The 72,089-nt window shown below is 36.2% G+C and overlaps 2 protein-coding genes across 2 annotated transcripts; both read left to right on the top strand.

Moving 5' to 3' along the window:
- Positions 1-41,674: 41,674 nt before the first annotated feature.
- LOC141724596 (pseudo histidine-containing phosphotransfer protein 2-like) lies at positions 41,675-43,482 on the top strand. Its single transcript, XM_074526802.1, has 6 exons — positions 41,675-41,933; positions 42,111-42,244; positions 42,342-42,410; positions 42,677-42,748; positions 43,004-43,076; positions 43,172-43,482. The coding sequence occupies exons 1-6, from the start codon at positions 41,874-41,876 to the stop codon at positions 43,247-43,249; spliced, it is 486 nt and encodes a 161-aa protein (XP_074382903.1). The 5' UTR covers positions 41,675-41,873; the 3' UTR covers positions 43,250-43,482.
- A 5,576-nt stretch (positions 43,483-49,058) lies between these two features.
- Positions 49,059-54,835, top strand: LOC141724595 (putative sulfate transporter 3.5). The gene is made up of 14 exons (XM_074526801.1): positions 49,059-49,303; positions 49,442-49,515; positions 50,252-50,572; positions 50,719-50,926; positions 51,029-51,200; positions 51,674-51,739; positions 51,898-52,011; positions 52,193-52,309; positions 52,414-52,540; positions 52,635-52,921; positions 53,008-53,201; positions 53,288-53,370; positions 53,470-53,546; positions 54,509-54,835. Exons 2-14 carry the CDS (start codon positions 49,449-49,451, stop codon positions 54,671-54,673), a joined length of 1,998 nt encoding a protein of 665 aa, XP_074382902.1. The 5' UTR covers positions 49,059-49,303; positions 49,442-49,448; the 3' UTR covers positions 54,674-54,835.
- Positions 54,836-72,089: the final 17,254 nt, after the last annotated feature.

The raw sequence follows: 72,089 nt of genomic DNA, 5'->3' as shown, positions 1-72,089 counted from the left end.
GAAAGCAGTGAAAAATATCCTTAAGTACTTGCGAAGGACTCAGGACATTTTTCTTGTTTTTGGTGGTGAATCTGAGTTGAAAATAGAGGGTTATACTGACTCTAGTTTTCAATCAGAAAGTGATAGCAAATCCATGCCAGGGTACGTGTTTACTCTGAATGGTGGTGCGATTATTTGGAAGAGTTCCAAATAGTCTACAACGGTTGACTCCACAGCGGAACCAGAATATATAGCTGCAAGTGAGGCTGCAATAGAAGCCGTTTGGATGAGGAAATTTGTTTCTGAGTTGGGAGTTGTTCCTAGCGTTGAAGAGCCTATTGTGTTGTATTGTGATAACAACGCAACAATAGCACAAGCCAAGGAACCTAGGTCTCATAAAAATTCCAAACAAGTCCTGCAGCGCTTTCATCTGATTAGGGAGATTGTTGAAAGAGGAGATGTCAACGTCGAGAGAGTTGACACACATAACAACATAGCAGACCCTTTAACAAAGCCACTTTCTCAAAGTCACTTTGATCGTCATAAAGACAAGATCGTTATTAGATACCAGAGTGATTGGCTTTAGTACAAGTGGGAGATTGAAAGAGATATGTCCTAAGTCGAATCATGTATGAGGATTTAGGAATAACTTTTGTGTAATCTGTTTTGATTTCATTGATATTAATAAAAGACTTGTTTGTTTTTTTATTGCGGGCTCTATCTATTTTAAGTGTTTAAATAAGATATACCACAGTTTAGAGTAAAACTTTTTATGGATTGTGATGAGATCATAATAATGAGACCTAAAATATGATAACTCTAAACTTAAATAGTTCCTGGTCGTAGGATTACTATCTACTAATTAATAATCCACAAAGATCGGTACATACTATGTTTGCTTCATTATGAAGGATGTCTGTTCTCATAGACATTTGTGTGGTGACACTATAGCTAGTATGTAGGTGCTTATTATAGAATAAGTTCACTGAACATGACTCACACAGCTGAACAACTGATGGAGTTCACTCACGTGTCAGCAGTTGTTCATATAGTGATAGTTGTACAAGAATCCTTAGACTTGAGGTCATCATAGTCATCTTGTGTACACTGAACTATGCTTTGGTTTAGTTCTTAGTCTCCAGGGACAATTATAAGGGCTCTACTGGGTATAGTAATTTGTACACGAAAATAATGTATGATCAATAAAGGATCTACCCCTTCTAGTGAAGGAAGAGAATGTTCAATGCTGATCCACTTATGCTAGTTCAGGAATCTCTGGCCAGAGTGAATGAAATTAGAAAGGAGTTTCTAATTTACATTAAATAGAACTACGTATAGTGAATGGGAAAGCAAGTGATTAAATAAGATAGGCTTGACACAAGTTCCATGCCTTGTATTTAATCGTGACATTGCAGGGTAGAAGGAATTGATTGTACGGTAACTACTCACTGAATATGTTCTTGGTATTCTAAGCAGTGAATTCGTATTATCCGGATAGTCGCGATATGCTGAGAAGTATCCCTCACGATGTAGAATAAATATGATTAATTATTTAATCATATTTAATGAATTAGAGAATTTATATAAATAATGATAAAATAGTTTTATTATTATTTATTTCTACTACCGGCTTAATATTGAACCTACAGGGTCACACCATAAAAGAGAATGATTTAATGGTGGAGGAATTAATTAATAATGGCTGATAATTATTTATTTATGAAATAAATAATTAATTGGAAAATTTAATAATTGATTAAATGAGATTTAATTGATTATAAATTAATTAAGAAAAAGTTCTTAATATTATTAATTAAGAATTTAATTTTTGGAAATTAAATCAAGTGAGAGAATTATTTCTAAAGTGTTTAGAAAAATGATTAATAATTAAAATGTGTTTTAATTATTAGTGAGAATAATAAAGGGTTAATAATAATAATATTTTATGGGAAAACTTTCAGCTGAAAATTTTGCCTATAAATATACTATTATTAACCCTATTTTTGCCTCAACCTAAAAATTTACAAAACCCTAATTCTCTCCACCTCCTCCTCCTTCATTATATCGATTTCTTGGTGGATACTGGTGGAGTGCTTCACACTTGAGGAGCAACTGCTAGGGATCTCTGCTCGTTGTTCTTGGATCGCTTTTAAAGGTTAGAAATCGATCCCATATGTTTTAATCAAGATTTATATGCTTTTATTTGGATTTTATATGTGTAAAATTGTTTTACCATGCTTCCGTGATAGATAAAATCCTACATTTAGCATGCCCTACTGGAATAACATGTTTGCAAATAGCATGCCATTTCCTGTTAATCAAAATGTGCATGAGAATTCTGTAATAACCCCAAAATTTTGAACTTTTTGTAACCCTTATGAATAGTGTTTTTGCTGATATTGCTGAATAAGAAAACTTTTCATGCCACACTATGTAGGGGTTCTTTTATGGATATTCTAAGATTTTATGGGTACTCTATATGATATATAAGTGTATGTAAAGATCGTCAGAATCCAAATTTGAACCTTTTGATTTTTCCCGAAAATCCACCAGATATCGAAAGAATTGAGTATAAGGTAACAGGATAAAAAGGATTTAAATTCAAGGATTTTAATAGAGGATCATAAAAGGAATATAATGTATTGAGAAAGGTTAAGGGAACCTAAGTAATAAGATCTCGGGTATGATCCCTCAAACGATAAACGAAAACGAAAGTTAAGCGAACCGTATAACAGATCAGCGGTCATTAGCCAAATAATTAAAAGCTAATCAAAGAGATTAGTGGGGATGATGTCATCAAACCAATAAGAAGAGGACAAATGAGGGAGGGTGACATCACATGGTCACATAAGCATGACCAAGCAAAGTGTGTTGTTGGTTGAATTAGAACCACACAAAAGTTACCATGGTAAAAAGGTAACAAAACAAAACAAATCAAAATGTCAACCAACCAAGCCAAAACATTTCATTTTCACCAAAAACACAAAATTTTTCATCTCCTTCATCAAAGCTCTCGGCTTTTCTTCTTTTCCAAAGAAAGAAAAATCAAAATCCTAGTTCCAAGCTTTGTTAAATTGCAAGGTAATTATCTAAGACTCCTTATGCATAGTTATGGATATCCTATAATTTTGAGCTCCTAAATCATTCACAATCTCTTCCTAAAAATCATGGAAGAAGATGGTGAATAGTATTTTTCAACAACTAAAATTTTTGTTCTTGAAGTTTTGTTTAAATTAAGCTTGGATAAGGACTTTAAGGGTGATTCCAAGCTATTCACTTGATTCTCCACTCTCCAAGAAAGGTATAACCCCTCCAAACCCTAACTTTATTTGAGTAATTAGGTTTAGTTTTGTTGTTATAATTCATGAGAGGCTTGCTTGTTGTGAATGTAGAGATTAGTTGGTTTTGTGAAGTTTTTGGAGTGGTAGTTCTTGGATTGTTGATTAATGAACTTAAGAGTAGTTTAAATTCATGTTTAAGAATAGTATAAATTGATAATGTGGAGTTGTTGGGGCTCTTATGATTAAGTATGGATGGAGTTTTGGTTGGGATGTTGATTGTGAGTTGATTGTGAGATGATTTGGAGTGGTTTAAATTTGGGTAATCGCGTAAACATAGCCGTCGTAATGTCCGATTTACTTTAGGCTGTTTTTGTTCTTAACATTAGGACCCGTGAAGTCACAGCTATGTTTTGACCATTGCCATGATTACATAGTTCATGTTACGAGCTTCGTTTTGATATGTAGTTCGTTTGATTCCGATGTACGGTTTAGGAGAAACGACCGTTTTAAGTAACGACGTTTCACGAACGAATAATTACCCCTCGCCTTACTTTGAAACATAGGTTAAAGACCTAAAGGACTAATTGGAGTATGAAACATTTATGTAAAGTGTGTTAGGCAGTTGGTAAGACACTCGCGAAAGAATCTCCTTAAAACTCGTAATGGTTAATTTATTAAAAATGGTGGAGCCGAGGGTACTCGAGCGACTTAAGAGAATCATTAAGCGCAAAGCGAGCGTTAGAGTCTAAATTGGTTAAAGTATAGATTTATAAGTGACTTTGGTTTAATTCCAACTTATATGTTGTTTATAGGTTACCAGACTCGTCCCAAGCCAGTTATAACCCCCAGTCGCTCAGGCAAGTTTTCTACCCGTTATACTGTTGTTGTGATGTATACATTTGTATATGCATTATCTTGCGATAGATACATGATGGTTAATTAGCAAATTCTTGCGATATATTGTAGCATGTGATATGGTATATATGCATGCCTATTTCGTATTCTTGATACATATATCTTTTGATTCAGTTGATAATACCTATGCTAAAGTTAAGCGGTAATTTGCATATACCCTTAGTATAGGGGACCCAAAGGTGAAATTTTCTAAAACCGGGAGTCGAGGCTCCCGAGTACAATATATATATATATATATATATATATATATATATATATATATATATATATGAATAGTTTTCAAAACTATGAATCGAATAAGGTTTATTCGATAACTTTATTTTATTATTGAATATTATCTTGAATATTCATTCGAGGGCTTATGACCCCGTTTAATTATTATTGAATATTATTTTCAATATTTATTCGAGGGTTATGACTCCGTTTATTTTATTAATGAATATTATTTTGAATATTCCTTCGAGAACTTATGACTCCGATTATTTACTAAATAATATTCTTTATTTTATTAAAAAATAATGTGTCGATAATCAAACTTACTTTTGATTATTCAAATAAAGATATTACTTTCGTATAAGTACATCTTTGATTATTTAAGATTCATTTCAAGTATAAGTTTTACAACTTCTACTTCAATTATTTTTATAAAGATTATTCTTTATGGGAATATTATTTAAATAATAATATTCAGATATTTTCTAATATATCGGGACTGATTTATTTTATTAAATCAGCATTACTCTAAACATTCTTAAAAATGTTTTGCGAGTCTTCAAAATGATTTTGAAAGTTAGAGCGGATCTCAAAACTCATTTTATATTTAAGATCCTCCTTTCGAAGGGAATTTAAATACTCGCTCAAAACCTGAGGGATCCGGCTCTGTGTTGTGTTTTATATTCGCAACAAGGTTGCTGTCTTGATAAAAGAATTTTTGATTACTTACCCAATACTCGGGAAGTAAAATTCTTGGAACAAGTTAATCCATTAACAGGCATCGCCTGGGAAATATCGGTGAGTTTTCCTTTCCAACTAGATACGACTTCTTGGTGGAGCCGTATCAACAAGTTTCTACTTGGGGAAAGTGGGGACGAGCTTTACGTTTCAGAGTCATGGATTTCATCTGAACTAGGGGTGGCGTAAGTGGTCGAGTGGTGCCGGCCCAGCCTAATTATATTGGCCCAAATGGCCTGGAAGTTCTGCTAAGACGGTCCATTCCTTAGGAGTCCAGTGTTCGGTTGACAAGTAAATCCGACAGGTTCTCCTCTACATGTAGAAAATGGTGGGGTTGTACTACTGCCATTGATCATCGTAAGTAGCCTTCCTGGCGCGACAAACTCCCGTAATGAGTTCATCATCCAGTTGGTCAATTCTGCAACACTACCCAGAGCATTTCGATCGAAAGGCTACGAATGGGTGGTTGCCGAAGCTTTGACAAAGTCAAACAGTTATAATGGTGTTTCCATTGAATGAAGTATCTCGTAACTTCATTTCCTTTAAAAATATTTCAAAGATTGAATTTATTCAAGTTTTAACTTGTGGTCTCATCTATGGGATGACCTTTTGAAACTTATTATACTTTGAACAGTAATAGTTCAAGTAGATTTCTAAAAATGGTATAAGTATAGTGAAGTAATTGGTAAACTCATCTTCCTTTAAACTTATATCCAGTAAGTAATTACCTTACACTTGATAAAGGATTCTAGTAAGTTATCCATTTAGATACTTACATTATTGTTTACACTATATATTATCTTGCGAGCTGTAATGCTCACTCTTGCTTCATTTCTTCATCACACAACAACAGTTAGGAAAGATGGCCAGACTCAAACAGCCCCAGCGCAAGCGCGTGGGAAGCGTCCCGCGTCTTCCCGTTGATGTTGTAGCTGCTATAGCTGCAGAGGTAGATCTATTGGTAGATCAGGCATTCTACTTTTGGGAACCAAATATTGTATAATTATAACTTGTGACAGATAATGGCAATTAACTGTAAATTTATCAAGTAATCATTTTGGGTTGTAATAACTTTTAAATTGTGGATTCAAGGACTTGTACTTATTTCAATTTCATCTCTGAGACTATAACGGGTTGTGGTGTGTGTTAGTGTGGGGTCATAGCATAAGGTTATTTATTATTAATTAAGTAAAGTGATATTGTGGAAAGAAAGACCGTGACGACCCGGATTCCCGACCCCGGATCTGGGGGTGTTACAGAAATGGTATCCGAGCTAAGCGTTATAAACCTCAGAGATGATGCGACGATGTAATAATAAACTCACAAAGATAATAAGAACTCTTGCCAAGTTCATGGTCAGACTACTTAAAGTAGCACTGACAGTTAAAACCCTTACGGGAACCCTTATAAGTATCATGATAGTAACTTAGCTCGTTTAATATGTAGGCACATGAGATAGAGGACCCTGAGATGTTCGAGCGTGAGCATGATGAGGCACTACTATATGCCGAGGATCAGGAGGAGCCTGAGATGGAGGAGGATGAGGAGGACCCCTCAGAGGAGTCAGAGACAGAGGTTGTTGCTATTTCAGATGAGGAGGACCCGGATGAGGTCCCAGTGGCTGAGGAGCGTGTCGGAGCTATGGTAGTGTACACTGGTACCCCTTTACCCTCACTCCCGGTGGTCAGAGCTCCTACCCCTCCACCACTATCCTGGAGCCCATATGATGATAGCTCAGAGACCCATACTCCCGAGCTTAGGAAGACCGAGGAGGCACCCCCAGCGGCTCCGGATTCACCACCTCTCGACCCTGCCCATAGGCAGTCTTTGTTAGCCCACGGCTATGTTCAGGATTTACTGAGGACCCGAGTGGCTGTTGCTGAGGCCCGGCTGGATGAGGCCAGGAGGGAGTTGGATGCGGAGAGGGCGGGTAGGCATACCCGAGCTTATGAGACTAGGGCTGCTATACCCCGATCCTTGAGGAGGGAGCTGACGGGGATAGAGCTCACGTCCCGAGCGAGACTCAGATCGCTCCAGGGGGACAGGCATGGTAGGATCTCCAGGCGGCAGGCCGACTATATCTTTCGTCGTGCGATGGAAAGGGTATGGGAGCTGACCCGCTCCGATGTGTGATTTAGGACTGACGATGGGATAGTCTAGTTATCTAGTTAGTCGAGGCCTTAGTAGGAGCCAATTTTCCGGGATAGTTGACTTGTATATAGCATCCCTTTTTCTGACTAGACAGATAGACTCTTGTGTATCACTTTTGAGGCAGATGGCTATAGCACTGTTGTACTTTTGACCAGATCAAACTATGTATTTCTCGCATTCTGTATATATTTGTTTCCTTTCAGTTCAGTTCCTTAGTGACGAGATCACTGTTTTTATCATTATTATTACTGCACTTCTTATTAGAACTGTCATAAAATAATAGAATTGCGAGATACATTCTCCCCATTATAGAGCTGTGCAAGGCACAATGTTGTGTATGATTGTGACCTAACGTTGAATTTCCCAATAATTTTTTTTATTATCAGTATCATGCCGCCAAGAAAGATTGGAATTAGGGTGAACCCTGGATCTGAGGACCAGGGAAGCCATAACCAGGACGATAGGAACCAGGAACACAGTGAAGAGGAAGACGAGGATTATGTTGAACAAGATGACTCCCTGTATGAAGAGGAGGAGGAAACATATGATGTTGAGGGATTTGAGATAGAGGCCGAGGAAGGAGAAACTGAGGTTGAGCAACCAATACCAAACCTAGGCATGGATCCCATAGGCCAGTTCATGCAACTACTAAGGCAGAACTTGGAATGTCAACCCAACCCACCCCCTCAAGGAAATAACAATGTTGTGGCAAACTCTTTCAGGGCTTTTAAGTCCCTTAAGCCCCCTGAGTTCCACGGATCAGCCGACCCAGTTGAGGCAAGGGCATGGTTAAAGGAAATGGAAAAATCCTTTGAGATTCTGAGTATCGATGAGGCACAAAAGACTGTATATGCTACCTACCTTCTGAAAGGAGAGGCTAACTACTAGTGGGAGGCCAAGAAAAACATGGAGACAGATGCTATTATAACCTGGGAGAGATTCAGTCAGTTGTTTCTGGGAAAATATTTCCTGAGGTTTATGGAAAACCAGATAGAGCTCAAGTTCTTGGAGCTAAAGCAGAATAACTTATCTGTAGCAGAGTACAAAGCGAAATTTACCGAGTTATCAAGGTTTGTGCCGGAATTTGTGAGCACTGAGGAAAAGAAAGCTAGGAGGTTTCAGCAGGGACTGAAACCGTGGATTCAGAATAGGGTGGCAATCCTTGAGCTTACTGATTATGCCACTCTGGTGCAAAAGGCAACAATTGTAGAAGCCGGAAGTGAACAGATGCAGAAGAAAAGAGAGAAAAAGGGAATAAAGAGGAAAAACATGAGCATGGGTGGAGGTTCCGCAGGAAGGAGCTTCCCAACTAGATTTAATCGAGGAGCAGTATCCCTACCGGGAAAGAACACTAGGTTTAAGCGGCCAATGAGTGTGAATGTGAGCCAGAGCGGCCAGAAGTCAAGAATGTCCTATTCCAACCAGTCTCGACCCCCATTGCCAGCCTGTAACACTTGTGGAAGGATGCATTCTGGGGAATGTAAGGGAAAGCCAGTAACCTGCTTTAAGTGTGGGCAAGTGGGCCACTATTCCCACAAATGCCCTTCGTCAGCCCCTGCCGTCATTCCAACCTCCACTTGTCATCAGTGTGGAGGCCCGGGTCATTGGAAGAAGGAATGCCCAATGAACAAACCAGCAGCTTCAGGCACCAGCAGGGCTGCCTCCAATAAGCCACCTATTGCGAGGACTTTCAACATGACAGTCCAGTATGCTATGAAAGACTCAGATGTGATAGCAGGTACCTTTTCTCTAAATTCAGTCAGTGCAAACGTTTTATTTGATTCGGGAGCAACTAAATCTTTTATATCAAAGGACCTTGCGCGTAAATTAAGATTTAAGGCTGAACCCTTGATAGAACCCTTACAAGTAGAAATAACCAATCATGAAATTATTCCTGTTAACCAGATTCACCCCGCCTGTGAGTTAGGCATAGGGGAACAATCTTTTAGTGTTGATCTGATTCCTTTTAAATTAGGGGAGTTTGATGTAATTTTGGGAATGGACTGGCTATCTAGCAATGATGCTCAGATAGACTGTAAGGGGAAGAAAGTTAAGTTAAATATCCCAGCAAAGAAAGAAGTCATATTTAGAGGAAAGAGGCAGACGCAGAAATTTTTGACTATGGCCCAGGCCAGAAGGATATTGCGAAAAGGAAATGAGGCTTACCTAGCCTATGTGGTGGACACGCAGAAGGAGGTGCCCAACTTACAAGATATTCCGGTAGTCAACGAATTTGAAGACGTATTCCCACAAGACCTTCCGGGATTACCACCCGATAGAGTGATTGAATTTGCTATTGAGTTGGCCCCCGGGACGGCGCCAGTTTCAAAAGCACCTTACCGGTTAGCCCCATTAGAAATGAAGGAATTAGCTACCCAATTGCAGGAACTTTTGGATAAGGGTATGATAAGACCCAGTGTGTCTCCGTGGGGAGCACCAGTGTTATTTGTTAAGAAGAAGGATGGGAGCATGAGGCTGTGCATCGACTATCGAGAGTTGAACAAGCTAACCATAAAGAACAGGTACCCGTTACCTAGAATAGACGATCTGTTCGACCAGCTAAAGGATGTTGTTTATTTTTCCAAGATTGACCTGAAAACTGGATATCACCAACTAAAGATTAAACCCGAAGATATTCCCAAGACAGCGTTCCGTACCAGGTATGGGCACTATAAGTTCTTGGTAATGTCCTTTGGATTAACCAACGCCCCAGCGGCTTTCATGGACTTAATGAACAGAGTATTCAAGAAGTAGTTGGACAAGTGTGTGATAGTTTTTATCGATGATATTTTAATCTACTCAAGGACTGAGGCAGAGCATGCAGAGTATTTGATGATAGCTCTAGGAATACTCAGAGAGGAACAGTTATATGCCAAATTCTCGAAGTGTGAATTCTGGCGGAATGAAGTACAATTTTTAGGACATGTGATCAATAAAGAAGGAGTATTGGTCGACCCCTCCAAGATAGAGGCGGTCTCAAATTGGGAAAGGCCAACCACACCCACAGAGGTAAGGAGTTTCATAGGATTGGCCGGCTACTATCGTAGATTTGTACAGGACTTTGCGAAGATCGTAGCCCCTTTGACACGACTTACTCGTAAGACAGAGAAGTTTGAATGGACGGAGAAATGTGAGAACAGTTTTCAGGAATTAAAGAAAAGGTTGGTAACGGCCCCGGTGTTGGCATTGCCAGACGGAAAAGGAGATTTTGTGATATATAGTGACGCGTCGCACAAAGGATTAGGGTGTGTGCTTATGCAGCACGGTAAAGTGATTGCGTATGCATCGAGACAACTGAAGGAATACGAGATTAGATATCCTACTCATGACCTTGAGCTCGCAACAATAGTTTTTGCCCTAAAAATTTGGAGGCACTACTTGTATGGAGAGAAGTGCGAGATTTTCACAGACCATAAGAGCCTCAAGTACATATTTACGCAGAAAGAGCTCAACATGCGCCAGAGGAGATGGTTAGAGCTAATCAAGGACTATGATTGTGAGATTCTCTATCATCCGGGGAAAGCCAATGTGGTGGCTGATGCCCTTAGTAGAAAGGAAAGACTCAGAATGATAATGACTTCGGAAGAATTGATAAAGGATTTCGAGATGATGGAAATAGAAGTAAAGATAACCAGAACCGGAACTGAAAAGCTGTTTGAGATCTCAATGTAGCCAGAGTTATTGGAAAAGATCAGATTATGCCAAGAGAAAATAATGAATGAAGGCAGAGAGTCAATGACTGGAGAAGAGATCCATACTGAGAAAGATGATAAAGGGATAATGAGGTACTTCTACCGGATTTGGGTTCCGAACGTTCAATAGCTTAAAGATGAGATTTTGGATGAAAGCCATAGTTCAAGATATTCCATCCACCCGGGAAGCACCAAGATGTATAGGGACTTGAAGGAATATTACTGGTGGCCCAACATGAAGAGGGGCGTAGCAGAATGGGTAAGCAAATATTTGACTTGCCAAAGAGTGAAGGCAGAGCACCAGAGACCCAGTGGACTCTTACAACCCCTGGAGATTCCTGAATGGAAATGGGAACAGATAGCCATGGATTTTGTTGTCGGTTTACCAAGGATGAAAGCCAACCATGATGCCATATGGGTGATTATAGACCGACTGACAAAGTCAGCTCATTTTATTCCTATCAATGAGAGATACACAGTCGATAGACTGGTGGACATTTACCCTAAAGAAATAGTGACGCGACATGGAGTCCCAGCGTCCATTGTCTCAGACCGAGACCCCAGGTTGAACTCCAGATTTTGGAGGAGCTTTCAAGAATGTGCGGGGACCAAGTTAAATATGAGTACCGCTTACCATCCCCAGACGGATGGGCAGAGTGAAAGGACCATCCAGACACTAGAGGATATGTTGAGAGTCTGTGCAATAGACTTTAAAGGAAGTTGGGATGATCACTTGCCGTTGATCGAATTTTCTTATAACAATAGCTTTCATGCTAGCATCGGAATGCCGCCTTATGAGGCCCTGTACGGAAGGAGGTGTCGATCTCCCTAGCCCGAAAGGACAAGGAGTATGGAGTAGGGGACTTAGTACTACTAAAAGTATCCCCTTGGAAGGGGTTAATGAGATTTAGAAAGAAAGAAAAACTAAGCCCAAGATACATTGGACCTTTTGAGATACTAAGATGGATTGGGAAGTTGGCTTACGAGCTAGCCTTACCCCCGAACCTACAACAAGTTCATAATGTGTTCCATGTGTCAATGCTAAGGAAGTATCATCGGGATGACAGACACATAGTGGAGTACGAGCATGTGGATATGCAACCAGATCTGACTTACGTGGAGAAACCAGTAAAGATTATGGATAAGAAGGAGCAGGTGCTTCGGAACAAAGTGATCAAGCTAGTCAGAGTGCTATGGCAGAATCATAATATGGAAGAATCAACATGGGAACTAGAGAGCGCAATGCTAGAAAAGTACCCCCATTTATTTTCTATTTGATTCCGGGACGGAATCCTTTTAAGGAGGGGAGACTGTAATAACCCCAAAATTACCTTACAAGGAGGGGAGACTGTAATAATCTATTTGTTTACCAGTGACCTTTGTAGTTGGACAGTCTTGGTTATTGCAAGGAAATAAAAGTTGACTTTAAGGGGAAATAGAAGTTTTATGTCTGGTTGCTACTTTACAAATAAAGATAACAGAGGAAATTCATGATTCGATATTGAAGGTTACGGTTGTAGAAAGGTTAACCCTATGGAAGATAGGTTAGTGGTAGGAGATAAGAAGTCCCTTGGGAAGAAAAGGTAATTTAGTGATTGATGAATCACTTGAGGGTGATAAGAAATCATCCCTGGAGAAAAGGTTGATTGAAATTGGACTGGGATGCCTGGAAGAGTTTAGCGTTCCTTAAGTTGACCTGATTTACCAGCTTCTTCTATGTAATTGGTGGTTGATATAGCTAGATAAGTCTCGTAGTATATCAGATTGGTGTTAATGTGGTATAGAGTAGTGACGGGAAGTGGTCAGTTGCTGTTGTATTAAGGATTTATGCTATGGTGTTTAGTATTCTAGTTTTCCTGAACTGTTGTTGATTATGCTACTGTCATTGTTGCTGTGATTGCTAGTGTTGTTAATCTAGATTTCTTTTATAAGTGGACCCCGATATTAAGGACTTGGGTACTGTGATTGGGCAGCATTTTCCTGATATAGGTGCACCGTTTAAACGGTGATACCTTCTGTCAAACATTTTATTATATTTGAATAAAATTCATTTATATATTCCAGGAATATGCCACCCAAGAAAGCTACCCAATCTAAAGAAAATAGTAGTAGTTTTGCAGAGGGTCCAACTATAAATGAAATTTCAGATTTATTGCGCCAGCAGTAGCGACAATAGTTGCGGTTAATCTAACAGGTTCAGCAGCGGTAACTGCTGTTGCAGCAGCAACAGCAAGGAGTGAACCCAAGTGTTTATTTCAAATCCTTCCAGAATGTTTAACTTTCTAAGTTTAAAGGTGAACCTAATCCAGTAGCTGCTGGAGCATGGTTAAAAGAAATGGAGGAAGTTTTCAATCTCGTGCAGATAAGTGGAAATCTTAAGATCGATTATGTAAACTATTAGAATGAAGTAAATTATTGGTGGGCATCCACTTGAGCATGGGAAGGAGAATACCCTATTTCTTGGACAAGATTTACAGAATTGTTTTGGAGGAGTATTTCCCGATGATTTGAGGAATCAGTTGGAAGTCGAGTTTCTAGAACTGAAACAAGATGAAAGAAGAAGTGGGTGGGAGTATAAGGCCAAGTTTACAGAATTGGCCCAATTAGTTCTTGAGTATGTGAGTGTGGAGATTCAGAAAGTAAGAAGGTTCCAACAAAGGTGAAGCCTGAAATTCGCGGAGGAGTTGTGGCATTTCAACCCAAGATATACTCCTCTATGGATCAGGCCGCCCTGGTAATGGAAAATGAGCAGAAGTTGACTGTTACGGACGAAAGTGATAAGAAAAGGAAGTCGGAAGGTGTTAAGGATAGAGCAAACCAAGGAGAATCCACTTAGGGATTTGAGAATTGGTTTGGCCAGAATAGGAGTAAGAGATTCCGGAGATAGAGTTTATTTCAGGATAGATTTGGTGCTACTTCAGTTGCTTCCGCTCCATCCCAGTCAAACAAGTGAGCAGTGGATTGCAAGTCCGGTGACAGGAGACGCAGTGGTGCGTGCAAAAAGAATGTGCAATGTTTCAAGCGTGGACATAAGGGTTATTATGCATCGAAATATAATCCAGAAAGTCCAGGAGTTATGTATCACAATTATGGAAAGAGTGGGCATATTACAAGGAGTTGTAGAACGGTTATTCAAGATATTACATCCCAAAGACCAACATCCAGCACAGTTAGATATAGAATTTTCAAAAGAACCAAGAAATCAAGCGTTTAGAAGTTGGACGTAGTTGTAGTTGATTTGACACCCTTCGAGCTAGAAGAGTTTGATGCAATTTTAGGATCGAGTTGGTTGTCCTGTTGTAAGGTAAGGAGCGGGTTTTAGAAGAAGCGAAGTGTAAAGTGTACAGAAGCCAATAGTAAGGTAAGTTTCTGAATGCAGAAGCAACATAAGAAGTTCTTCTAATCATGCTGGGAAAGGAGTAATAAGCTAAGAATATAAGGTAGATCCACCATGTGTAAGGATATGAAGAAGAGAAAGTTGGAGTAATAAGTAAATGCCCTGGAGTCTCTAGAGGTCAGTGGAACGAAATAACTAGTGTGATGATTGTGAAAGTGATTGGAAGGGAAGTGAGTATACTAGATAGAGACCCCTGAGATGCACCAGTGAAGTTGCTGGAATGAGGAATGAAAGTAGGAGATTGTGTACTGATTATTGGGAGTTTAACAAAATGATAAATAAGAATAGGTAACCTCTATAAAGAATCGGTTACTTATGTGACCTAATTCAAGGAGTGTGTGATTTCTACGGGATTGACTTAAGATACAGCCTGAGGGCATGTCAAAAATTGCGATCAGAATGAGTTATGAGCATTGTACTCTCTGGTGGTATTATGTGGAGTAATAAGTGCATTAGTTATCTATAAGTAATCAAGGAAGATAGTGTATAAGGAGTAGTTGGATAAGTAAATTGTATTTATTGATAACATCCTCAGCTATCTAAGGATTAAGAAGGTCTATGTAGAACGCTCAAGGATTTCCCTACGAAGATTAGAAGGGAAACCATTATACGCTAAGTTTTAAAATATGAATTTTTGGTTGAAGATAACAAAAGATTTGGAGTATTTCTCTAACCACTATCTAAGTAAAGTCAGTGTAGTAGTTTATGCCTCGTGCAAAGGAAAATAATTAAATGTGGTTAAGATTGCCAAGAAATCAGTAAAGGAATTGGGAACTGTGGAAATTGAAGTTGAGTACCTGAAGGTAATGAGAAGTTAGTATAAAGATTATTTTCCCAGCCTTAACTGATGGAAATGGGTAAGAAGTGATCGGATGTTGGAAATTAAATTGAAAATTAGTATTACCTATCACCTTTAGACAGAGGGTCAACGTGAGAAGATGATTCAGACAATATAAGATATGTGAAGATTATATATATGATGGGTTTAAAAAGTTAACTGCCATAATCACCTACCATGGATTGAGTTTCTATAATAATAATTATCCTGCTAGTAAGGGAATGCTATTTTGCGAAGTGTTGTATGGACAAAGGTGTGGGTCCTCACCCTAGTAAGAGAAAGTGGAAGTAGAGATATTGTTAGATCCTAAGCTAGTTCAGTACCTTAAAAGTGTAGTGGTGTTGATTCGAAAGAGAGTTGAAGCAGCTCGGGATAGACAAAGAAAGACGGCGGATGTGCATCAAAAGAGTGTGGATGTAAAAGTAAGATCATTGGTGTTGACAAGAGTTGCACCTTGAGAAATATTGACTAGGTTGGAATAAAAGGGACAAGTTGAGACCTAACTATAGTGGACCGTTCGAGGTAATTGATAGATATAGGTAAAGTTGCCCATAGGTTGATATTACCACCGCAGTTGTAACAAATTTATAGTGTGCTCCGTGTGTCAATGTTAAAACGATATGTTTCTGATTTGAATCAAGCCATTGATTAGGAGTCAATGGGCTCTCATCCAAATTTGTTCTGCATGGAATAATTTATCCAGACCCTAGATCATTGAGAGCGAGTCCTTAGTAATGAATTTATGTTTATAGTGAGTATGCAATGAATAAATCCCCGAGTCGAAGAGTCTACCTGAAAGTTAGAGTCAGATATGCTTGACAAATATCCTCGTTTATTTAGCAAGATCAAATTCTGAGGACACAATCTTTTTAAAGGGGGAAGGATATAACGACTCGCATATTTTATTATTTAAATGTGTAATTGTTAAGTAATTAATAAATAAAATATGTGTATTGGTAGTGTCAGCAGTGTATTGTGTGTTACTATTTTTATGTGTGACTGTGGATGTATAGGGATTATTTGTGTAAAAAATATTGAGTGGTAGTGTTCTGTTCCACTTTAAAAAGTGGATTTAATTGCAGATTTATTTCCATAAATATTTGGATGATCTCTAAAGTTGGTTTTATAATTTTATAATTTCAATAATTATTTTCAGGACTTTATAAAATTGAGAAATTAATATTTCATTAATTGTTTATTTTTAAATGATTTTCTGAGTGTGTTTAATGGTAAAATCCATATTTAATTATGGAAATCTTTAAAAATTATGAAACTTATATTTTATTAAGTTCGTATTATTCTGAGAATTTTGAAATTATTTTGGGAATTTTCGGAGTTAGTTTCACCCGCGCGTCGATTGGTTTAATTGATAAAAGCGGGTATGAATTGTATTTCAGAAATTATTTTAAAATTTCGAAATTCATGTTTTTATTAACTTCGGGATATTTGTAACATTTTAAGACTATTTTTGTGATTTTCTAAATTTGTTTGAAGTGCAGTTCGGTTCTTTAATTGTGAAATGCGGGTATCAGTCGCGTTTTAAAATTTATTCAAAAACTACGAAATTTATGTTTCATTAGTTTCGTGATATTTATAAAATTTTAAAACTAATTGGGTAATTTTCGAGTTAATTCTTACCCGTAAGTTGTTCGTTGTTTTGTAAAGCACGGTAAATTAAGGCTTTTATTCGGAACTAGGACACGTGTTTAATCTCTGTGAACCAAAACAAAACGTGGCAATCCCAGATCGGCGCCGCCGCCGCGTCCTCCGGTGAGATGCAGCGTGTTGCTTCAGTATAGTTTCTGCTGATCTTGTATATATATATACAAGCGTATATATGTTGTGTGTGTAGCAGGAGTGTGTGTCGTTATGCTTTGTGTCGCCTGTCCTTTTTCTTTCCGGCCGTCGCCGTGTGTTTTCCGGCGTGGTAGCCGGCACGCGTATGTACGTATTACTGCTGTATCTGTGTTGTGGTTTCTGATAATTTAATTCGGTTTTAATTGTTTTCTACCGGAATAAATTTGATTAGTATTCGTGATGTAATCTTCGTGCAGAAAATATTTTAATTATGTATCGGTGGAATTTATTTGGAAACCCGGGAATTATCGGGTACCAATAAATTTTGCCGCCGTTGGCGATGAGCCGACGGTGGACTGTGATGAATTATTCTGAGTTCTAATATTTTAAAATAAATGAAAATAAATTATGAATAATAATAATAATAATTAGTTAATTTAAATCGGTGGTTGGGAAATTGTTAAATGTGGATTGTGTGATTGGTTTGGACTGAATGGATTGGTTGTGATTTGACGTCGAGTTGTTCGACGGGTAGGCCGATAAATAGAGGAGGTGCTGCCCGAATTTTTGGAAATTAAATTCGGAAAGTCGGAACATACCCTGTAATTATCGGAACGTCGAACGAGTATAAATAAGTATATACATATATCTTGTGCGAAACCTAATTGTATGTTGTGGTGAATGTTCGGTCAAAATCCAGTAACCCTAATTTCGTAAAATGACGAGTATACGTATTTTCTGAAAACGAACACCAAACCGATTTCTCGAGAACGTGAACCCTGATTGTTGGATGTGTTATTGTATTGTAATAATGTATATAATTATGAGTCGGGTTTGAATATCGTTGGGTAAAATTGGTGTCGAGGATATGTCAAGCATACCTAGACGTCTAACGTAGGTTATTTCGGCTCTGTAGGTTCTAGTCGAAGGACTCAAGAATTGATATCAAACTAAGATAACCTAGTGATCAGTCGACGAGCACAGCGAGGTTCCCAATCGAAGGACCTGAGCGTTGAAGTCGGATCTAGGATAGTCAAATAGTAAAGCAGTAAAGCCGAGTGTCCCGAATCGGTTCAAGGTCAATCAGAGATAGTTGTAATGCTCTGCAAGGCAAGTTCCCCTGACCATTCTTTTATGGTACAGTACATATGAATAACTGAATGCTTTATTTTCGTAATGGAATAGAAACGTTTTAAGTTACGTATCCCGTAGTTATAAATCACTATTTTCAAATTATTTTGGGGAAAAGTAACTTCGAAAGGTACCTATCTCGAATAAAATGATTTGCGAACTGGATTTTATATGTGTGCTGGTTAAATAAATAATTTTGAAAATGAGATAGGTACAAGTGTTTTGAAAACTGGATAAAACGGTCAGATATGGGATACATTGGGGCCAGAGTAGGCCTATTGAGGTGGCGTAAGACGCTAATTCAGTTGTGCGCACTATAAAACCGATTAGTCCAGCAGGTCAGAGACCTAGCTAGTCTCTGAGTTCTGGAACAGGTATACAGGATGGCAGTAGGAGCTATCCGGTGTTGATAGCCTGATCAACTATCTTCACATATCCACTACGTATCTGATTTGGGTTTTGTGGTCTCCATAACGGAGCAAGTGGTTTATCTAGTGGATTTGGAAATGAAGATAGCATGCTAAAATTTGACTCTGGTATTTATACACAGCACACTACGGATGTTATTGTTTTACAGAGCATGCTAGTTTTGGTATCTAGTTTATGAATTGTCTTACATATTTTGCAAGCGAGCTATAATCTCTGTTCCTATCATTGTTTTATCATAAACTGTTTTACTTGTTATTCATATAGTTGTGCTGCTGAGAAAATAATTGCTCACCCTTGCAGAATATCTTATATGTATTGCAGATGCCTATGAGATTCTTGCACGGTAGTCAGGGCAGAGTTCCAGATCCTTTCGTGTCAGGCTCCTCTGAGGTAGTTGTGTTAAGACCAGATGAGGTCTGGTGAGTTGCTGCATTAAATTAGTGGTCAGGATTGTGTAAGGTAATTTGAGTTATGTTAGTTGAGTAACCTAAATCATACTTAAACCTGGAAAAGGTCTTGGTAAAGAGGGGTCGTTGATATATATTATTAATGATTTGGATTGAATTTTGATGGTTATTACTGTTATTGATGACGTCAACTCCTGACCCCGGGGTTGAGGCCGTCACACTAACAAGGCAGGACCCAAGGAAACTTGGGTACCAAAATCAACTTGATTTGATTTTAATGTGTGCAGGGAAATAGAAAGAATCTGTGGTACTTGGATAGTGGTTGTTCAAGACACATGACTGGAGATTCTACCCTGCTCACAGAGCTCAAGGAAAGAGCTAGCCCAAGTATTACTTTTGGAGATGACAGCAAGGGTTATACTGTGGGATATGACTTGATTTCAAAAGACAATGTCATCTTTGAGGAGGTTGCCTTAGTGGATGGTCTCAAGCACAATTTGTTGAGTATCAGCCAGCTTTGTGATAAAGGCAATTCAGTAACCTTCACTAAAGAAGCCTGTGTTGTGACAAACAAGAGGAGCAACAAAAGTGGTTCTCACTGAAGTGAGAAAAGGAAATCTGTACCTAGCTGACTTTAACTCATCAAATGCAGAACATGTTACTTGTCTTCTCAGTAAAGCAAGTCAAGATGAAAGTTGGATATGGTACAAGAAGCTATCCCATCTAAACTTCAAGACCATGAATGAGCTTGTAAAGAAAGAACTGGTGAGAGGTATTCCTCAAGTAGAGTTTTCTAAGGATGAACTGTGTGATGCTTGCCAAAAGGGAAAACAAATCAAAGCATCATTCAGAAAGAAGCTTGATTCAACAATTGAAGAACCTTTGCAACTGCTACACATGGATTTATTTGGACCAGTCAATGTGTTGTCTATCTCAAGGAAAAGATTTTGCCTAGTAATTGTAGATGATTTCTCAAAGTTCTCTTAGACATATTTCCTAAAGTCTAAAGATAAGGCAAGTCAACAATCACCCTGATTTCAAAGTTAGAAGAATCAGGAGTGACAATGAAACTGAGTTCAAGAATTTTGTTATGAGAGTATTTTGTGAAGAGAATGGAATTATTCATGAGTTTTGAGCAGCAAGAATCCACAACAAAATGGAGTAGTAGAAAGGAAGAACAGATCACTTACTGAAGCTGCAAGGACAATGCTTGAAGAATCAAAGTTACCTACATATTTCTGGGCTGGAGCTGTAAATACTGCATGCTACACTCAGAATATTTCTTTGGTTAATCAGGCAAAATGCATGACTCCCTACCAATTGTTCAAGAACAAGAAGCCAACTCTAAACTTTCTTCATGTCTTTGGCTACAAATGTTATATCTTGAGAAATCAAACTGATCAGAATGGGAAGTTTGATGCTAAAGAAAATAAAGGAATTTTTGTTGGATATGCTATTAGTAAAGCATACATAGTCTACAATCTGAGAACCAACATTGTTATGGAATCAATACATGTTGTGTTTGATGATAAAAAGATTGAAGGATTGCAAGATGGAGTTTACCATGAGAGCCTCAATTTTGACAATATGGAGATGGTTTGTGATGACAGTGATGATGAAAGTGATCAAGAAACTATTAATAAGGATAGTACAGAAAAATCTACAACCAATGAAGCTAATAACTCACCATCCATCGAGTTACAAAATGCCTCATCCGTCGGTAGACAACCTGCATCATCCATCGAGACACAATCAGCTTCATCCGTCGGAACTGAAAATTCACTATCCGTCGGGTCATCAAAAGAAGCTGAAAGTCAAAATAGATCACTTGCAGAAAATTCCCCTCTCTAAAATCATAGATTCATAAACTCAGGGGGAGTTTCCAATAATCAAAACTCAATCATAAATCAAGGCAACAATGAGGCCTCTTTATCTAGAGCTAATCTGCCTCAACAAAGGAAATGGACAAAGGATCACCCCTTTGAGCTCATCATTGGTGATGTATCTTCTAGAGTTGAAATAAGGAGAGCAACTCAAGAAGAATGTCTATATAGCAGCTTCATTTTTAAGGAAGAACAAAAGAACGTAGAAGAAGCGTTGTTGGATCCTGATTAGATTTTAGCTATACAGGATGAGCTAAACCAATTTGAAAGGAACAATGTTTAGAAGCCGGTACCCAAGCCTAAAGGGAAGAATCCTATAGACACCAAATGGGTATGCAGAAACAAGATGGATGAAAATGGCATAGTGGTCAGGAACAAAGCTAGATTTTAATGAAACATTTGCTCCTGTTGCAAGACTTGAAGCCATCAGAATCTTTTTAGCCTATGCAGCCCATGCCAATTTTAAGGTCTATCAATTGGATGTCAAGAGTGCCTTTCTAAATGGAGATTTGGAGGAGGAAGTCTATGTCAGTCAGCCTCCTGGTTTTGAAGATCCAAATCTACCTGATCATGTATACTATCTTTTGAAAGCACTCTATGGATTGAAGCAAGCACCTAGAGCCTGGTATGACACTTTGTCAAAGTTTCTTTTAGAGAATCACTTCACTATAGTTACTGTAGACAAAACTTTATTCTTTATAAATGTTAATGGCTCTAGCATACTTGTTCAAATTTATGTAGATGACATTTTTTTTGGCTCTACAAATGAAAAACTTTGCCAAATTGATGCAAAGTAAGTATGAAATGAGCATGATGGGAGAACTGACTTACTTTCTTGGTTTAAAGGTTAAGCAAGTTAGTGATGGAATATTCATTAGTCAAAGTAAATACATTCATGATCTTTTAAAGAAGTTTGATCTAATGGATTGCACATCTACAAAAACTCCCATGGCCACTACAACTAAGCCTGAATTAAACACTACTGAAAAGTCTGTGGATATTTAAAGTTATAGGGGCATGGTTGGCTCACTTCTGTACTTAACAACTAGTAGGCCAGATATAATGTTTGCCACCTGTTTTTGTGCTAGATTTCAGGCTGATCCTAGAGAATCTCACTTAGTAGCTATTAAGAGAATTTTCAGATATCTCAAGGGAACACCAAAACTAGGCATTTGGGACCCTAGAGATTCTGGTTTTGATCTAACTTGTTATTCAGATGCAGATTATGCAGGTTGCATAATTGATAGAAAAAGTATAACAGGAACCTGTCAATTTCTAGGAAACAAGCTTGTGTCCTCGTTCAGTAAAAAGCAAAATTCAGTTTCTACTTCTACAGCTGAAGCTGAATATATTGCTGCTGGCAGTTGCTGTGCACAGATTTTGTGGATGAAAAACCAGTTGCTAGACTATGGTCTGCAAGTGGAAAGAATTCCTATTTTATGTGATAACACAAGTGCAATTGCCATCACTGGAAATCCAGTACAGCATTCAAGAATAAAGCACATAGACATCAAGTACCACTTCATCAGGGAACATGTGATGAATGGTACTGTGGAACTACATTTTGTTCCAAGTGAAAAACAGCTTGTAGATATATTTACCAAGCCATTGGATGAATCCACCTTTTCAAGGTTGGTAAGTGCGTTAGGTATGCTTAATTACTCTTGAATCTTTTCAGATATTTTGCAAGTTGTAATGCAGCCAAAAATTTAATTGATTTTTCAGTCTTGGATGAAACTTTGGCTAAGTCAAAATTTACATCCCGACGGATGATCATTATCCATCAAGTTCGATCATCCGTTGATATACAATTTGTCAATAAAATCAATTATTTTTTCTGGAATATTTTATATCTTGACGGATAACTGATTTATCCTCATCTGTCGAATTGTCTCATTCTTAGCCGTTGATTTTTAGAACATTATCCACCGAGTATACTTACAGTTTGTAAGCATAACATGATGGATAAGTGATGGAATTTTTACAGTTAATTTTTAAACGGCTATTTTGGGCAATTTTTATTGGTCACTTTATTTTACTTTATTATTTTTTACAGTTATTTTTGAGAGAGTATAAAAGCAAAATTCATTTTCATTTTTTTTCTTTTATCACTCGCAATTCATCTGCTCTAACTTCTCTCTTTCTCAAAAGCAATTACTCTCTCTCTCTCTGCAAGTTCTTACTCTCTAACAATGGCAGCAGTCGTCAAAATCATGTCTCAAACTGGTTTTATCTATGAGAAGAATAATTTCACGGCTCTAGTGAACAAGGGGATTCAAAAATATGGCGACTACCATAAAATGATGGATTTTGTGAAGAACTGCAAACTCAACTATGTCATGCTGGAATCACCCACCATTTACCGTGAGGTTGTTGAAGAAATGTGGACAACTGCAGTGTACAACTCAACCGACAAGACCATCAATTTCACGATTAAAGGTAAGGAATTATGTGTTAATAGTGATATTGTTAAAGCATGCTTCAAGTTTCCTGATAATACTGTAACTTCTCCACACACAGACACTGACATTGTTAATATGCTTAATTCCATGGGCTATGCACTCTCTACTTCTAAATTAAGTGAAATTAGGAGGTTGGGTCTTAGGAAGGAATGGAGCTATCTGTGTGATGTAGTTACTAAAGTATTTTCTGGTAAAATTATCAATTTTGATTCAGTTAATATCTCCATGCTCAACATGCTTTACATGCTAGTAACTGATAAATTCTTCAACTTTAGTGATCTAGTCTTATTTGAGTTGGGGTTTAAGTTAGGGGAGCTTAATAAGAGGGGTAAGAATGTTTATTATGATAGATTTTTCATGATGCTTGCTAACCACCTCTCTGAGGACATTATGCTTGAGAACCCAACCAACAAGTTAGATTGTTGGGTTCAAGAAAGAAGAATTATTGTAGATTTAAACAGAGCAAACCACCACAAAGAGGTGCCACTCTTCTACTTTCCAGTAATGGAGGCACCTCAGGTAAGTGAGGTAATCTCAACTGTCTCTACTCTTCCAACCTCAACCATTTTTTTGCCTTCTAGTGTAGCAGTGGCATCTGTGTCAATGACCAGATAGATGCCTACCCAAGCTACCAAATGCAAAGTTTCAAAATCAAAGACAAAGAAAGCCCCCTCTGGTGTCCCTCAAAAGATGTCAGTTGTAAAATCCACTAAACACAAAGAGGGGAGTGTAAAGGTGGAAAGACTGGTGAGGGACAGGGTGAAAATCAAAGAAGTCCTAAGGATAAGGTTGGAGAGGTGAGTGTTTCCCAACATAGCCACACTGCAGTTTCTCAACAAACTGCAGTGCTTAATAAGGACATTAGCTCATTACTGGTTTCATCCTCCCAAAAGGATGTTACCATTGAAAAAAGCTCTCAGCCAAGAGCACATGCCAAGAGGGGTAGGGACACAAGTTCACCATAAACCTACACAAAAAAGAAGAAATCCAAAACCCTTGGGGATGCACAGGGTACACACACAGTGCAAACTGGAGCTAAAGACCCAGTCACTGCACCATCTCAAAGTTAAATTGATGTGGCTCCAATAAATGAGGAGTCACAGCTAAAATCTGTACAAATTGAAACACCTCAAACACCAATTCTCCCACACAATCTTTGGATGTTGACATGATTCAAACATCACAACCATATTCTCCATCTTTAACTCTGTTGGAGAAGCCAAAAATCCATGCAAGTGAGCATCATCTTCTAGATGATTTGTTGGCTCACTTGCCATTTCTTTCTGAATTTGTTGAGACATCTGTGCCAAAATTTTTATCAATCTGCACAGAGTCCACAATAGTTTCCACTCTAAACTCATTCATTTCTACTCAATTGATGGATATTGTTCATCCGTTGAGTAGTGATTGTATCCCGACAGATGTGCCTAAAAGCAATCATCCGTCGGATAGTCAAATTACTACCCCGATGGATATTTTTCATCCGTCGGGTGTCTCTGCACAACTCCAAAGTTCATCTATAGTCACAAGTGCAGATGACTTAGTAATTCTGCAATCACTATTAGGATTGAGAGAAGGTAGTGACTTGAATGAGAGTCTGGGTTGCTCCCAGGAAAAAGGAGAGAAAAAGAGTGACCCAATGCAGTCCATTTCTTCAGGACTGAAAAAGTGAGTGTGAGGAGTCCCACCTTAGATGGTGAAGATGAGGGTGTGAGGGTGGGGAGCCAAGGTGAGACCTTGAAGCAAGAAAAGAGAGATCATGAGAGAAAGGAATGGTAAGGATGGAAACCATTGTAAGTGAGTCAATGAATGTCAATGATGCAGAAAGGAAAAGGCTATTTTAACAAGAATATCAAGCTGTTATAGATTCCATTTCCCTAGATGCTGAGACATTTACTCACCCTGTTACAGCTTACCAAACTCTAGCTGTACAGGGCAATGAGGAGGCTGAAGGAATACTAAACATGGTGCATACTACACAATCTTTACAGAGAGCAAAGGATGCAATCACTGCTATGCCTTCTACCATTGGCAGTGATTTTGAACTGGATGAAAATTCTTTTGGGGATGCTGGTGGGGATGATGAGGAAGATAGCATGAGCATAGGGGGAGATACAGATGTTCCTGCCTGGATGCTAACAAAAGAATATTCCTACTCACATCTCCAATCAACACTATTCAAGCTAATTCATGACACCCAAACAACCATTCAGGCATCTTCTAATGCTAGCACAAAGAAGCTACTTACAACACACCTTGAAGCACTCCAGCTGCATAAAATTCAAGCTCTCCAATACAGTCAGAGTGTGGATGAAATCAAGCAAGAAATTTCTGAAGTAAACCAAGATGTCAAAGCAAGGTTGGATGCTAGACTTCCTGCAACCACCATGACTGAAATAGTTCAAAAGCTAAGGAAGGAGGCTGATCTCAATAGGAAAGTTGAAGCCCTAGACTTCCTGCAACCACCATGACTGAAATAGTTTAAAAGCTAAGGAAGGAGACTGATCTCAATAGGAAAGTTGAATCCATGGACTCAAGATTATCTGTTGTAGAGAAGTCAATGGCCAAGATACTTTCCAATCAAGAAACTCAGACTGCTCTACTCCAACAGTTGGTGGCTGCTCAACTCCCTCCCATACAACTTGATGATAACAAAAAGGGGGAGAATGGCTCAAGTGAAGGGGAGAAACAACTCAATATTCAAGTTAGCAAAGTAATTTTGCCTACAATTGCTTTCACAAAGCCACCAGCTAAGAATAGCATTGATTTGAATAATGAAGCAGCAGCTACTTTGAGAGAAGCTGAGAAGAAGCAGTTTAGTCCAATAAACTGGGAGAAAATTGATGAGGATATTCAAAAGAAGTTTGGTCTAGCAAAGGAGCCAGAAAAATCAGCCATTCATCATTCTCAAGTAAGGCAAATTTCTGTGAATGATATGAGCATGAACAATCTGAAAAGAGGCTAGACATCCTGCATCAAATCTCCAAAGGCAGATCTAATTATGAAGCCAAAGGTGAACTATCCAAATCTTCACTAAAAAATCCTTTGGACACAGTGTATGAGACACCAAAGCCATATGAGAAGAAACTGTCATCAAGATCTATTGCATTCTACAAGGATCCAGCTGATTCATCATTGAAAAAGAGAATTGCCAAGGTTTTCAGAAATGGTAAGGAAATTTGTGTGGTGGCTGGACACCCTCAATTTGCTGAAGCAAAAAGGGAAGAAAAGGCAAGACTGAAGCAAGAAAAGAAGCAAGCTGCTCTAGATGCTAAAAAGCTCAAACAACAGAAGGAGCAAGCTGTTATCTTGGCCAAACTGCAAGCTGTGAAACCTAAACAACAAATTCCTGAACAATCATCTGAAACCACTGGATCTAAGGATCTGAAAGTGAAGCCCTCAACACTCAGATCCAAACCTAACCAAAGCTCAAACCAAGGTCAACAAGGGAGATATCATGTACATCTATGACATCAAGGAGTTCTCTGAACTAAACCTTTATCTAGATGAATTGTAAGAAGTTAGAGGGATTGATGCTTACAGGAATCTACCTGAAAGGTTAGTATTCAAGTACAAGAGAGGAAAAGAGATATCATGGCCACTTCACAGGATTCTTCAAGAGAGCCAATCTGTACTGATAAAAGTTTATTCATCCTTCAAGAAGAACTTTGGATTCAATGTGATAGCTAGAAGACTAGTTCTAAAGAAGATTGAAGAAATGAGGAGTATTAGAGCCAAAGATGCACTCCCAAAGACCTTAACTATTCCTTACACAGGGAGTAGAGTGCATCTAAGTCCCTACTGGCTGATGGAATTCATGGATGATAAGGGAGTTAGAAGATTCTTCAGATTAGAGGACCAGTTGAGCATCTCTAGCAATGAGACTCTTCTGGAAATGCAAGGAATGCTAGATCTTTCAGAATCTGATGAACTTGAATTCTACAGACAGCTCCAAAATTAGATAGAAGAAAACAACAGGAAGCTTGGGAAGAAATCCAGACAATCAAGGAAATAGATCAATCTACTCAAACTAGAGGAGCACCTTGAAAATGATTGTGAGAAAATCTTTGTACACTTTATCTTGTAAATTTTTCAGGTAAATTATGCAGCACTTTTCAGTTTTATCTAATACTTTTTAAATCTGTATTTTTAGAGTGTTTTGTTATCATCAAGTTTCTCTTAATTTATGGCTACAATTCTAGTAGACATAAATTGGGGGAGATTGTTGGGAATATGTTGTGAACTTGATGATTACATTAACAAAACACCTTAGTAGATTCAACTTAGTGAAATATATAGCACTCGACGGATGATCAGATATAGTCCCGATGGATGACTCAATATAGTCCCGACGGATGATGATTTGACATCCATCGAGTGAGTATCTTATGTAACAATAAGTCATGAAGCACATTTCTGTAAACACCTTTGTATAGATTCTGTAGTAGCATATAAGGCATGTTGACTTTAATTAGATATGCAGAATAGGTTAAATAATTATAAATATAAGATGTCTTGTAATTCTGCATAAGTGAAATGAAGTCAAGTGTCAAATAGCTACCCGACGGATGATCAACAAAGCCACCTATGGATGATCAACTAAGCTCCCGACGGATGATCAACAAGGCAACCCGACGGATGATAATCATGTACCCGACGGATGATCAATTCAAACATCTGTTGACAGTGACAACATAGTCACATGCGTCGAGTGTTTGTAAAAGGAATGTGGCAGCCTAATTAACTGGGTTTTTGAGAACAAAAAAGCATTACCATTTCCATGCTATCATGAAGATATTCAAAGATGCTAGAATAGAGTAGTGAAGCAACATGGTATTAGACTTGATACGTTTTGTTTTATTATCTTGTCTTATTACTATGTAATCATGGTGATATATAAACCAAGAGTAGCAAATAGAACAAAAAAAAGAAGACTAAGCAAATACATTCTCAGAGAAACAATTGTAAGATGTATACTGTAGCATTTCTATGTAAGTTTAGTTGTTCATATTTGTAAGCAACTGTGAGCTATTCAAGCTTCACAGGGTTCTCTTGATATATATATATATATATATATATATATATATATATCTGGTGGATACATTCAAATCCACCAGAAAGTTTTTAAAGACTTGTGTTTTTAATTACTTGTGTTTTGATTTATCTAACTATTCATTCCGCACTTTGCAAATCAAACACTTATATATTATTAAGTTAGAACCATTTTTCTTTAATCTTAAGAAGTAGCCAGAATTACATTCAACCCCCCTCTGTAATTCTTGTTGTATTGTTAAGGACTAACATTTGTCTACGTACTTTGTTTATAATCTAGCACTTTTGTCATAGTTGTAATATATACTCGGTTGTGATAGCTGATGTTTGGGGTAGTTTGGATGTTATATAGTAGTATGGTTTGGACTTCATACTTTTGCCTAGTAGTATGGTTTGGTGACTGTAATGGGATTGGTATTTTTAATTAGATCATATATTTTAAAATATTTAAAATTGAATGTTACATTTACATATGCTAGTGTTGTTTAATTACAAAAAACTAGTGTTAAAATAGATAAAACAGACTGTTACATTAGGCTATGTGGCCCCATAGGAGGTCACATGCCCTGTGGGACCCACATTTGGGTCCCACTTATGCAATTTTGATCAAGCTAATGTATCACTCATTTCACGTTACATTAGGGAATTTTAGCGTTACATTAGTTGCCTATTGTAACATTTTTGTCTCTGTTACAATAGATCACTGAAGTGTTACATTAGGGTGTCTATTGTAATGCTCGTATATGTAACGCCCCCTGGTGTTACAATAGATCTAATGTAACGGTTTTGGGGCCTATTGTAACACCATTTAGGCGTTACAATAGCCCACTTATGTAGGCTAAGAAAATTTTGATGGTTTCAAGTCTTGCAACAGGAGCAAAAGTTTCATCAAAATCTATTCCTTCTTATTGACATTAGCCTTTAGCAACCAATCTAGCTTTATTCCTGACCACTATGCCATTTTCATCCATCTTATTTCTGAATACCCATTTGGTGTCAATTGGATTTTTTCCTTTAGTATTGGGTACCAGCTTTCATACCTTGTTCCTTTCAAATTGGTTTAGCTCCTCCTGCATAGCTAAAACCCAATCAGTATCCAACAAAGTTTCTTCTACCTTCTTTGGTTCTTCCTTAGAAAGAAAGCTGATATATAGACATTCTTCTTGAGTTGCTTTCCTTGTTTAAACTCTAAAAGATGCATCACCAATGATGAGCTTAAAAGGGTGATCTCTAGTCCATTTTCTTTGTTGAGGTAGATTAGCTCTAGATGAAGAGGCCTCATTGTTGTCTTGATGTGTGAATGAGTTTTGATTATGAGAAACTCCCCCCAAGTTTATGAATCTTTGATTTGAGAAAAGGATATTTTCTGTAGATGATCTATTTTGACTTTTAACTTCTCTCATTGTTCCGACGGATGATGCACTTTGTATCTCGATGGATGAAGCTGATTGTCTCCCGACAAATCAGGCAGATTATCTACTGACGGATGAAGCATTTTATAACTCAACAGATGTTGAATTATGTGCTTCATTAGTTGTAGATTTTTCTGCATTATCCTTAGCCAATGTCTCTTGATCACTTTCATCATCACTGTCATCACTAACCATCTCCACATTATCAAACTTGAGGCTTCATGGAAATCTCCATCTTGTAGTCCTTCAACATTTTTATCATCAAACACAACATATATGGATTCCATAACAATGTTGGTTCTTAAATTGTAGACTCTATATGCTTTTCCAACAACATATCCAACAAAGATTCATTTATCTGCTTTAGCATCAAACTTTCCATGTTGATCAGTTTGATTCCTTAAGATATAACATTTGCAGCCAAAGACATGAAGAAAATTTAGAGTTGGCTTCCTATTCTTGAACAATTGGTAGGGTGTCATGCACTTTTCTTGATTAACCAAAGAGATATTCTGAGTGTAACAGGCAGTATTCACAGCTTCATCCCAAAAATATGTTGGTAACTTTGATTCTTCAAGCATTGTCCTTGCAGCTTCAATAAGAGATCTGTTCTTCCTTTCCACTACTCCATTTTGTCGTGGAGTTCTTGCTGCAGCAAATTCATGCATAATCCCTTCTCTTCACAAAATGATCTCATCACAGAATTCTTGAACTCAGTTCCATTAACACTCCTGATTCTTCTTACTTTAAAGTCAGGATGATTATTGACTTGCCTTATATGACTAATGATGATTTTACTAGCTTCATCTTTGGACTTTAGAAAATATGTCCAAGAGAACTTTTAAAAATCATCTACAATTACTAGGCAATATCTTTTTCTTGATATGGACAACACATTGACTGGTCCAAATAAATCCATGTGCAACAGTTGTAAAGGTTCTTCAATTGTTAAATCAAGCTTCTTTCTGAATGATACTTTAATCTACTTTCTTTTCTGGCAGGCATCACACAATCCATCCTTAGTAAACTCCATTTGAGGAATACCTCTAACCAATTCTTTCTTGACAAGCTCATTCATGGTCTTGAAGTTTAGATGGGACAGCTTCTTATGCCATAGCCAACTTTCATCTTGACTTGCTTTACTGAGAAGACAAGTGACAGATTCAGCATTTGATGAGTTGAAGTCAGCCAGGTACACATTTCCTTTTCTCACTCCAGTGAGAACCACTTTATTACTCTTTATGTTTGTCACAACACAGGCTTCTGAATTGAAAGTAACTGAGTTGCCCTTATCACAAAGCTGGCTGATACTCAACAAATTATGCTTGAGACCATCCACTAGGGCAACCTCTTCAATGATGACATTTTCTTTTAAAATCAAGCCATATCCCACAGTATAACCCTTGTTGTCATCTCCAAAAGAAATACTTGGGCTAGCTATTTCCTTGAACTCAGTGAGCAGGGTAGAATCTTCAGTCATGTGCTTTGAGCAACCATTATCCAGATACCAAAGATTCTTTTTGTTTCCCTGCACACATCAAAATCAAATCAAGTTGATTTTGGTACCCAAGTTTCCTTGGGTCCTGCCTTGTTAGCTTTCTTCTTTGGTTTCTTGGGTTTGATCTCATTTGACTTGGGAATTTCAGATTCATCCTTTGTCATTTGAGTTAAACCTTTAAAACCAATCATTAAAACAGAATTATCATGCACATTTTGGTTTACATGAAAATGCATGCTATTTGCAAACATGTTATTCCAGTAAGGCATACTAAATGGCATTTGAGGAATACTAAATGCAACATAATAAGGATTAGGTGCAAATGGCATATTAGCAAATTGTGCATTCATATTATGAGTAGACATAGCATTCATAGGCATGGTAGTCATGTTGGGAAAAGAAGAGGGTGCGGACATGGGAGTAGGCATAGCAAGTTTGCAATTAACACACAAATGATTAACACTACCACACTTAACACAGATTTTCCTTGGTGCATATTTATCAGGTGTGTAGTTGTTATGTTTGTTAATTCCTACTTTCCCATTTCTATTGTTTTTCCTTTTAGCTTCTGTTTTAACCTCAATCTTTTCTAATCTGTCATTCAATTGCTTGATAGACAGATGACCAACATTAACTTTTTTTTCTTTTCTGACTTGACTTGATTCTCCTGGAATAAAGTTTTTAGAAACTGATCCATATTTTTCATTCAACTTAGCAAGCTTAGATTTGCTAACTGGTTTACTCACAACAGACGGATGTGGCTCCTTGTCTCTCGACGGATAATCCTTTTGATTATCCGACGGATGATTTTCATCATCCGTCGAGTCCACATCTGTCAACAATCTTTCAACCAAATTGGACTCAAACTTCTCTTTACTCTTCTTCCAGGCTTCATCACAAAAGGACTCAATACCTTGAACTTTAGTTATTTGAGCATGAACATCTCTAGATGATTTCCATGCCTTAATCACTTTCTGTTCTCGTTCAAGCTGCTTCTTCAAAATCTCTTCTTTCTTCAAGGACTCAGTTAATTCATCCTTAGCAATCTTACACTCAATTCTCAATTTTTTAAATTCAATAAACTGAGACTCTAACACATTATTCCTCTTACTTAAAAATAAATTGTTTTCTTTAATTTTAGCATTTTCCTTAGTGAGGGACTTAAGTATAACACGCAGGTGATATAATTCTGTGGACATGTCATTTATTGCATCATTACACTCAGCTTTAGATAAATGTGCTAGGTTAGTGGTGATTACCTAATTGCTTGAAGAACTTGTTTCTGTTTCATCAGATTTGGCCATTAGGGCTAGATTGACATAGCTTGTTTTTTCATCTTCATCCGGTCCATCTGCAGCCCAGTCATTCTCCTGTGTGATGAAAGCCCTTTTCTTTTGTTTGAGCAACTTAAAGTATTTCTGTTTATAATCAACAGGCTCAAACTTCTTTTTGCTGGAATCAGACTTTCTACATTCACTGGAAAAATGACCCGCTAAGCCACAATTGAAACATTTGAATTTTGACTTATCAACCATGTTTTTGTTTGGCTTGGCTGCTCCAAAATTCTTCTTGAATTAGAGCTTGGAAAACCTCCTGGATAAGAATGATAGATGTTCATCAATATCATCCATGTCATCTTGGCTCAACTGATCTTCATTTTCAGCTACCAGCCTTTTACCCTTGCTTTCACAGACCTTTGAAGTAGACTCAACAACTTCTACCTTCATCTCTTTCTCCTTCTCTAACTCAGCAACCAGAGCTATGGACCCTCCTTTCTTCCTTCCTTTCTGCATCCTTTTATCTTGCTCTATTTCAAGCTCATAGGTTTTCAGGATGCCATACAGTCTCTCCAAGGTGAAGTCCTTGTAATCCTGTGAATTTCTCAATGAGACTGTCATAAGCTTCCACTCTTTTGGGAGAGATCTAAGGAACTTGAGGTTAGAGTCTTTTGTTTGATAGACTCTTCCATGCAGCTTCAGTGCATTTAGTAGTTTTTGAAATCTACTAAATATATTAGTGAGTGACTCACTGTCTTCACATTGGAAATGCTCATATTGCTTAATCAGGAGCTACATCTTGTTCTACCTTACTTGCTCAGTACCATCACAGATAATCTGTATTGTGTCCCAAACCTCTTTGGCTGTTTTACAGTTAATGATGTTATCAAACATATCACCACCAACTCCATTGAATAATATATTCATGGCCTTCTTATCCTTCCTGACTTGCTCAATATCAGGGTCTGACCATTCATGCCTTGGTTTTGGAACAGATGGCTCATTGCCAGTTGCAGCTCTCATTGATACATGAGGACCTCTCTCTATGCAGTCTACATAGGCCTCATCTTGGGAAAGAAGATGCAGATGCATCTTCACCTTCCAGTGGTGAAAATTATCTTTGTCCAGAAATGGAATTTTAACTCCAACATCCTTTTTGTTCATCTTGTTGTTTGTTGTGATCTTTATACTCTTTGTTCTTCAAGAGCTTGCTCTGATACCAATTGTTATTCCCTAATAATACAACAAGAATTATAGAAGGGGGGTTGAATGAAATTATGGCTTCTTTTCTTGATTTTAAAATGTTATAACTTAATACATATAAAAGTGCTTGATTTGCTAAAGTGCGGAATAGAAGGATAATTGAAATCAATAGACTAAGTAATAATACAAGGCATTAAAACTTTTTGGTGGATTTGAATGTATCCACCAGGGATATATATATATATCAGAATGAGAACTCTGTGAAGCTTTGAATAGCTCACAACTGCTTTACAAGTAGAACAAACAAAGTACAAAGAAATTCTTACAAAATACAGCTTGATATGTTTCTCTGGAAAATGTCTTTGCTTGGTTAATTATTTTACTTGCTACACTTGTTTTATATATCACCAAGCTTACATGATAGTAAGACAAGATAATAAAACAAAATATATCTAGTCTAACTCCATGCTACTTCACTACTCTATTCCAGCATCTTTGAATATCTTCACATTTGCATGGAAATGGTAATGCTTCTTTGTTCTCAAAATCTTGCTTAACAGGCTGCCACATTCCTTTTACAAACACCCAAGGCATGTGACTGTGTTGTCACTATTAACATCTATTTTGAATTTGATCATCCGTCGGGACTATGTTCGTTATCCGTCAGGAGTCTTGATGATTATCCGTAGGGAGCTTTGTTGAGCATCCGTCGGGAGTCTTGTAGATCATCCATCGGGAGTCTTGTAGATCATCCGTCGGGAGTCTTGTAGATCATCCGTCGGGAGTCTATCTGCCAATTGACTCTATTTCACTTACACAGAATTACAAGACATCTCATATTTACAATTGGTCAACCTATTCTGCATATCAATCTAATAGTCAACATGACTTAGATAACCCTATACAATCTACTAGACTAAAACATGTTGTTTGCAGATATGTGCTACAGTACTTATTTGTTACATAAGCTACACTCTTGATGGATGTAAATTATCATCCGTCGGGACTATAAAGTTCATCCGTCGGGACTATATTAGATCATCCTTCGAGAGCTACAAATTACACTAAGTTAAATCTACTAAGGTGTTTTGTTTAACTTATCATCAAGTTCACAACATATTACTAACATTTCTTGAGTTTAAGCTGGTGGATACCAGGTCAACGATTGTGCAAGTACATGAGTTTGAGATGTTGGTGCATGCTTTGGTGAGTCTGGAATGGACTTACCTGAGAAGTTTAAGGTGATGGCTGTGATTGAAAAACTCCCTAAGTCTTGGGAGGAGTTTGCTCTCTCCCTGAAAAAATAGAAAGGAGAGATCACGTGGACAAACCTTATGCTGGACATCTCTGTGCAGGAACAACACAAGTCCAAACAAGGACATGTCATGCCTGTTGAACATGGGAGCTCGAAAGTGAATGTAGTGACTGTAGGTCAGAAAAGAAAGGTAGTCACTAAGAAGGCTAACACGAAACCTGACAAGAACAAGGCTAAGAAACCAAAGGCGAACAAACCATGTTGGTCTTGTGGACAGGTTGATCATTGGAGCAAGGACTGTCCAAGTAAAAAAGACAAGAATGCTGGAGTGGTAGCTCAAGCAAATATTATGTTTGGACATGGAATCACGAGTGGGCTAGTAGCTAACATGGTCATTGGTGAGGTTGTTGCCTCTGGAACCGATGACGAGTATGTTACTTACAACCCTGTACTACTTTCCACTTATCTGTCACATGAGTGGTTAATTGATACCGGAGTAATGTACATATTTGTGCTGATATTAGCTTATTTGTATCTTATCAACAGAGTCATGGAGTGACAGTGACGATGGGGAATGCTAGTGTTGCACGAGTGCTTGGAATAGGAAACGTGGACCTGAAGTTTGCTTATGGGCATATTCTATCTCTGACTAGAGTGCATCATATTCGCTCCATTCGTAGAAATATAATAAGTGGAAGTGGTTTAGTTAAGAACGGCTTTGAACTTTCTTTGAGATGTAATAAAGTATTTATTACTTATACTGGTACATTCTTTGGCAAGGGTTATTTGTCTAACGGTTTATTTTTAATAAATGTGGAGCCTGCTTTGGGAAGTTTTATTAATGATAGTGTTGCACCTTCTGTTAATTGTGTAGAATCATCTGATTTGTGGCACGTACGACTTGGTCATTTAAATTTTGGTGCTCTAAATAATATGATAATTTTTGGAGTTGATTCCAAAACATGCCATTGATAAGAAAACTAAATGTCAAATATGTGTGACTGCTAAACTAACAAGGAAACCATTTCATAATGTTGTTAGGGATTCCGGCTTCTTAGATCTAATACACACAGACATATGTAAATTTGGTGGTGTGTTGACTAAGGATCATTGTAGATATTTCATTACCTTTATAGATGATCGTAGTAGATTTTTTTTATGTTTATTTGCTTAAACATAAAGATGAAGCTCTAGAGAAATTCATTATGTTTAAAAATGAAACTGAAACACAAACTGGCAAAGTACTTAAAAGCTTTAGATCGGATGGAGGTGGTGACTGGTGAGTATACGAGTACCTTGTTTAATGAATTTTGCGCAAGTAATGGTATAGTTCATGAGGTTACTCCACCATACACACTTGAGTCTAATGGGGTGGCAGAGCGAAAGAACATAACTTTTAAAGATATGATTAACAGTATACTGATTAATTCGAGGTTTCCTAAGTACATGTGGGGAGAGGCTCTGAATACGGCTTGCCATATTCTGAACAGAGTCCCTCTGAAACACATGGAAAAGACTCCTTATGAATTTTTGAGAAAGCGTAAAACTAGTTTGAATTATCTTCATGTGTGGGGGTGCCTTGCTAAGGTGCTTGTCCCTGAACACAAGAGAAAGAAACTAGGACCGAAAACTGTTGATTGTGTCTTTCTGGGCTATCTTGAAACCACAATTGCTATGAGATTTTTAGTCTTAAAATATGACATAGATGGTATTGTGGCAAATATGATAGTTGAGTTTCGTGATGCAACATTCTTTGAGGATGTGTTCCCTATGAACACTGGTATACCCTCAAGGTACTTCTGATGATGATCCCACTTACACATCGAGTTTTATTCCCGATCATGTGGAAATGATGTCGAATGTGAGGGCAGATCCTGGTAGTAGCTCTACTCCTAACGAAGTAGATGAACCTAGAAGGAGTAAGTGTGCAAGGGTAGTCAAGGACTTTGGAAGTGATTATGTCACTTACAATGTCGAGGATGAACCTTTAACTTTTTGTCAGGCCATGGATTCTTCAGAGTCGAGGCACTGGAAAGGCGCTGTGAAGAGTGAGATGGACTCTATTATTTCTAACGGAACATGGGAGTTAGTCGATCTCCCTCTTGGGTGTTCTACTATAGGATGTAAATGGATTTTCAAGAGGAAGTTTAACCATGATAGCTTAATAGATAAGTACAAGGATAGGATAGTATCTAAGGGATTTAGGCAAAGAGAAGGAATTGACTATTTTGATACATACTCTCCTGTTGCTAGAATGAAAACAATCAGATTGCTTATTGCATTAGCTTCCGTACATGGTCTTATCATCCATCAGATGGATGTAAAGACAACTTTTCTTCATGGTGACCTTAAAGTAGAGATTTATATAAATCAGCCTGAGGGATTTGTTGCTTCTGGTAATGAGAGGAAAGTAAGTAAGTTAGTCAAATCAATTTATGGCCTAAAACAAGCTCCTATAGACTGGCATAAGAAGTTTGACGAAACTGTTTTAGGCTTTGAGTTTTAGTTAATGAAAGTGACAAGTGCGTCTACTATAAGGTTAGAGGAAATGAATGTATGATTATGTGCCTATATGTGGATGATATTTTGTTGTTTGGTACCAATATTGAGATTATTAGCGAGACAAAGAGTTTTTCATAAATCATTATAAAATCATATAACACTCCAAAAATTACCAGAAAAATACCTTAATTATCTATATTTTATTCTGGACATATTAAAATTAACATTCTCGCATTTTATTATATACAAACATCCAAATATTATCATCAATCATCAGATAATTCACCAAAATTCATATAATATTCACATAATAATCATATATTGATACAAATAATTACGCAATATTTCCCGGATGTTACATCCTTCCCCCTTAAAAGGATTTTGTCCTCAGAATCACACTAAGGAATAGTAGTGATACTTTTCAAGTATATCACTTTCATTTCTCAGGTCTCATCACTTTAATCACAACTGAAACTAGTGTGGTTCTTGGGATCAAGTTGACTCGGTCAAATAATGGAATAACCTTGTCACAGTCTCATTATATAGAGAAATCTATACTTGAGATGTATGGTTATTCAAATTGTAGAATCACTAGTACTCCATTTGGTCCTAAAGTTGGCATTATCTAGAATAGTTCTAGTGTTCCTGTGTCTCAGTTAATGTATTCTCAGATTATTGGTAGTTTGCAATATCTTGCTAATGTGACTCGACCATATATTTCTTATTCTGTGTCTAAATTAGCTAGATATACAAGCTATCCGAACAAGACTCATTGGGAGGCACTGGATAGAGTTCTTAGATATCTTAAGAGAACTATTTTCCTTGGTTTCCATTACCCGAGATTTCCGGGGGTACTCGAGGGGTATAGTGATGCAAGCTGGATAACTAAGAAATCCGGTTCCAATGGAGTGGCTGGATATTTGTTCACCCTTGGGGGTACAGAAGTGTCCTGGAAGTTTTCTCGACAGACTTTAATTACTTGTTCAATGTTTGAGGCTGAGTTGTGTGCATTGGATTCCACGGGGGCGGAGGCTGAATGGTTACATGGACTGATGTCAATGTTACATGTAGTAAGTAAACCGCTTCCTGCCAGTTTTGTTCATTGTGATAGCCGTACAACTATCGACAAAATCAGAAGTGTGAAGTATACTGCTAAAACAAGGAGACACATCCAAGTTAGACTTAAGTCTATAAGGGGTCTTGTGTCTGATATGATTATTTCTATAGAGTTCATATGAACTCAAGATAATATAGCTGATCATTTGACTAAGGGGCTTGAGCATGTTGTGGTGCTTAAGTCGAGGTTGGGGATGGGACTGATAACCCATCATGGTTCATCTACAGCGGGAACCCAATACACCTGAGAGGAGATCCCTCAAAGTGTATTCAATGTGGTAATAACAAGTTGTAAGGATAAAACGGTAGTAACTTTACTATATATAGATTGATACTTACGTATTTGAGTCTATCCCCTGGAAACCTCAAAAGGTACAGAAACTGCTAGTATAGAAAGAGTTTAGAACTCTGAATGGGGTCAAGTCGTAAGATGAGATGTTAGCAGTACATCTGTGGTGATGCCCAGCTAAGCGAATGTTATTGTGAGGTCACAATTAGAGGAAAGGGTTATTCATCGAAGCATTCGACGAACGGGATAGAGATACGAACATAACATCTCAAAGCCGTAGATCAGACCATAGCCTTTGACTTGTCATCGTCTATAGAGTGTGGTTACAATATACGGATAAAGATTCAAGGTGAAAAGATTCCATCTATATCTAGTAGCCATCGAAGTAGAGGACTTAGGAGGGTTCAAACCCGGAAGGGTTCCGACTCTGAAAAATAAGACATGATAAAATCATATATGTATTTCTGTATGGATTTGTGGGGGATTGTTAGAAAATGGAATCAACTTGGGATGCAATAGAGATTCATGGGCATGAATATAAATTCAAAGCCATGAATTTTTTATGTGTTTTTTTAACAATGACTAATAGTTGGAAGTTTGTTCCTTTCTAAGAGAACTCAAACTTTCATATTTGGATCTATGACATTTTCTTAGTGGAATCCATAAATAAATGGAGTTGTAATGGCTAGCTTGAAAAGGGTTGGTGGTTGATTAAGTCGTAAAAACTTAAGTACCATATTGATATGGTAAAAGAGTGTTGGTGGCTTTATATTGTATAACATGAAAGTGTAGTTCACAAATACTAAGGCATGTGGGTATGCATGGGTGTAGTGTGGCCCTCGCGCACACACGCGCCGCCGCCGCCTCGCCATGACTCGACTCGGGTCGGGACGGGTCGGGACGGGTCGCGATTTGGGCAAATGTCTTCGCGTCTCGCATACGCGAGGGGACCTGGTCGAGGAATTTTACTATTATTTTAATTAAATAAATAGTGACTTAATATACTATTTTGATATAAATATTATGTGTTAGAATTTGTTAGCGGGCCTATAATTTATGGGCTTGGGCCTGTCTAACTGTTACAATTCTAAATAATATTCATATTGAAATATGTTTTAAGTAAAATATTTATTTTAATTTAAAACTGATAAACTACGTTTTTAGGATTTTAATAATTAAAAACATTATTTATATACAGATAGATATACACATCTATAAAACCCTAGCAGCCTCCTCTCATCTCCCTTCTCTCTCTGTGAAAAATATACATACATACATATATACATACATAGGTTTTCTGGGCGACTGAGGTCTGATCGCCGTTGAACATCGTGCTGCTGTGAGCCTGGTGTTCTGTTGTCGTTTTATCCACGAAGGGTTATTGCAGGCTCTGGACACAGTAAGTGAGGACAATAAACTCTTCAAGAACAGCCTCTTCCTCTTGAGGGATTGGTGACTCAGCTGTGTTGAAATCTTCATTACGATAAGCTTTCTTCCTCGTCTTGTTTTATTTAAGAGTTTCCAATTATTTTATATTTTCGACCTTCGTGGCTTGTATTCGTTATTGGTGATTTGCCTTGTTCTTGTTATTCGTTATATAACTGTTTCGTTATATTAATTTAATCGTTGTACTATTGTTTTCCCAACATCATATAATTAAGTGAATGTATTATGAGTCTGTGATCCAAATTTAATTTTTTTTATCATTTTCACTTGACTTTTTGAATTTTTTTATATTTAAATGCTAAAAATAAGGTGATAGGGAGTAAAATATACCCTGATTGCATAATTAATATCGCATTAATTATACCAGAGTTGGGATGACAGTTAAGCCAAATAGTATGGGCCAAAACCCTGAATATTAATTAATTACGAAATTAATTAATAAGAGATAAATCAGTTGATGATAAAGTCCAAATAAGGATACAATTCCTTGGAGATTGGCCTCCAAGAGATCTCCATAGTCCAATTCAAGGACTCTCAACATCTATATAGGATCTCACCCCACAAATCAGAACTACATTTTTTGGCTTATTCTCTAATTCACAGAGATACGTAGGCATCTCGTAAAGACAAAGTTAAATTATGAAACACGAGAGCATCCATTAAAGGGCTTGAGCTCCCGAACCCTAGTAATAAATACAGCAGTTAATACACACTAAGTTTTTATCCATAACATAAGTATTTAAATCATTTAATTCCAACTCATGATCATATATTAAAAAAAAACTAAATATAATTGAAATGATGAAATATTTACAAGTATTATAGAAGCATTTAACTTTTTTAATGAAGACACTTCATAAAATATACATATTTTATATTAAAATTTTAATAAAAAATTTTAAATTTTTTTATGTTAGTGGGGGCACACGTTAACGTTACATAAATATGTTGTATGGATGATGAACACTCTATTTCAGACTTAAAATTTGGAAAGGTCGAGTACATGCGGCTGACTGGACGCTCCATCAGTATTTATGTAATTTTAATAAGAAAAGGATATCCATCATCAAATGTAGAATATCAATTTTATCTCTTTCGTATACAGCGTTTACGGCTAGCTGGTAGATGTTGAAGTAATTGGCAAACGACAATTTGTCAGCTAAGTTTGTCAAAGTCACTATAGATAAATCCAATTTTTGTGATATTCGTAGGGATTAAATTGGAGATTGTGATTTAGCAAGTGTACTTGTTTTACTAAATACAGCTGTGTGACTCAAGTATATCTTATTTAGCATTAATTAGTTGCTCAAATCGATCAGTAGTAATATATTGACTAAATAACGTTGTTGCGAAAAATATTAAATGCAGAAGTAGCATACTATGAAACTAACTCGGGGGTTAGGTACATTAACTGCAGGCTGACGTTAATTGCAGCTATACAAATCCCTCTTGTGTTCCTCATCAGTTGTGCAACAGATCAATATTAGTAGTAAGAATTTTACTCAGCAGGATGGACTGTGATCGAATGCTTGAACAGATTGCCGAGACCAAGGAACGCCTGTTTAAAGAGGTTTTTTCCAGTTTATTTTCTTTAGTAGCACTCTGTGCTCTGCTATTTCTCTTTTCTTCAATTCATTTGAGCTCAAATCATTTTGTATATTATTGTTTTGAATAATCATAATTTCAAGAGTAAATTACATGTTACTAATTCCTTAGTGTTATCAAATCAATTACCCTGGTTTTGCAGGGTTACCTAAATAATAACTTTGTTGTATTGGAAAACTTTGAAAAGAAACATGGTTCGGAGTTCTTTGTGAAAGGAGCGCTAGCCTCTTACTTTGAGACGTCTGCAGAGATTCTCACAAATCTGGAACAAGAATTGTGAGTTCTTTATATAAAATTAAAGTGTTTTCAAGTAACTTTCCTAAAAAAGTTGACTATCTGTTAGAGGTTTATAGCATATTTTGATGTTCTGCAGAAAGAAGGATCCTCTTGATATTCTTATTCTGCAAAATTTACTTTTTCGGGTCAGAGAGCATTCCGTCAGGTATGGAAATTGAGGGATTGCCAAGAAAACTAATAAGAGGTGTTCATAGATTACTTAAATATCATTTATGACATGCAAATATATATAGTTTTTGAAAACTGTTAGAGGAAGTATGTTATGTTACATTACAATGTCTGTAGTTTACAGAATTTTAAGTTTTATAGGCCGTAATGGACAATTGGCATATGTTTAACAGTACTGTATCAAGTGTGCTTGTTATTGTTGTTTTTGCACTAAACATCAACTGCAATTGCAATTATTTGTAGTGTTGGAGCTAATAAAGTGCTCATAAAGGTAAATCAATTGGAACTGTGCATGGGTAGCAGAAATACTCAAAGGTAAAACCACTCACAGACCAAAAGTCCAAGGTATTAATAATATTCATTTGTCTGAGATGTTACACTATTAGGATTCTTCAAGTGACTTGTATGGTTTTCAGAGGTAATTCCTTTTCTGTAGCATGACTTAATTTATTTTAGATTGATCAACCATCTCTTGACAAATTCTTAGCTTTTCAAGTTTTTTGATGATGTGACTGTTACAGCTTAATGACCCCTCAACTAAGTAACTAACTGAGGCATGAATGTAATCAGGTGGCAGGATGCTTTGCAGGAGTTGAAGCTTGTTCATGAAAGGTTTAAGAACAGAATGGAGCTGTATTTTGAGGTAATCCTTTATTCCCATCCCTTCCTTCTATCCATGTACCTATATGTAAATCTTTTTCTTTACTAACAAGTTCAAGATTATCACATATATTTCAGATGATGGAGTGTGAACCACCTTTTGAAATTGAAGACGATCCCGGGTTTGAGGATGGAGAAAGTACTGATGAGGAGTAGACTGTTCTGCAGTTGAAGACATATGTAGAGTAAACCGGAAAGGATCTATTAATGTGTCTTTTGGGTCTTTTTTCTTCTTGAATAAGTAAAGAAAACTATGTTTCGTATATGTATTAGTACTTTGAAGAGTCTATGCATGATATCATTTGTGTTGGTGTTTCCGGGAATTGTTGTGAGAGCTAGATAACTGCAAACTGCTCCCAAAATAATGAGAATACAAGTTCTATTGCAAATTTTGGGGGTCCTCCTCATGTGGGCTGTTTGGCTAAACTTCTCATTCTTATTGTCTATTGACTTATACGTCAAATTGTGTTGCAAGTTTTTGTTTCTTTTTTAGTATGTTTCCGACTATTAACTTGTCACTGGCACTACTAACAATGGAGTGGAAGAAGCTTTCTGTTGCGAGAGCTGGATACTTGCTCCAAATTTTGGTGGATACATGAGAAACCTACAAAAGAGGAACGTCTAATTCATATACCTAAAACACGAGGCTATGTTTATTTAGTGGAATTGATTAAATAAGATTATGCTTATTTAATTGGATGAGTTTAGGGATTGAATTATTATTCATTTACATGGTTGCTTTGTAAAAACGGGAAAAGGGATTATAAAAGAAGGATAAACAAGAACTTAGCGAGGGGATTGAATAATGATTAAATTCCATTTCTCCCAAATTCATCCAAAAGTAAAATATTTTGTTATGGACAGCTGTTAATGATATTCTACCAACTAAATTAGGGATCAAGATCTATAGAAATAGATTGAAAAGATTAATCGATCTAGTCGGAGTACATACATTAATAAAGTATTACATCATTTTATGATGTAAGAGACAAAGAAAGGATAAGTTTTCATGTCTTATGGGATAGTGATCTCAAAAGATAATTGCCCCCTAAATCACTAGGTGATAAGGGCAGTTTGAGAAAGTTCCAGATGCGTCAGCAATTGGATCTTAATTGTGTACAATGATATGTATTTATCCTGATGTTTCGTATACTTTGAGTATAACGATTAGATACCAGTCTAATCCAGGTGAGAGTCACTTGATAGTTTTCAAGAATATTCTTAAGTACTGAAAGAGAACTAAAGATTTATTTTTGGTGTAAGGAGAAGATAGGGAGCTAGTTGTAAAGTGTTACACTGATACTAATTTCTTAACCTAATTTATGGATAGACAAGGATAATTATGTGTCTATGCCTGGTTTATATTTTGTCTAAATAGAATTGATGTTAGCTACAATAGTTCACAACAAGAACATTGATGATTCTATGGAAGCCGAATATATTGATGTTTTCGAAACAGCCAAGGAGACTGTTTAGGCATGTAAGCGATATCACCTTATTAATGAGATTAATGATCAAGGAGATATAAATGTAAAGTGCATAGTAATGATAGTGTTGCAGACCCACTGATTAAGACTTTGTCGCAGCATAAGCATGATGGTCATACAAGTTCCATGAGTATTAGATACATAGGTGATTGACTCTAGTGCAAGTGGGAGATTGTTAGTGTTTGTGCCCTAGAGACAACATTATGATATTTTAGTTAAAGACATTTGGATTATTAATATTTATGTTCTATCGATTATTCCCTTTAAAATTAATTAATTCTTAATTTACTGCGATATAAATGTTAGATTAATAAATATCCTTGGAATATGATATGCAATTATATATCTCTAAGTACGTAACTTAAAAATGAGATTATCCTAAAGGTCTTCAGTCGAGTATTATTATTAAGGGACAATAATAATGTATTAAGACTAGTGTGTTTGTTTGACTGATGATCACATCTCATTGATCATAGATATATTGATATTAAAGTCAAAGACACAGGAAAATGTACATGTACATGGTGCTGGACAGACCCAATGTGAGATTCTACATGTCTGTTGTGTCATAAGTAATTCTCACAGTGATCGTGATGTAATGGTCCTTAGACCTGAAGTCATTATATTTCTATACGAGAATTAATATACATTGATTCCATTAAAAGTTATCATTGACCGGGTAATGATAAAAGTGGACATTGGGTATATTATGAATCGTATGAGAAATATGAATGATCTAGAAGGGATTTAACCCTCCTATTTTAGGAGTGATATTATTGGCCTCTTTTGTGAGCTAGACTATGAAATGCGTGACCACGCTCAAATGTTGATTTGATATGATAGTGTACTCATTGATCAAGAAAACCTGGATTAAACATTGATGAGGATGACACATTATATGCCTCTAGTTTAATCTATAATATGTGGTTAAAGGGATTATATTACATTATACATTATTCACGAAAGGTTTAATCGATCACCGATTCAATTATTATTACTTGGGTAGCATTGATGTATTACTAGATGCCGCTCATTGTTTATGATTTTAAATTAGATTTAAAATTCATTGCCAATGTAATAATAACCTATAGGGTCACAAAAAAAATGCTTGAAGGATTATTTAATTAAAATTGGATTTAAATTAAATTAAAGTAATTTGAATTATTTATAATATTAACTAAGTTTGACTTAATTAATTAGATAAATAATGATACTCAAATTTACTAATATTAATTATGAAATTTATTTGTTAAATAATTAAGTGAGACTTAATTATAATGCAAATAGGAATTTCGAATTAATAATAACTCCTTATTAGTTAAGAGTTATAATTTGTTTTTCTACTCTCTATATAATATCTCTTGTGTGGTTGATTTTTTGGTATGCAAGACTTTTAGTAAAACCCTAGCCACCAAGAGAGAAGATGGAGAGAGTAAGAAGAAATGGGTTTGTGCTAGTACACATCCAATCCTTGAGTTCAAGCATTCTTGTGGATACCGATAGAGCGTAGATCGCGGGAGCGGGATGCGTGGTGATTGAACAAGCTTTGGATCTCCATTAGTCAACCAATTGGTAAAGTTTCTTAAGGTAAACAATCTGATCTATGAATTAAATATATGTTTTTCGCATGAATCCTGTGGTGGGTTTCGAAAATTCTGATTTTTTACGTTTTTAATAATTGTTTCCGTCACGTTTATGTGCTCGAAACCCTACAATGGCATCAGGGCTACTTGCGAAAAGTGTTTAATTCGTTTATATGTTAACTGGTTTTATGATGATAACATGTATACAATATTCGATGACTATTATGTATGCGATTTTGTATATTTTACATGTTGTTATATTTATATATGCGTATGTATATATATGTTTTGAATATATGATATTCATGAGAGTTGTATAATCATATGATGATTATAAAATCTGTATATATACTGATATATATATATGTTTTGTGTTTGTTCTTATTATAAGAATCGTATTTGATACGATTCTGAATTGGATAGCTAAAGATATTATCGACTGATCTGTATGGCGTTTAACGTCGTTATACCCTCTAATTTGCGATTTAATGTTATCAGATTTAATTTTGAATTTTCTGATTTTTTCAATATTTGGTTTTTATGATTAGATCATATTGGGTATGATATTTTAAGATCAGATTATGTGTTTTAACATGTTATTTTGTGTTAATTGAGCATGGTGGATGGTTATGGCTTATGACCTTAGGTTAATGGTTTTGGTTTTTCAAATACGGCTTGCATGTCGTTTAATCTTGTAATTGTTAAATCTCGAATGTAAGTCGAGTTCTTCTTGTAAGTTCATTAGATTAGTTTTATATTTTATTCTTGTAATTTATATGAAGACATGAAGATTTGAAGATCAAGGGTAATCCCACACGGAGGCCATCCAAGGAAGCAATACAAGAAAGAAGACATGTAATAGTTAGCCTATATTTATTTTTTACCTTAGATTGACCTAGATTTTTGTCATTAGCTTGATGAAGATCACATAGGATAAATCCATAACCAACCATGTTTATTTATTACACTTTACATATATATGAGCATATGATAAATGTATGTGTAGAGTAGTTTATAAAGATGCATACTTAATTAGATTAAGGATGTATGTATGAGATACTAGATACGACACCCATGCCATGCTTTCTAAATAAGATAAAATATGTAACGACTCAAGATTTTAAAATGAACAAACGATTATGAGATTCTCGTGTTTATGAAACACGAAATAAAATATAAATTTTCTTTGTTTCTGACATGGGGCAATTTTGTCAAAAGCGAGTTCATTGAACTTGTAAGGTTGTGGGTTTTAAGCGAGACCATTGTGACTCCCTCACTACCTGAAAATCAAACCATTGACGAATATTTATTTAAAGTATTTTATTCAAGGAAAAATTGGGAATCTCTTTATGATGAGATCATGATCGTTTTAAAATTAACAAAACCCTAAAGTTAATATTAAGTTGATCAGATGCCTTACAGTGAGTCCAATGCGTTAACCCCTAGATCGACCAGGAGTGGATTCGCCAAAGCGAAGTACTCCTATCTATCGTGGGAGATTTGTTGAAGTATATTGATACTTTTTGACTATTGGGTTTGACTTAACTAAGTTATCACAATAGGATTGTGAACTTAGAGGCATATAGTCTGAATCAATTGTATAATGTATTTTTTTATCTTGGATAAATAAAATATATTATTTTGTTTATCCAAATTCATTAGTATATTTTTTTAGGAGTATTGATAATATTATTATTTTATCTTAACTCGAGTCACATTATATATCAACCAAATCTTAAGAATTATATTTAGTTTGTTTAAATTTAATTTAACCCGAAGTAACAAATTAGAATGATATAAAACTCAATATGAATTAAAATTTAAATAGGTAGAAGAAATTGAATTTAATATAAATTATAGTGATATAGAGTTCAATATAAAATCTAATTGAAATTGGTAAAGTAATAGATGAAGTTGACTTCAATATCAATTAGAATTAGAATTGATCGATCCAATAATTAGAATTCGAACAATTAAGTAAGGGTAATTAAGTAATTTCAGCAAGTACCGACCTACCGACAATCAAACTTTTAATGTTTCGTCTATTATAATATAGTATAGATTTGAATAAAAGTCTTAAGTTTTTAACAAATTCTCGGATGACAGCCTAAGTTTTTTAAAAATTCAAAATAAATAACAAAGTAAAATTATATTTCCAAAAAAATTAAATTTTAACATTAAAATTATTTGGAAAAAATCATTAATTACCACACGGACAAATAATGAAGAAGACGTCAGTTTTTATTAGCAATCTTATTTTACAGTGCTTTATTTTAACATTCTATTTGGATTATATCTACTAGAAATTTAAACAGAAACTGAATTTATTTATCTCAAATTTAAGTATTGATATCATATTATGTGTCACAACTTTTAACTAATTTAATATATTTGAATTTATAACAAATTTTTTTTACTGTATTTAATAAAAAAATCAATAAAATCTTAAACATAATTTGTTTGTAAATATAAAACATTTTTTAAACCATGTAATGCACATGAGCTGATCTATAATTAATAAACGTAGTACATGAATACTAATTCGACAAATCTGATATCTGAATTAATAACATAGGAAATAGGTGCATTTGATGAGAAATAAAAAAGAATATCGAAAAATCGAGTGAAAAAAATTTATATATTTCGAACTGCTTTGATAGAAAATAGTATGATATAGAAAAGGAAAAAGGATCTTTTAGATCTCTTTCCGTGGATTCAGCAGCAGTTTGAAAGGAACAACTAACATTAAATGTTTTAATAAAAAAATTAAAAAATTGATAATTTTCAAAGTATTTGAAACTCTAGGTTCCTCGGAAAATTGATTACTGGCAGCAATTTGTCCAAAAAAAAGGAAAAGAAAATTGGGTTGTGGATGCATGCAAAATTACATCTTATCCAGAGTAGATTATTGACTCCTTCCTGTTAAAAAAGAAAAAAGAAAAGAAAAAAGGTTATCCTTGATCCGATTACATGCCCTGTGAATTCCCATTATGCGAGCAATCTGGTTTGTTATATTAAACTCAACTCTTCTTCGGCTGTTTTGTGCTTGCTTTGGGTAATTTTCTAACTGCAACGGGGTAAATATTGTTACTGCACTTGGTGTCACTCACTCCAACAAATCTCACACATTGGAATATCAGGTTATTAAATTATCAATTCATTCCTTCTAATGTCAGACAAACTTTTCGAATTAAATAATCACATGTTTGGGAATTGTTACTTGTATAATTCATTTTTTTGTAAGAAATTTAATTTGTGTTTCTTTTTAATAATTTCAGCTAGGCCATGGAACCGGATACCAAACACAATATTGTGAACACGGAATCTGAGAATGATCATGATGCTTTAGCCAGTAAGATAATGATACATTTGAGTAATGTCAATCTCTTTACACTTGCGTCTTGATGTTTGTTTACGCAGTTGCACTTTCACCACACAAGTTCTATGTCTCACGTACTCATGTTTGATGTTTTCTGTTATAACAGTCGTTCGTAAGAATACATTGATTGTATTTTTTTATGTTTTTGTTTTTTAATTCTCTAAGCTTCCGAATTTTAACCTCTAAATGAGTATTCCCAGAGGTACCAAATTGTATCTCAAATGAAGTGACATCAATAAATTGCTCAAATTGGTTGCACTGAATTTGGCTAATGAGAAACTGAATCATGGTTCTTCTAATGACAACAGAGATCCACTAAAAACAAGGGTCAAAACAAGTTGCCTCTGCGTTTTGCAATTTAATCGTGATTTCAGTAATTTGATTAAGATTCCCACTGCAAAAAACTATTAAAGTAGGAGTATTAGTATCTTCCTAATTGAAATATTTATTTGAAATTAGTATCTTCCTAATTGAAATATTTATTTGAAATTCCATTGTCCTTTCATATTTACAAATAAGATATATCTTAATCATAATCCATTTTACTGCCAAGAAAATTTACCTTATCCAATCTTTGTCATACTTTTATCACTTTGCACTAAGTTATTCTCCTATATAAATCTTGCACCATCCCCCTATAGTTGCAATCCCACCTTATATCTTAAATCTTCATTACATTATTTTCTTAACTGTCTTTGGCATTTGACAGAGGAGGAGATGACAGGGTACAGTGATGATCACAAGGTGAGTTTTAAATCACCGAGAAGCTTTGCCACCGTCTTTAAATCCGGATTCAAGGAGACTTTATTTCCTGATGATCCATTCTACTTCTTCAAAAAAGAGCCTACTTCTTCACATCGCGCCAAATTAGCCTTAAATTATTTTGTACCAGCGTCGGAATGGTTGCCTAAATACAATTTACAATTGTTTAAGTATGACGTTCTTGCTGGAATTACCATTGCTAGCCTTGCTATTCCACAAGGCATTAGCTATGCCAAGCTTGCTAATATTCCCCCAATCATTGGCCTATGTAAGTTGTGTGTGTCTGTATTAGAGGTGCACTTGTCACTTGTGTTACATAAATGTTGCACTGTATACTTGCATTGACGTTGTCATGTTGCACATTATATACGCTCATATCTTATACAACTATGTGTGCCCGTTGTTTTGTTGTAGATTCAAGCTTTGTCCCACCATTGATTTACGCGGTATTTGGTAGTTCAAAGTATGTTGCAATTGGAACTCTTGCAGCTTCATCTATGCTTATATCTTCTACAATGGAAGAAAAAGTGTCGCCCATAGATAATTCTGATTTGTATCTTGGTCTGGTATTTACTGCTACACTCATATCTGGCCTGCTTCAGTTAGCTTTGGGGCTGTTAAGGTGGAGAAATCAATTACTTAAGAAGTGACTTATCATATTTGTCTTCATTTCTTTATAATGTTTGATAGCCCTAAGTAATCGTACTTAATATTTTGTATACAGATTGGGGATTTTAGTAGATTTCCTGTCACATGCTACTATCACTGGTTTTATGGGAGGGACTGCAACATTAATCTGCCTACAACAATTAAAGAGCATTTTCGGATTAAAGCATTTCACAACCCATACCAGTATCGTTGACGTTCTGCAAGCTGTTTTCAGCCAGACAGATGAGGTGTGTATAACAAACAGTACAAATACATTTTTGGGCTTAGTGACCTTTTAAGTCTTAAGGTTTGCACCAATATAACTTGTGGTTCAAGTTCGTTTTTGTCCCTTAAGGCTTCAGGCTTAAAAAGCCATTAAACCTATATTTTTGTCATCAAGTTCATGCATATATCTGTTACGAAGACTAAAAAGAAATTGCCCTTTTAAGGCTACATTCAAGTTTAGGAATTTCACATCAATGTTCATAGTCAATTTTTAAAAAGACATGAAAAGAAAGGCTACAGAAAGCATAGTATTAGTGTCTAGTGGTTACCCTTTTCCATCGATTACTTCTCCTTTTTGTCATACCAAAGAAAGATCTAAATTGTTTTCTCTTCTTACAGGTGGTTTACCAACTGAATGCACAATTATTGACTAATTAATTCAACGCGGTTAATTATTTTTTCCTTTAATCTAAGCACTACTTTTCTTATCCTACAGTGGAGATGGCAGAGTGCAGTTGTGGGGATAATCTTCCTTGTTTTTCTTCTCTTCACTAGATATGTTGTAAGTTCTCTCTAAACTTGTCGACGTTCAAACACATACCAAAACAAAAAATGTGCTACATGTTTATATAGATGCAATGCATCTGTTTAATTTACAAAGTTACTATGTTTATACAGTTGTATTTGACTCTTTAATTTCCAATAATAATGAAATCGCAGAAAGAGAAAAGGCCAAAGTTGTTTTGGGTATCAGCAATAGCCCCAATGGTGTGTGTTATTGTCGGTTGTGTTTTCGCCTATTTCGCACATGCTGAGAAACATGGCATCCAAATTGTAAGCTTCTTTTCTGTGTCATATACTTCATAGGTTGACTCTTAAATTCGGACGATTCATACAAATTGACACCACTGGTCCCTGCCCCCTGGCTAGCTTACTCTTTTCAAAAGAGAAGTGCATGTTTACTCTAACTCTAATATCCCATATTATCCCATACTCAACTTTGATGAAACTGCAGGTTGGTGAGTTGAAAAGAGGGCTCAATCCTCTATCCTTCAAAGAATTAAATTTCGATCCAAAATACATATCTGCACCTATAAGAGCCGGAATTATCACAGCTTTTATTGCTCTAGCAGTAAGAAAACTTCTTAATTATGCCTAAAAAGCTTAATTATTTCCGATTTTTCATTAGCAATCAGAAAGTTGTAGCTTCTGCTAATCAAATGTGTATATTTATAGGAAGGAATAGCAATTGGCCGGAGTTTTGCTATAATGAATAATGAACAAACTGATGGAAACAAAGAGATGATTGCTTTTGGTCTCATGAACATAGTTGGATCTTTTACTTCTTGCTACTTGACTAGTGGTATGTATACTGGGTCTAAAACTAATTGATTATACTTTTATGCTTATATATTAGCAACTGCCACAATTATAAAATTTTATACTCTTTTGTGTAGGACCATTTTCGAAATCAGCAGTGAACTATAATGCTGGTGCTAAAACAGCAATGACAAATGTTGTGATGGCCTTTTGCATGTTGTTGGTTCTTCTCTTCTTGGCTCCTCTTTTCAAATACACTCCACTTGTTACTCTTTCCGCTATTATAATATCAGCGGTGGTTGGACTCATCGATTATCAAAAAGCTTTCCACCTTTTCAAGACAGACAAGTTTGATTTTCTTATCTGCATGGCTGCATTTTTTGGTGTTATCTTCATTAGCATGGAGATGGGGATAATGATCTCGGTATATTAACGATTTCTACAACATTGTTTGATCTGTTAATGCTTCGTTTAGGAAAGTTAACATAATGTAAATGTACTACTTTATAGGTTGGAATTGCACTAGCAAGAGCACTTTTATATGTAGCAAGACCTGCTAGTTGCAAGCTTGGAAATGTATCAAACTCAATGTCGTTGTATCGTGACGTCGAGCAATATCCTGGTGCAACTGGAGTTCCAGGAATGCTGCTTTTACAACTTGGATCTCCTATATATTTTGCTAATTGTAGTTATCTAAGAGACAGGTCTACTATCTATACTTTTCTATTCCTACACAGTTCATATGTAAAGTGCTCAATATTGATTATATCACTTTGCTTGTTTCTGCTAGAATTTCAAGATACATTAGAGATGAGCAAGACATCTCAAACCCTGAAGAAAATGAAACTGAATATGTTTTGTTGGATCTTGGAGGTAAGAAAAATACTACACTGCAGATATCCTGCAGGTTAATGTCTTATTTTTTTGCTTAATTAAACAATTAGTCTAATAATTATAATATATGATCTCTAGGAGTTACATCAATTGACACAACAGGCGTGGAAGTTCTGTTTGAAATTGAAAAGAACATAAATGCCAAGAAGATGAAGGTAATGCACCATTTCAAATGGATGAAGTATATATAATTGCATAAATTTTAATTTTAATGCACCCGTGTCTTAGCTTATAACTCCTCTTTTGGTATTACAGCCAGAGGAAAAAAGTACATGCACATACCGAGTTTCATTAGAGTAAATTGAGTAAATTACTGGGGTGTGGCTAAAGTATACACGTACTTTCAAAGTATTGGCCGAATTTTCAAATTCACATAACGGTGGCTGAAGTTACCTTCCGCCTTTCAAAAATGCGTCTGCCGCCAAATTTGCACTAACATCGTTACCATGCGGTCGGTGGTGGCCTCCACCGAGACCCCCCAATTCTCCGGTTAACATATACATTGCAAATTCACAAACCTCCAAATTTCCGATCAATTCCATCACAAATCCCCAAATTTTCAATCACATGTTGTTTAGGATTTAGTCATGTATGCACTTAATATGTTTGAATTTCTCGAAAAAGATCATGGGTCGGGCGTCGTTGACGATTTTTAGGATTTTGACTTTGGCGAGAGATGGAGAGGGAAAGAGTGCGGCTATTAGGAGGAGGAAGAGATAGATCAGGGATGAGATTCTAAAAATGGTTGGAGGAGGGGATTTGAGGGGGGATGAAGTTGGGGACGGGGGATGAAGTTGGGGACGGGGCAGGCGTGCAGGCACAGGTACCGGGGGATTTATGGTATTCTTTTTATTATTTATTTTTCTTAAACACAAATGTATTTTTACCTTTATACCCCTGTAATTTATGTTTTTTAATTGAGTTAACGGTGCAAATTTAACGGTCTTGACGGAAGGCACATTTTTGCAAAGCAAAAATAAAATTCTGCCACCATTTTGTGAATTGAAAATCCGGCTAATATTTTAAAAATGAGTGTAAACGTTAGCCACACCCCTGTAATTTACTCGAGTAAATTAAAAAGATTTCTAATGTATGTTAGTGTTTTGTGCATGGGTAGATGATTTTGATAAACCCTAGACTGGCGGTCATGGAAAAGTTAATTCTTGGAAAATTCATAGACAAGATTGGGAAGGACTCAGTTTTCCTTTCAATTGAAGATGCAGTCGAAGCATGCAAATTTTCCCTCAAAACTCTCAAGGAAATAAATGGTGTTAATACATAGATGCAACCTCTCGTGTGTACACTATGTTCTTTTTAATTTTAACTCATCTAAGTGTAAACTGTTGTTTCTATTTTAATTTCTCAGTATGTTGCAACTTCGATCTCTCCTTTAAAGAGAAAACCACTCATGTCTTCCATTAAAACGGATCCTACAACCATTTGGTTTAACTCAATACATATATATTAATATTAATAATTTGACAATTTTGAGTGTTAATTGTTGAGTAAATTTTGATAAAAAATGTGTCAAAAATATAATTGAAGAAAGATATAATAATATATTAACATGGGTATCCATCCATGGGTGGACTTCCTTATATACAGTTTTGTAGGAATAATTATTTAAAAATATAAATAATCAATTTATTCATTTTTCATCATATATAGTTATAAAATTCAATTATTAAATTAAAAATGAAGTCGTGGAATTTTTTTATTTAAGAAATATTTTAAATTTAATGTAATAATTTAAAGTATTTCTATAGTAGAATCACAGCAAAAACACACTTATCCTAAATTATTTCATAGTACACTCAAATTTAAGATCAATTTTTTTTCACAAATTTCAATTTTTAACATGTTTATTATATCAAAATAAAATTATTATTTTTATTCAACAATAGCATCGAAAGTTAATTTTTTGGATTTTTTTTATAATTTTTGGTAAAATCCTATAATAGAATAAAGAGTTCTCTACGGTTAAGAAGAATCTCTCTTGTATCATATTTTAGTGTTTAGAAAGTAGTAAAATAATGTTGTTAGGTCACACAACACTGTAGAATGGGATTGAATACAGTGTTTATACAATCAAATTGATTTAACACAAGTATGTAACAAAGATCAAGTATATTCAATAAACTCTGTTACAATATGACTGATGTTCTCTCTCAGTGATGAACAAATATCACTAGGAGCTACTAGGTTACAATGTATAATCTTCTCAATAATGATAACACATTTAGTGTAAACCCTAAGTATGTGTTTATATAGTACACAATTACAAGATATATTCTAATTGATATGGAATACAATTCTGTCTCCTAAAATATATCAATCAGATATCTTCTACAAGTCTTGTAGTCCTCTAACTTTTTCCATGGATATCTTCTATTGTTTTAGTCTCGATCTTCTCCTGTAAATCAGCTTTCTTCCTTAACTGAAAGTCTTCCTGCACTTAATTTCTGATATGACCTTAAGTTCTGATATTAAGTTCTGACTTCCAGTAAGTCCTGAATTCAGTAAGTCCTGATATGTCCTGTTGTTAAGTTCTGAAAACTAAACACAAATCATATTATACATGACATCTCAAATATATCTAACAATCTCCCCCAACTTGTAAATTATGCAAAATATACAAGTTAATAGATTTGATGATGTCAAAAACATTTTAAGTACAAATGCAATAAGAGTTTAACTAGATAACTAACTACAACTTACAGTCCTTGTAGCTTTTACCAATCTCACCGAGTCAATCTGAATCCAAAGTGATTCTTGACAAAGTTTGATATCAGCTTTTCTTCTTTATTCCTCAGGACTTGAGCTATTGTAATCTTGCCTTGCTTCATCTCTTCATTCTGACTTCCAATCTGGTAGATTGCAGACCTTAAAGCAGATATATGGTTTCTTTCTAAACCATCATCCAGTCTTATTACCCTTGGATGAGAAGAATCTTCATTGTAGCATAGACATTTCTCTTTCAGTATCATTTCAAGCTTAGCAGAATCCTTCTTCATTGAAATTTCACTTCCATCATCTTCAACAATATTAGGAATGAATTCTGTAACCCTGGAACCAGAAATTCTAACTTTATCTCTTATGGTCTTCAATATAAAGTTTGACCATCTCCTGGTAATATCAGACTTTACCTCTAAAAGGTAATGAAAGAATTGAAGTTCTTTCAGTGATTTGTTTAGCACATCTGATTCTGACATCTGATATGTCCTTCCATCTTCAAGAAATAGAATTATATTTTCCTTGACATTGTGCTTGTCATGAGCATCCAGTACCACTTGAATAGAGATAACCTTATCAAGGTGTTTCTGTGTAACATCTTCAAAGGGTTTGTCAGTTAGCAAAAATGGATCTCTAGTAGCAACTTCAACTCTTGTTTTGATCTTAGCTTCATCAGAACCTAGTCCAGCCCCGTCTCTTGGTTCTCTAGCATTTAACCCAATAGTCATGAAATCAGACAACAATTGGCTTTTCTTTGGATCTGATGGTTTGACATTTTTCCATAGAAGTTTATTTTTGTCAGCTACTTTCATCTTGTCTAAATCAACTTGAGCTATATCAGAGGTTGATGTCTTGATGACTTTATCAGAACTTGTTATTTCTGTTGTAGCTTGCAGTTCTTCACTCTGAACAACTTGAGCTTTATCAGAGGTTATCTTGGATTCTTCAGTAATCTTCCTTCTTTTCAGAGTTTGAACAGTTTCATCTTCAGCAAGAGTATCATCAGTAACTTAAACCATTTTGCACACTGGTTTCATCAGGATTTGAGGAATTTTCATCTCCAGTGGCTTGGTTGGTTCATCAACTTTTCCCTTCCCTTTGTCTTTGGGATAAATCTCAGTCTGTGATCTAGTCCTGGGCTTTGATGCCTCAGTATTTGACTTCTCCTTGATCACAATGCCTTTTTCCTTAGGCCTTGGAGGTTTCTTTGCAACGAAAGCTTTTTGGCCTTAGATTTATCTTTTCAGCTTTAAATTTAGCTTCTTCCTCCTTGAAATTTTCTAAATCCATTCCAGGATTATGCTTCAGAAATAATCTTCTTGCAATTTCTTCATCAAGTGTCTGAATCTTGGGATCCTTGTAGTAGACTGTAGTCTGCTTCCCCTTTAGCTTCAGAGTTTGCAAAAAATTCTGTGAATCTTAACTTCCACCTTGTATCAGAACATCAGGCTATGTCATCAGACTTTGCTTATCAGAACTTGATATCATATTTTGATTTTCAGCACTAGCTATCAGATTTTGAGTTTGAGCAGCTTCAGAACTTGTCTTCTTGTGAATAGAAAATTTGCTTGCATCAGTAATTAGTTTCCGAGAAGAAACCTTGCTGCTTTTCTCTTTTTCATGACCTCTACTCTTATCATAGTTTTCCTGGTCATCACATTTGTCATCCTTCTTCTTTAGTATCTGAGTGATTGAGCATGTTAGGTCACACACACTGTAGAGGGGGTGAATACAGTGTAAATTACAATCAAATCGAACTTTAATATCTCAAGTAACAGAAAACAAACTTTATTGAAACAATAAACTCTGTTACAGTAAGGAACTGTTACCTCTCAGTGATGAACAAATATCACGAGAGCTGCTAGGGTTACAATGAATAATCTTCTCGAATATGATAACACTTATAGTGTAAACCCTATGTCTGTGTTTATATATTACACAGTTACAAGATAATCGCTAATTGATATGGAATATAATTCTGCTTTCTAAAATATATCAATCAGATATCTTTTCTTCCAAGTATTCCATTCTTCACGGAACTCCTTCTTCATGCATATCTCTTCTTATATATATCTTGATATTCTTTCCTTTAATCAGCTACTTTCCTTATCTGAATGTCCTTCAGCACTTAAGTTCTGATATCTAACTTCTGATGATTATCTCCTGATAATATAAGTACTGATATCCTTAAGTCCTGACTTCCAGTATAAGTACTGATTTGTCCTGTTAAGTAAGATCTGAAAACTAAACATAAATCATATTAGCCATGATATTATCAAATATATCTAACAATCTCCCCCAACTTGTAAATTAGCATAATATACAAGTTTAACAGATATTTGATGATGTCAAAAACATTAAGTACAAATGCATGAGAATTAGACTAGATAACTACAACTTACAGTCCTTAAAACTTTACCAATATTTAACTTCTGATAACAACTTCAGTCTGTACAAATATCAGAATTTAAGCAGTTGTAGATCTTTGACTTGGCTTCATCTTCTGATCTCTCTGATGTCAGGAGTTGTTCTGAGATAGTTCTTCAATAAACATCTCTCAGCATATCTAAGTTCATCAATCATTCTCCTTTTAGCATCTTTAAGCTCTGCAGTATCTTCACCAATTTGAAAGATTGCAGCCCTGAGATCATTAATCTTTGCTTTTCTTATATCCTGATCCAGTCTGATCAAATAAGCTTTATCAGACTCAAGATTGAATTCCACAGCCCTGTAACCTAGAAAGGTAGTTATAATTTTAGCAGTGTTGGGCTTCATTTCAACTATATCATCCTTGTGATCTCTGTACTTTGGAACGTATGTGTTGTCAGACTTAACAGAATAAACCCTTTTCTGTCTCTGAATCTGATTATTCAAATAGTTTACAGCAGTTCCTGTTATTCTGTCATCCACTTGAAGTAAGAATAGTACATGCTCCAATTCTTCAAAATACTTCAATGGAATGGCATTTTGTCTTATATGATAAACCCTACCATCTGTCATGAAGTACAACAAAATGTATTCTTTCAAGTAGGTATGGTAAACCATTTGTACAGATTCCAGTTGATTCAATCTCTCAGGAGTTGCTCCAATACCTGGTTCACTCAAGAAAGTTGGATCATTGGTAGTGTTCTGTATTCTTCTTTCATCAGCACTTCCCAATCCAGTTTTATCTCTTGCTTCTTTTCCAGTAACTACTCTTGCTTCAAAACCACTTGCAGCAGTCTTTAAAGGTTATGTCTGTTTTGCTTTAGTGAATCCTGGTAGGAGTGTCTTTAGTCTAACTTTTGATATCAAGTTAACTTGAGCTGTGTCATAGGTTACTTGCTTCTTCAAAATATCAGAACTTACAGCTTCTTGACTCTGAACAACTTGATCCATGTCAGAGGTTGTTTTAAGAACTTTTCTTGAAGTCAGAGCAAGATTATCCTTTTCATCAGTAATTTCTTCATCCTCAGGAGGCACATAAACCTTGATAGGTTCACCAACCTTTTCTTTACCCTTGGATCTTGGATCTATCTATGGTTGTCATCTAGCTAATGTTGCTTCAGAATGTGTCCTTTCTTTGATCACCATGCCTTTGAGTTTTGGAAGTGGTTTTTTACCAGAAGTTTCAGATTTAGATGTGACTTTCTCTGATTTAAGCCTGGCTTCTTCTTCCATTAAACTCTCCAAGTCCATTTCTGGATTTTCCTGAAGAAATAACTGTCTTGACATTTCCTCATCAAGATCTAAAAGTTCATCAGAACTTATTCTTTTACCAGTAGCAGAACTTATTCTTTTCCCAGTGTCAGAACTTGTCCTGTGACTTGTGATTTCAGCTTTTCTTGATGTGAATCCTCTACCTTGACTATGACCTCTACCCATTCCAGAGCTTCCTTGATCATCTTTTCCATCATCCTTCCCTTTCAGTGTCTTGTCAGTCTTGCATTTAGACTTAATTACTTTCTACCCCTTTTTGGCATCAGCGGGTATTAGGAGAGAGACAAGCAATTCCACTGAGGATTGAATTTCAGTAAGTTGAGATTGCTGAGAAGCTTGAGTTATCAAAATATCATTAATCTGAGCTTGTTGTTTTTCTTGAGTCTTCTCAATAGCAGCAATCCTGTCAAAGGTAGGTTGGAAGAACCTTTTCTTGTCAAGTTTCTAAACTTCTCCTTGCTTAATAAATTCTTCCTGAATCTTGTGTAGCTCTGCATGAGTAGTTGAATGAAGACCTTGTAGATGTCTAGTACTCAATGCAGTGATTCTAAGCTGGGTTTTGAAATCATCAAAATTTAACATTTCATCAGCTTTAGTCAAGTGCTCAGCAAGATGAATCTCATTTGGAACACAGGAAACTGAGTTCCATTCATTAGTCTACTCCCGTCCTGCAGGAGTTTCACTCCAAGGCGCTGGTTCTTCTCTGGTAACAAACTTCTTAACCAGTTCAGACTTAAGAATAGTCTGTTGAGGAGCATGTCCTGAAGGACCTGCTTCTTCAACATCTGCAGTTGGAGCAGCATCACCAGTATCTCCAGCCTTTGCAGCATCAGAACTTACAGAATCAGTATCCTCTGATAAAACAACAGTGTGAGTAGCAATGGAGGCTTCAGCATCCTCTAATTGCTGATCTGGTTCTAAGTTCTGATCAACAACCATATCCTGATGCTCACCTAAAGTCTGATCATCAGCATTTTGATGCAGAGAAGGTGTTGTGGATAACTTTGGAGTTTGAACAGCATTAGTAACAGGTGTTGGTGAAGGATTAGTTGCTGTTGGAGCTTCTAAGAGAATTACTTCAGGCACAACCAAGTTTTGAACATCAATATCAGCACTTGTGCCTGGATCAACAGGAGATACAGAGGATGCGTTGACCTTTTCAGAAACAGCTTCCTGAGATGGAGTTGATGGAGAAGAAGTGACTTTAGCAAATTCCTTTTCTTGTGAGATCAGAGATTCCAGATCCCCTTCATTAGCTGCTTCCTCTTCATCATCTGAAACTGGCCTATTTGCCCTCTGTTTCTTGTATCTCTTTGGAGATTTGGATTCCTTGGGAGTTTCAGAAACTGTCATTCTTCTAAGCCTCTTGAGAAGCCTAGATCCCCCAATTCCAGAATCCTTCTGAGAAGTCACTTTCTCAGCTTCTTTTACAATAGGTTCTGAAGAAGGAACCTGATCCTCAGTATCAGATTCATCTCTCAAGGCAATCCTTCTTCTCTTTTGAGGTGTTTGAGGAACAGTCTTTGTCCTCTTAGGTTTGGAAGATGAAGACTTCACAGTAGATATTGAGGGTTGAGGTTCTGATGGTTGAACATCAGGATAAAGTGCAGTGTACTTAACAGGGTCATAGGTGATTAATGCTTGTTTGACAGATAAAGGTATTAAGAGGGGTCTTAACACAGCCTTCTTATTATCAGTAGATAATAAATCAGTGAAAGCTCTTTTAGCTAGTCTAAAGGATGGAATTAAATCACCAAAACTTTGGGGCTGATTACAACAGAACCTATGAATAAGCTGACAAAATCTGGCAAAATATACAGTATTTCGATCTTCTGTCATCCTATCCCCAATAAAACCTAAGACATCACTTGCATAATCAAAATCAGTTTGATTTATAAGAGCATACCCGATTTGTTGGCTGAATATGAGAATTGCATCGAAATTTGAGCATTTGTTAGCAAAAGCCTTGGTAATGCAGTCAAAGAAGAAACTCCATTCCCTCCTTATGAAAGATCTCTTCAACTTGCCAAGCTTTGCCAATGTTCCCTCATATCCTAGACTGACCATCATGTTCTGAAGAACCGGTTCGTCAACAGTAGAATAAACACAGTTCTCAGGTAGCTGCAGTGCTTGTCGAACCGTAGACAAAGTTACAACATACTCATTGTCCCCTGATGAAAAGATAATACTCGGGGACCCTTGAGCACCACCATCATCATATACTCCACTCCTCCAGAACTCCAGTACTTGAACTCCAGAGACTGATTCAGGCTCAGTTAGAGCGTACCCAATATCAGAACTAGTGAGAAAATCCTGAATGAAATGAAGTTCAGAGGGTGCCTCTGATGTGTGAAGTATAGCAGAGAAGTTATTAGGAACAAAATTTGCTCAATTGAAGATTATGGCCTTAGGTGCCATGTGAAAAGTTGAGATTGAAGAGTGCCTGGTAGGTGTTTGATAAAATGTCTGTATAAAGAACCAACGTAAGAAGAAGAAAGAGAGAGAGTAAAAGCAAGTAGAGAGAAAAAGTATGAAAGGAAATGAAAGATTAAAAAATCCTCTCTCTGTCGTACTTATACTCTAAAAAAAATGTTACCGTTGGACACCTGTCAGACATGCAGTAATAACGGATAGTTACTGGGCGCGAGAAAACAGTAATCATTACTTACCCACTTGCAGTTTTTCAAGGAAAAACCGCTTCACTTACCCAGATATTCCATTAATCAAGGTGAAACAGTTTTAATTCAAAATTGAAACCGTTCCCACTGATTTAATTATTTTTCACTGCATCATTAATATTCTGAAAATAAAACAAGTGAAAATGACCAAGATAAATCAGGTGAGTAAGTACTGATAAAGGAAAATCAGAACTTAAATTAAAACAGAATTTATATGGTCATCAGAATATGAATCGTTATCAGGATTTATCAATGCATTACAAAATAACTTAGAGACAAAATCTTGAAACAAAAACAAATTTCATTAATATATCAAGTGAATACATTCATGAAATTGAAATTATATCAGAATTTATACAAGATTTCCCTAAGCTGCTAAACCTAACATCAACAGCCTTAGTCCTTGCTCAAGAAGCAGGGCAAGGCTGATGATGAAGAAAAATAGGAAGAAGAAAATAAATCATTTCTTCTTCCTACTCTCGACAAACAGAATGACGAGTCGAATGATTCGCTCTTGCTAGCGGAGAGCTTCTAGCCTTTCCTCCTCCAATCCCTCCAGATGGCGATGGTAGTCCATATAGAAGAATAGGAGGTGGGTGAGTACCTCCTGTAGGACAGAGTCCCATATCTCATCAGGAATGGCAGTGACGTGCCATTCCTGCTGCCAATCGGCACAGCTGAGCTCCATATTGATGGTTTCGTAGTTCAAAAATATGTTGTATCTGACCATGGTGTTTTTGATAGAAAAAGTATGAAGGTAAGTTTGTGAGAAAAGATTTGATGGGAAGGCTGATGTGAAGTGGTTGTTTATATAGGCAGGAGAATGCCAGGAGACGCAAAGAAATTTTATGTTGACAGGTAGAATTAATTCTACCTCGTCTCCCCAGACTTGGAAAAAGAAAAACATTCATTGGAAAGAGAAAACATGGTTTAATGCGCACAAGAAGCAAGTAAAAGTTGACTGTTCAAGTACGAATACCATTAACCCTAACCATAGTGACTATTAATCTTCCACTTCAACATATTCTAGTTTGAACCGAGACTGTTATCAAATTTTATCCATAGATAAGTCAAGTAAAGAATTAGACTTTAATATCAGAACTTAGACTTATATCAGAACTTAACAGTCATCGGAACATAATTTCTTAACTCGAAAAAGGAATGCCTATCTGAGTAAGTCCTCATACAAGTTCTGAGTTATATTCTTCAGAACTTAATCAGCAGAACATGCAATCAGAACTTGTCCTTAGAATTTGTGCAAAATGACACAATGACTGTTTATCTAAAAGAACATAGACCACCACAGTAATTTTCATCATTCATATGGAGTGATTAGTGTGTGCATTAAGCTAAATGTCAGACAAAGAGTAAAGTCTAATTCACTTAAGTACATCTTAGAAATAAGGCATAACTAAACCTTTGCTAAAGAGCTGTCATTATTTTGTAACCTACTGTTGAATGAGTTCATGCTAGAGTTCACCTCAATTATTGTGTGCTAATTTTATGCATCTTTTTGAATTCCATTTTACAGTGGCTTCTCAGTGTAAGTGAGTCACGACTGCTTATCAGAATTTATGCTATTATCAAAGTATTTCTCCAGTAATCATAGAGTGTGAAAAGTCACCAAGAAAATATTTTGCTTTTCTAATGCATATTTACTTAATACCAGCAATGCACTTGGGTCGTCCCTTCCATATTTTTACTCTAGATCTCAAAGGAGTACCTGATTTTATTCTTTGATCCTTTTGCTTTTTCTTTTGATAAGTGAGGTTTATCAGCACTTAGTGCATTCAGCAGATTTACTAGTATCAGAACTTAACAGTTGAGTAGCATTATTCTAATTTGTGACTTAGTAATAAGATAGACAAAGTAAACTCAACTAAGCTCAATTATCAGAATTTGCTTGTGTCAATAGATTTCCACAGAAATAATTACTTCTTATATGGGATCCTTTGTTTATTGAAGACTACTAGGTCAGCATCTAGCACAGTTATCCTCATAGGATTGAATAGTTACTTTAACAGACATATCACTTATCAGAGTTTAGAAACATATATCAGACAACAGTCAGTACTTAAACACATTTACCAATTAATCACATAATTCACAAAGAGATTAAATTCTGTAAATACTGATCATAAAGTCTGATAAAACAGAACAAGACTAGGCAGATTTAGAGAAAGAACCTGAAACCATTCCAAGTTTATTTACCAATCTTGTAAAAGTGGCTTCACACAATGGTTTTGTGAAGATATCTGCTAGTTGTTGATCTGTTGGAACAAAGTGCAATTCCACTGTACCTTCATCCACATGTTCCCTTATGAAGTGGTACCTGATGCTGATGTGCTTTGTCATAGAGTGTTGAACTGGATTACCTGTCATAGCAATAGCACTTTGATTATCACAGTAAATAGGGATTTTGAAATATGTTAACCCATAATCCAGTAATTATTCTTCATCCAAAGAATCTGTGCACAACAGCTTCCTGCAGCAATATACTCTGCTTCTGCAGTTGATGTGGAAATTGACTTTTGTTTCTTGCTTAACCAAGAAACCAATCTGCCTCCAAGAAATTGGCGGCTTCCACTTGTGCTTTTCCTGTCAATTTTGCAACCTGCAAAATCTGCATCTGAGTAACCTATTAGTTTAAAATCTGATTCTCTAGGATACCACAATCCCAGATCAGCTGTTCCTTTAAGATACTTGAAAATTCTTTTCACAGCTGTTATGTGAGGTCCTCTTGGATCTGCTTGAAATCTTGCACAAAGACAGGTAGCATACATGATATCAGGTCTACTAGCAGTTAGATAGAGTAGAGAGCCAATCATACCTCTGTAATCAGTAATATCTATTGATTTACCAGTATCCTTATCCAGTTTTGTTGCAGTGGCCATGAGAGTGGATGCACTTGAACAATCTTGCATTCCAAATTTCTTCAGCAAGTTTCTGGTGTACTTAGTTTGACAAATAAAAGTGCCTTCTTCATTCTGCTTGACTTGAAGGCCCAGAAAATAGTTAAGTTCCCCCATCATACTCATCTGATACCTTGACTGCATCAGTTTGGCAAACTTCTTGCAAAGTCTGTCATTTATAGACCCAAAAATGATATCATCAACATAAATCTGGACCAGAAGTAAGTCCTTTCCATGGTTGAGGTAGAATAGTGTTTTGTCTATTGTTCCTCTGTTGAATCCACTTTCCAGAAGAAACTGAGCTAAAGTCTCATACCATGCTCTAGGAGCTTGCTTAAGTCCATAAAGTGCTTTATCAAGCCTGTAGACATAATCTGGATGTTTGGAGTCTACAAAGCCTGGAGGTTGTTCAACATATACTTCCTCCTCCAATTCTCCATTGAGAAAAGCACTTTTCACATCCATTTGAAAGACAGTAAACTTTTTGTGAGCAGCATAAGCCAAAAATATCCTTATGGCTTCTAACCTAGCAACTGCTGCAAATGTTTCATCATAATCAATTCCCTCCTGTTGAGAATATCCTTTTGCAACCAGCCTTGCCTTATTCCTTGTAATTATGCCATCACTGTCAGTTTTGTTTCTGAATACCCACTTTGTACCAACAATAGATCTATTCTTTGGTCTTGGCACTAGGGTCCAGACATTGTTTCTTTCAAATTCATTTAACTCTTCCTGCATTGCTTGCACCCAATCAGCATCTTGAAGAGCTTCTTCCACTTTCTTTGGCTCAGTCTGAGAGAGAAAAGAATTGTAAAGACATTCATTTGAAGTACCTGTTCTAGTTCTGACACCTGCATCAGGATTTCCAATTATCAAATCAGGTGTATGTGATTTTGTCCACTTCCTTGCAGATGGAAGGTTTTCTTTAGAACTGGATGCTCCCCCATGATCCATGTTGTCTTCATTTTCATTTTCTGATGCTCCCCCTGAAACTATGCTCTATGAGTTGGATTCTTCAGAATTTAGATTTTCAGCATTATCAGAACTTGGCTTATCAGAACTTGACGAATCAGAACTTGAAGAGCCAGATGTATGTTCTGATGTTTCTTGAGATGTGGTAAGATTTTGAGTATGCTCCCCCTGCATAGGTGCATCTTCCTTTGGCGTAGTCACCACAGTTTCAATAAAACCAGAGTTTAATCCATCAGAGCTTACAATATCAGGACTTAGACTGTCAGGATTTTCAGTGTCAGAATTTGAGTTTTCATTTTCAAATCTCAGCTGATCATGATCAATAAAATCTTCAAGACCCGTAATCTTCTTGTCATCAAAGGAGACATTGATAGATTCCATGACCACTTTTGTTCTTAAATTATAGACTCTGAAGGCTTTTGTGGAAAGTGGATATCCAATAAAGATTCCTTCATCAGCTTTTATATCAAACTTGGATATCTGTTCAGGATGAGTCTTGAGAACAAAACACTTGCATCCAAATACATGAAAGTACTTCAGATTTGGCTTCTTTTTCTTCACCATCTCATATGGTGTTTTTCCATGCTTGTTAATGAGTGTTGCATTTTGAGTAAAACAAGCAGTCTGCACAGCTTCAGCCCAGAAATAGGTTGGAAGCTTTGCTTCTTCAAGCATTGTACGTGCAGCTTCAATGAGAGTTCTATTCTTCCTTTCAACAACTCCATTTTGCTGTGGAGTTCCAGGGGCAGAAAATTCCTGCTTAATTCCATGGTTTTTGCAGAACTCTTCCATTATCAAATTCTTGAACTCAGTGCCATTATCACTCCTTAAGGTTTTCACGTAATCTTTGACCAATTTATCCAGATGTTTAACATGGTCAATCAAGATAGATGCAGTTTCACTTTTTGTGTGCAAGAAACACACCCATGTGTATCTGGTGAACTCATCCACTATGACCAACATATATTTCTTCTTTGTAATAGACATGACATTCACTGGACCAAATAGATCAACATGTAGTAGATGATAAGGCTCAAGAATTGATGATTCAGTTTTGCTCTTGAATGAAGATTTTCTTTGTTTGGCCTTCTGACAAGAATCACAAAGCCCATCAGGAGCAAATACTGACTTTGGCAGTCCTCTCACAAGATCTTTCTTGACTAGTTCATTTATATTGTTGAAATTTAAATAAGAGAGTTTCTTGTGCCAATTCCAGCTTTCTTCAATTGATGCTCTACTCATCAGACAGATTGTAGAACCATCAGTACTTGTTGAAAGCTTAGCTTCATAAATTTTACCACGCCTGTATCCTTTCAGAACAACTTTGCCTTTAGATTTACTCACAATTTCACAGTGTTCTTCAAAGAAATCAACATGATAACCTCTGTCACAGATTTGACTTATACTCAGCAGATTGTGTTTAAGTCCTGGGACCAGAGCTACTTCTTTAATGATGACATTCCCAAGATTGATATTGCCATATCCCAATGTTTTTCCAATGTTTCCATCTCCATAAGAAACACTTGGGCCAGCTTTCTCCACAAAGTCTGATAACAGGGCTTTATTTCCAGTCATATGTCCTGAACATCCACTGTCCAGAACTAGAATATTTTTCCTGTTACCCTGCAATCACAAAGACCACTAATGATTAGTTTTAAGGACCCAAACTTGCTTGGATCCTTTGGCCTTATCAAATTTGTTAACATTTGCAGCGGATTTAGCATCAGAGTTTATGTTAACATTTTTCTTATCAGAACTTACACTATCAGACTTTGAATCAGAATTTACAGTAGAAGGAACAATGGAAACTTTCTTCAAAAAAGGTTTTAATTGATAATAATCATAGTACAAGCTATGATATTCCTTACAAGTATAAATGGAATGCCATAAACTACCACAATGAAAACAAGGATTCTGTGGTTTATATCTAATAGACTGACTCTTAACTCCTGATTTTGAAGGTAAGGAGTTAATGTTATTCTTCCTGCAAAAAGAAGCCATGTTTTCCTAGGAGCATTAGGAACAAGTTTATAATCATTGCTTTTATTCACACCTTCCTTTCCATTCCTATTTTTCCTAGGTGATTTTACCTTGTTTACATTCTTAACATCTTTCAGCTTATGCTTAAGCTGCTTCTTTGTCATTAAGCCTATGTTTACCTCAGCTGTCTTTTCCTGTTGTAGTTTGTCAGAAGTTAATTCCTCTTTAACTCCTGATTTCTCATTATCAGACTTTACAGTTACAAACTTAACAGGTTTTAACTTTGGCTTTTGCTTAACAACAGGCTTAATTTCTTCAGTTCTTTTATCATTCTTATCCTCTCCATAACCTAAGCCCTCTTTCCAATTTTCACTACTTAGAAAATTTTGAGTTGTTCTGCCAGAGTTAGTCCAAGTCCTGATTATCTCTCTTTCCTTTTCTAACTCAGTTTTTAGAGATTCATTCATTTTTAGCACTTCATCCCTAACATAAAAGGCATCATCTCTATCCTTCTGAGTTTGATGGAATATAACTAACTCTTTTTCTAAGAAATCATTTCTTTTCTTAAAAGCAAGATTTTCAGAAGTTAATCTTTCACATGTTAAGGTTTGATCTCTATAACTAACAAACATGGTTTTAAGATATCTTTTCAACTCATTAATATCATCAGTATGAAAACCATAAGTAGTCTGAGGTACCTTTGTTTCAGTAGCTTCAGAACTGCTCTCAGCACTTTCTTTATCAGCATTTTCCATCAATGCATAGTTCTCCTCACTTTCAGAGTCTGAGGTGTCTGTCCAGTTTTTCAGCTTTGTGACAAGAGCCTTGCCTTTGTCACCCTTCACTTTCTTGCAATCAGGAGATATGTGGCCTTTCTCACCACAGTTATAGCATTTAACATTGGTATAATCTCCTCTTTCAGACTTTCCTCCTCTGCCTTCAGATCTTCTGAAATTCTTCTTATCAGAACTTGTGCCTTTCCTGGAAAACTTCTTTCCCTTCCTAAACTTTCTGTATGCAATCTTTGTGATTCCTTTCACCATAAGAGCACACAGCTTCATCATCTCCTCATCAGCATCAGTCTCAGCAAAGCTTTCAGAATCTGAGTCATCATTAGTTTCAGAACTTGATGACTCAGTATCAGACTTTGTAAAAAGAGCTTTACCCTTGTCTTTCCTTGAGGAAGTTGCTTTGGGGGATTCTTCTTCAGCCTTAAGAGCAACTGTCCTTGACTTTCCTCCTTTCCTCTTGCTTCTTTGATCCATCTCAAGTTCATGAGTCTTGAGCATTCCATAAATTTCATCAAGAGTTGTTTCATCAAGACTGTAGTTGTCTCTTATTGTTGTTGCCTTCAAATCCCAACATTCAGGAAGAGCTAACAGGAATTTAAGGTTTGAATCTTCAAGATCATACTCCTTATTAACCAGTGACAGATCATTCAAGAGTTTGACAAATCTATCATATAAATCAGTCAATGATTCATTAGCCTTTGAATCAAAGTGTTCATACTCTTGAGTGAGTATTGTCTTCCTGTTCTTCTTAATTGTGTCGGTTCCCTGACACCTTATTTCCAGAGCATCCCATATCTCCTTAGCAGTCTTGCAGTTAATTACCCTGTTTGACATTACATTATCAATGGCACTATGCAGTAAGTGTCGTACATTAGCATCCTTAGCAATTGATGCGATATCTTCAGCAGTATAATCACTCTTTTCCTTTGGTACAGTCTTTTCTGCCTCACCTGCAACTACAACAGTGAGATTGGTTGGTTTGTGAGGCCCTTCCTTGATTCTATCAAGATATTCTGGATCTGTAGCTTCCAGAAACATGGTCATCCTCACCTTCCATATGGCATATTCAGATGGTCTCAGTAAGGGAACTCTGATGGTTTCATTCCGACTTTGGATTTGTGTCTTTGGAGGTTCTTCAGTTTTGGTAGGCTTAGTTGGAGTTTCTGTATCAGACATGATTGTGTTTGGATCTTTAACTGTATGTGTGTTAACAGATAGGCTCTGATACCACTTGTTAGGTCACACACACTGTAGAGGGGGTGAATACAGTGTAAATTACAATCAAATCGAACTTTAATATCTCATGTAACAGAAAACAAACTTTATTGAAACAATCTGTTACAGTATGGAACTGTTACCTCTCAGTGATGAACAAATATCACGAGAGCTGCTAGGGTTACAATGAATAATCTTCTCAAATATGATAACACTTATAGTGTAAACCCTATGTCTGTGTTTATATATTACACAGTTACAAGATAATCGCTAATTAATATGGAATATAATTCTGCTTCCTAAAATATATCAATCAGATATCTTTTCTTCCAAGTATTCCATTCTTCACGGAACTCCTTCTTCATGCATATCTCTTCTTATGTTTATCTTGATCTTCTTTCCTTTAATCAGCTACTTTCCTTATCTGAACGTCCTTCAGCACTTAAGTTCTGATATCTAACTTCTGATGATTATCTCCTGATAATATAAGTACTGATATCCTTAAGTCCTGACTTCCAGTATAAGTACTGATTTGTCCTGTTAAGTAAGATCTGAAAACTAAACATAAATCATATTAGCCATGACATTATCAAATATATCTAACAGAGCATTTGGACTTACTTACCTTCTCTCACTTTTTGGCATCATCAGGTAGTAGGAGAGAGAGAAGAAGTTCAATTGAAGATTGGATTTCATCCAATTGAGCTTTTTGAGAAGCTTGATTCTGCAGGACCTCAGTGATTTGGGCCTGTTGCTGTTCTTGAATCTTCTCAATGGCTTCAACTTTCTCAGAAATAGGTCCGATAAACCTCTTTTTATTAAGTTTGGTTTCCATATCCAGCTTTTCAGCCTTTGCAAGAAGTTTGTCAACCTTTTCATGAGTAGCAGAGTGTAGACCTTGAAGATTTTTGGTGGATAGAGCTGTGACTTTGAGTTGTGTCTTGAAATCAGAATTTGTGAGCAACTCATCAGCTTTTTCAATATGGTATGTCAGTACTTTGGAGCTTGGAATGAAATCAGTTTCATTTCACTTCTTGGTCCACTCCATACCTCTGTGAGTATCTTCCCAAGGAATAGGAGCAGCTTGCTCAACAAATTTCTCAATAAGTGCCTCCTTTCCTAGAATGGGAGCTGGAGTATCAACAGAAACACTGTCTTCAGAACTTGAAGAAGACGTATTATCTTCTGATGGTACTAGAGTATGTGAGGCAACTGGAGATTCTGAAATAATTTTGTCTAAATTCTGATCATCGGAATTTATCGCCAGAATAGGTGTAGATGGTGTCTCAGCATTTAAGATTGGAGAGTTGACTTTAGATGGCTGAGTTGCTAGTGTTGGAGCTTCCAGATAAAGAACAGTTGGTATATTCAGATTGTGAATATCTATTTCAGAACTTGCAGCTTGTTCTTTAACATTATCTGTAGCTTTGTCATGAATAGGAGAGACAGGAGGTGTGAGCACAGTATCTTGAGCAGTGTCTTGAGCTTGAGTTGGAGATGGAAAAGCTTCAAGTACAATTGGCTGTGAGATCAGAGATTCCTGATCCCCTTCCTCAGCTTCTTCAGTATTCTCTGATGGAGGCTTAGCCATGTGCCTTCTTGCTCTCATTTTCTTTAATCTCCTTGCTAGTGAAGGAGTTGCTTTATCATCAGAACTTACAGTTCTTTTCCTCATTAAAGTACCTGAACCCTCAGCTTCATCTAAATTCTGATGGGTT

The sequence above is a fragment of the Apium graveolens genome, chromosome 5 (assembly GCF_009905375.1).
Source record: "Apium graveolens cultivar Ventura chromosome 5, ASM990537v1, whole genome shotgun sequence".
Classification (NCBI taxonomy): Eukaryota; Viridiplantae; Streptophyta; class Magnoliopsida; order Apiales; family Apiaceae; genus Apium; species Apium graveolens.
This window is presented reverse-complemented; position numbering and strand designations above follow the sequence as displayed.

Coding starts and splice junctions, on each gene's coding strand:
- LOC141724595 (XM_074526801.1), top strand. CDS start 49,449: ATGGAACCGGATACCAAACACAATATTGTGAACACGGAATCTGAGAAT. Junction 52,922..53,007: donor AGATGGGGATAATGATCTCG/GTATATTAACGA, acceptor ACTACTTTATAG/GTTGGAATTGCACTAGCAAG. Junction 53,547..54,508: donor TAAATGCCAAGAAGATGAAG/GTAATGCACCAT, acceptor GTGCATGGGTAG/ATGATTTTGATAAACCCTAG.
- LOC141724596 (XM_074526802.1), top strand. CDS start 41,874: ATGGACTGTGATCGAATGCTTGAACAGATTGCCGAGACCAAGGAACGC. Junction 42,749..43,003: donor GGTAGCAGAAATACTCAAAG/GTAAAACCACTC, acceptor GAATGTAATCAG/GTGGCAGGATGCTTTGCAGG. Junction 43,077..43,171: donor GAATGGAGCTGTATTTTGAG/GTAATCCTTTAT, acceptor CATATATTTCAG/ATGATGGAGTGTGAACCACC.